Source organism: Pleurodeles waltl, chromosome 6, assembly GCF_031143425.1.
Source record: "Pleurodeles waltl isolate 20211129_DDA chromosome 6, aPleWal1.hap1.20221129, whole genome shotgun sequence".
Lineage (NCBI taxonomy): Eukaryota > Metazoa > Chordata > Amphibia > Caudata > Salamandridae > Pleurodeles > Pleurodeles waltl.
Window position 1 is genome coordinate 1,664,948,244 of NC_090445.1, and position 72,089 is coordinate 1,665,020,332.

Here is a 72,089-nt window from a genome sequence, read left to right on the forward strand (position 1 = left end):
TTGTGAATGTCATATTTCCCTTTGTGTGGATCGTGGTAGAATAAAAAATACTTCTTTTATCACAAAAGTAAGTATTTGTCTGGACAATCATTTATGGCTGCTGTTGCAAAATTTTGAGTTGTGAGCCCGTGTTCACCCCTCCTTCCCTCCCTCTCCCTGAGGGAGCCTTGGACTACCCCACCCACTAACCCTGAGAGTCAAGTGCTTAAGGGGTACTTGGCCCAGTTGCTCTCGATCCATAGTAGGTTAGGCCCTCGGACATCGGGGGCAAGAAGTCCTCAACCCCCATGGTTGGGCCCAGTAGCTCCTGCTTGCTCATGGCCCTCTGAATGGGGTTCTGGCACGCTGACTACAATATATTGACTACTTTTTGAGACAGATATATAGAGACCTGTCTGATGCTAGAAATAGCGATTGTATCATTGAAATAATTTCTCTTTCTTCTGCAAATCCCTATACTCAGCTTTCAATGTATGTATTTCTTCTGGGCTATTCTTCTGTGGTGCCAAATAGAGGTTTTGGTAAATATGTTACTGATACTGAATGGTAAGGTAAGGATACTGAAAGTCACTGAGTAGTTTCATCCCTGTCTAGAGGAATGAAGTCAAAGCTTGAGTTCCTCTAGAAACTTATCACATTTAGAGGTGACTTGCAGTATCCTTATGAAATACAGCAGGGGGTACTTTATTCCTTATAACACATTCCCATAAACCACTTACATCCTTGGTGCCTCACTATTTCATGATCATTGCATAAAAAGCGTAATAACTTAAACCGTAGAGCAAAACTAAACACACCAAAATTAATTTAGTAATTTTTGCTAAAAGATATTATGAAGCACTTTAATGTAAATCAGATTTTTTTTTAATGCTGTAACTTAAAAGTTGAAGAAACGTGCCAAGATTCTACTCTTCCCGTAAAGACCTACAGCGTGGAAATAAATAAATATCTCTTTTCTGTTGATCACTTACTCTTTTTATAAAATATCAGGACAAAGAAATGCCAGTTCCAGTTTTCCTTGTTTGAAATGCAGCTGCATTTATGCTCCGTGGCCTTCATTTAGCTGCTGACTCTGGTAGAAGGCATTGTAAAGTCAATTATAATAAACCATTACTGTTGAGCAGCTACATTTGTGTTTTATTACATGTAACTGGAGATGTCACAAGTTGTCTGCATTAAGGAAATAAAAAATGGTGTTCATACAGGGATTTCAGTCTCCCATGTATTATATTTCTCTAAGTAGTGATTGATTGTGAATAAATATGAGTAACAGCGTGAGATGACAGGTGGCGAAAAGCATGCATTGACCAGTGGGCAACACATATATTATCACAGGTTGCTGACTTGTGGGGTAGCAGGTCTGCAATAAAACTTTACAGAGTGTTTCAAAACAAGTTGGGGAAGGGAACCAGGTGCCCAGTAAGTGAGACAAAGTGAGATGTCTTATTTGTACACCACATGGTTGTATCGTCTGCAGCTATGTGCTGCTTGATGATGGAATGTATCAGTCAGGGCTGAGGATAATCTGCACACCAAGCAGGGAAACAGCAGTATTTCAAACCTTTCCACTCTCTGCAGTAGGAGTGATCATCTCACAGGTACAGCCACATATTGTTGTTCTGTGTCTACATCACACAGCTCAGTTGATTTGGTGACAATGTCCTTAAAGCGTTGGATAAAATACCTATGTCAGAGTGAAATTCTCCTTTACTTGCACCCATTGTTATGCACTAGGGCAGCTTGCAAAAATAATAAGCATTGACAAAGGCAGTGTAACGTGATAGAAAGGCATATGCCATAGAAAGAAGGAAAGCAATGAAACTTAAACGTGGCTACCATAAACTTCCAATAAAAAATGTAATTTAACATACATTCACTTGTGTCATTTCACGGGCTCTTATTTAATAGGAAACCTTTCAGTTGTGCTACACATATTATTATTATCATTGTTTTTATTGTTGTTACTTTTATCATCATTGTTGTTATTAATACTATTGTCAGAAATGGGGTCTCTAGTTGGCAGTGGTTTGCACCCAGTCCAAGTAGGGACCCTCACTCTAGTCAGGGTAAGGGAGCCACACAGCTAAGATAACCCCTGCTCACTCCCTTGGTAACTTGGCACGAGCAGTCAGGCTTATCTCAGAAGCAATATGTAAAGTATTTATATATATATATATATATAGAGAGAGAGACACATCCATCTCTCTCTCTCTCTCTCTCTCTCTCTCTCTCTCTCTCTCTCTCTCTCTCTCTCTCTCTCTCTCTCTCTCTCTCTCTCTCTCTCTCTCTCTCTCTCTCTCTCTCTCTCTCTCTCTCTCTCTTTCTCTCTCTCTCTCTCTCTCTCTCTCTCTCTCTTCTCCCCCCCCCCCCCCCCCCCCAACAGAAATCTAACATACACAAGCAAAGAAACACATTTTCAAAGAATAAAGCTTAGAAACACAATAGCTCGAACTGGGGCTACCACAACATCTTGACGGAGGTGTTCCCAACCATCCATTGCCACTTGAGAGGGAGTGCAGACTGGTCACGGAGTCGAATGGACCTCAGGTACAGTACCTTGGAAAACGAGGAAACAAAAATGTTGCATGTAGTCGGAGAGGTGAGGTGTCGCTTCAGACGGTTTTGTGTTTACTGCTACTGAGGAGGTGAGGCATTGGTTCCTTACTGCTAGGTAGGGGAGGTGAGTGTTGCAATCACACCATGGGGCCACAGGTGCTGCATGAAGTCAGAGCCAGGTGCAGCGGGCCTGCCGCATTGGTAATGGTCATTGCCCTCAGCGGGGACCATGGCTATGCTGCAGGCAGTGGTGTGGAGTCGGACAGTGGCACCAGTTCCGAAGTCACTCTGAAGTCAATGTGCTTGATTTATTCTTGCTTGCACCAGAACTCAATCCCTCCTAAGGGCCCAGGAATGCACCATTTGGCAAGTCAGGACTCTCAGCAACACAGTTGCTGCAGATTAAGTCTTTGGTGTCCAAGCCTCGTGGAGAATATTTGGAAGCAGGATGTATAAAGCAAAGTCCAGTCCTTTCACTCTCAGGGCAGAAGCAGCAAGCATCAGGCCAGCGCAGGAAAGCTACAGGCAGCGTGTCAGTCCAACCTACAGCTTCCAGCTCTTCTTCCTGGCAGAATGTCCTCAGTACAGAGGGATTCTAACTTTGTGGGGTCAGAGGTCCAGTACTTATACACATTTCTGCCTTTGAAGTAGGCAAACTTCAAAGAAAAGTATTTGTATTGCACAATACCCTGCCTTTCCTGCCCTGGCCCCAGACATACTCCAGGGGGATGGAGACTCTTTTGTATAAGGGCAGGCACAGCCTATTCAGGTGCAAGTGTCAGCTTCTCCCACAACTATCGCAGGAAGACCCATCAGGAAATGCAGGGCACACCTCAGATCCTGTCGTATGACTGTCTACGGTGAATACACAAGCAGCCCAATTGTCATCCTGACCCAGACGTGTATTCCACAGACAGGCAGAGGCACAGAATGGTTCAGCAACAAAATGCCCACTTTCTAAAAGTGGCATTTTCAAACTTACAGTCCAAAAACCAACTTCACCAAAAGATATATTTTTAAATTGTGAGCTCAGAGACCCAAAGTCCATATCTCGATCTGCTCACAATGGGAAATTACACTTAAAAGATATTTCAAGGCAATCCCCATGTTACTCTATGGGAGAGATAGGCATTGCAATAGTGAAAACCTAATTTAGCAGTATTTCACTATCGGGACATATAAAACACACCAGTATATGTCCTAACTTTTAAAGACACCTCACCCTGTTGACGGGGCTGCCTTGGGCCAACCCAACCGTAAGCGTGACTTACATGTAGTAAAAGGTAAGGTTTGGGCCTGGCAAGTGGGTGCACTTACCAGGTCAAACTGGCAGTTTAAAACTGCACACACTGACACTTCAGTGGCAGGTTTGAGACATGTTTAAAGGGCTACTCATTAGGGGGGCACAATCAGTGGTGCAGTCCCACATGTAGCAATTGATTTACAGGCCCTGGGCACCCTTGGTGCACTATACTAGGGGCATCTGAGTAAATAAAATATGCCAATCATGGACAAACCAATCACCAATACTAACACAGGCAGAGAGCATTTGCACTTTAGCACTGGTCAGCCATGGTAAAGTGCCTAGAGTCCTAAAGCCAGCAAAAACTAAATTCAGCACAGGATCAAAAACAGGAGTTCAGAAGCAAAAAGACTGGAGAAACCCTGAAAAAGGGCCATTTCCAACAGTTACTGTTATTATTAGGGAGAGGATCGGTTGTAACTGCCAGAGCTGCCAACTTTGAAAGTAGAGATCCAGGTTTGAGTCTCGGCATCAATTCAAGTCTCGGCATTGACTCAACATCCTGTGATTCTGGGCAAATCACTTAATCTCCCTATGCCTAACACAAAAATGAATGTTTCTTTGTATGATAAATGTGGTGCTCATGTAAAGCACTCCAATACGTCAAGTAGAGTTTGCAATAAATAAAAAAATGGTACAAAATTATTATGATTATTATTATTAATAAGGACAATACATCACCACATAACTAGGCACCCAAATTGTAAGCTGTTACAATGTTACTTTAGCACTTTATAACTTAAGAAAGGAGACAGAAAATAATGCACATTATTACAGACACCCAAAGAAGATACACGTTAAATGGCTGGTGTTGCAAGTTAATATACAAAATAGATAAAATAAAAAAGCTCACTTTGGACCAGTTTTATCACTGGAAAGAAGGGAACTATTTTAGGTGATGTGAACACTGTGCTCAGAGTGAATGGAGCCAATGGGTAATGCGTGCTGACACAGTATATTCTGTGGCTGATGGAGTTGCTGTCGTAATAATATCTTGTTGGATTTATAACTTGTGCACTCAGTACTAGGGCTTGGGTCATACAAATATGTAACAAACAATGCTTTTAAATATTAATGTTTTTGTCACAAGAGACAGTTAACATGATTTAAGCTGTGAAGCAGAAAAATGTTAGCCATAGTTTATCCTTTCTTCCTTGCTGTTCAGTAGACACAAAATAAAGCCCAACAAGCTAAGAATGGTAAATAAAGCCTTAGTTGTGGCCACTTTAAAAACCCCAAACATACTATATTTTTATAAAGAAATATTCGTTCATTGAATCTTTCAAAAAATGCACAATAAAGTGGCATTTTGGATACATCTTGCTGCAATTGACCTGCTGCGATTTGGTTAGTAAAAGCAGCACTGAAGCCAGTTGTACAGTGGGTTGTTATAACAAAAGGTGCCTGGGCAAAGGCTTTCAGGGAGAGGCTCTAACTCTTGCGTTTTGTCAAAGATTTGTCTGAGATAACACCCTTGTTGTATTCCAGCTCATATGCAACATTGTTATTGCTGTTTGTGTCTTTGAGACCTTTTTATAGCAAAACGTGGGTGTCCTTAGGCTTTCTGGGAAATGCTCTAAATTAGGTATTTTCGTGAATGGTGTCTGTGAGAAGCATCTTCCTTCATATCCTTCCCCAGCTGCACCACTCTCAGCTCTCTCCTCACCAAGCCTGTACCTCTCCTTACCTACCCACAGCTCTCAATCCCTGTACATGACCCGCACCTACCTGTCTGCACCTCACCCATCCATACCTCTTCTCACTGTACCTTTTCCTAGCCACAATTTTCACTTTACCTCTCCCTGCTTCTTGTCATTACCCAGTATTGTCATACCTCCCGTTCCCTCCTACTCCCTGCATATCTTCAAGCTTTTTCCGCTCTCCACCTTTCTAGCTCCTTCACCATACCTCTTCCTGCTTGCACTTCTCCCCTCATCCACCTCTCTGTGCCTGTACAGCTCTGTCCCCACACCTCTCCCTTCCTGTGACATTGCCTGCCCTCTCCCGTCCCGACTCTACCAGCCTCCACCTCTCCCAGCCCGTACCTCTCTCTCAGGGGCGTCGCCCCCCGCCAGCAGCAGCTGCAAACCCTTCAATACCAAACAATAATAAACTATGTTTATTATCTTTTGTATTACATGGGGTGGGGCCACAGACTGTGATGCAAACTGAGGGGAGTGCACAGTGCACTCCCCTCAGAGTGCATGTGGGTTTGGCCGGCCACACATGCGCAGTAGGCTCTGCCCAGCCCGGCAACACAGTGCCGGGCCTGCACAGGCTCCCAGTCTGCCTGGGAGCGCCCCGGCCTGGTACTTCCAGCCAATCCTGATGCTGCTCTGAGCGGTGTCAGGATTGGCCGCAGGGCAGGCTGGGAGCCTGTGCCTGCAGTCAACACCGGGGGAGAGTAGCAGCGTGGTGAGAAGCGTGGTAAGTTTTAAAAAATATGTATTTATTATTTTATTTTATTCCTCCCCCCCTCCACGCGCCGCCCTGCCCTGCCCTTTTTCCCTACCACAAGTTGCCACTGCTCTCTGTCCTTGTATCTCTCTGTCCTTGCATTTCGCTCGTCCTGTACCCAGGCCACAGCTCTCCTAACCCATACCTCTCACTCCATGTCTATACCTCTCTGTAACATGAGCTCTCTCTACACCTCCTGCAGCCTGCGCCTCTCCCAGCTCCATCTCTCTGTTTATGGCCCACCTACCTGCTATCCATCCTGTCTGTCCACTGCCATGCCCCTCCCTACGCCTGCCTCCCCATGCCCCACCTCTCACAGGCCGCACCCTGCCCTCATCTCTCCGACCACACACCTCTCAGCCTGTACTCCCTACCTTCACCTCCACCGAACACGAGCCGCACACTGCACCACTTCCTTCCCACACCCATCCCTGCTCTCGTCACTTCCTCTCCATCCCTAAATTCACATCTCTCCCAACCTGTACTTCTCCTTGTACACACATCACTCAGTCCACATCTCTCCATCCCGTACCTCTCCTTCTACACACATCCCACAAACCTCATCTCTCCATCCCGTACCTCTCCTTGTACACACATCCCTCAGTCCTCATCTCTCCAGCCTGTACCTCTCCCTGTACACACACCCCTCAGTCCACATTTCTCCATCCCGTACCTCTCCTTGTACACACACCCCTCAGTCCTCATCTCTCCAGCCTGTACCTCTCCCTGTACACACACTCCTCAGACCTCATCTCACCAGCCTGTACCTCTCCCTGTACACACATTCCTCAGTCCACATCTCCAAGCATGTACCTCTACCTGTACACACATCCCGCAGTCCTCATCTCTCCCAGCCCATACCGCTCCCTGTACACACATCCCTCAGTCCACATCTCTCCCAGGCTGTACCTCTCCTTGTACACACATCCCTCAATCCTCATCTCTCCAGCCCGTACATCTCCTTGTACACACATCCTTCAGTCCTCTTCTCTCCCAGCCTGTACCTCTCCTTGTACACACACCCCTCAGTCCACATCTCTCCCAGCCCGAACCTCTCCCTCTACACACCTCCCTCAGTCCACCTCTCCCAGCCCTTACCTCTCCCTGTACACACACCCCTCAGTCCTCATCCCTCCCAGCCCGTACCTCTCCCTGTACACACATCCCACAGTCCACATCTCTCCCAGGCTGTACCTCTCCCTGTACACAGATCCCTGAACCCTCATCTCTCCCAGCCTGTACCTCTCCCTGTACACACATCTCTCAGTCCTCATCTCTCCCAGCCCGTACCTCTCCCTGTACACATATCCCTCAATCCTAATCTCTCCCAGTCCGTACCTCTCCCTGTACACACATCCCTCAGTCTACATCTCTCCCAGCCGTACCTCTCCTTGTACACACACCCCTCAGTCCTCATCTCACCAGCCTGTACCTCTCCCTGTACACATACCCCTCAATCCTCATCTCTCCCTCCCGTACCTCTCCTTGTACACACATCCCTCAGTACTCATCTCTCCAGCCTGTACCTCTATCTGTACACACATCCCTCAGTCCTCATCTCTCCAGCCTGTACCTCTATCTGTACACACATCCTGCAGTCCTCATCTCTCCCAGCCCGTACCTCTCCCTGTACACACATCCCTCAGTCCACATCTCTCCTAGCCCGAACCTCTCCCTGTACACACACCCCTCAGTCCACATCTCTCCAGCCTGTACCTCTCCCTGTACACACACCCCTCAATCCTCATCTCTCCCAGCCTGTACCTCTCCCTGTACACACATCCCTTAGTCCTCATCTCTCCCAGCCCGTACCTCTCCCTGTACACACACACCTCAGTCCACATCTCTCCAGCCTGTAACTCTCCTTGTGCACACATCCCTCAATCCTCATTTCTTCCAGACTGTACCTCTCCCTGTGTACACATCCTCAGTCCTCATCTCTCCCAGCCCGTACCTCTCCCTGTACACATATCCCTCAGTCCTCATCTCTCCAGCCTGTACCTCTCCTTGTACACACATTCCTCAGTCCACATCTTGCCCAGCCTGTACCTCTCCCTGTACACACACCCCTCAGTCCTCATCTCTTCAGCCTGTACCTCTCCCTGTACACACACCCCTCAGTCCTCATCTTTCCAGCCTGTACCTCTCCCTGTACGCACACCCCTCAGTCCTCATCTTTCCTAGCCCGTACCTCTCCCTGTACGCACACCACTCAGTCCTCATCTCTCCTAGGCTGTACCTCTCCCTGTACACCCTGTACACCCCTCAGTCCTCATCTCTCCAGCCTGTACCTCTCTCTGTACACACACCCCTCAATCCTCATCTCTCCAGCCTGTACCTCTCCCTGTACACACACACCCCTCAGTCCTCATCTCTCCCAGCCCGAACCTCTCCCTGTACACACACCCCTCAGTCCTCATCTCTCCCAGCCCCGTACCTCTCCTTGTACACACATCCCTCAGTCCTCATCTCTCCATCCCGTACCTCTCCTTGTACACACACCCCTCAGTCCACATCTCTCCAGCCTGTACCTCTCCCTGTACACACACCCCTCAGTCCTCAACTCTCCTAGGCTGTACCTCTCCATGTACACACCCCTCAGTCTTCATCTCTCCTAGGCTGTACCTCTCCTTGTACACACACCCCTCAGTCCTCATCTCTCCCAGCCCGTACCTCTCCCTGTACACACACACCCCTCAGTCCTCATCTCTCCCAGCCCGTACCTCTCCCTGTACACACACACCCCTCAGTCCTCATCTCTCCCAGCCCGTACTTCTCCCTGTACACACACACCCCTCAGTCCTCATCTCTCCCAGCCCGAACCTCTCCCTGTACACACACCCCTCAGTCCTCATCTCTCCCAGCCCCGTACCTCTCCTTGTACACACACCCCTCAGACCTTATCTCTCCATCCCGTACCTCTCCTTGTACACACACCCCTCAGTCCACACCTCTCCAGCCTGTACCTCTCCTTGTACACACACCCCTCAGTCCTCATCTCTCCAGCCTGTACCTCTCCCTGTACACACATCCCTCAGTCCTCATCTCTCCAGCCTGTACCTCTCCCTGTACACACACCCCTCAGTCCACATCTCTCTCAGCACGAACCTCTCCCTGTACACAGACCCCTCAGTCCTCATCTCTCCAGCCTGCACCTCTACCTGTACACACACCCCTCAGTCCTCATCTCTCCCAGCCCAAACCTCTCCCTGTACACACACCCCTCAGTCCTCATCTCTCCCAGCCCGAACCTCTCCCTGTACACACACCCCAGTCCTCATCTCTCCCAGCCCCGTACCTCTCCTTGTACACACATCCCTCAGTCCACATTTCTCCATCCCGTACCTCTCCTTGTACACACACCCCTCAGTCCACATCTCTCCAGCCTGTACCTCTCCTTGTACACACACCCCTCAGTCCTCATCTCTCCAGCCTGTACCTCTCCCTGTACACACATCCCTCAGTCCTCATCTCTCCAGCCTGTACCTCTACCTGTACACACATCCCTCAGTCCTCATCTCTCCAGCCTGTAACTCTCCTTGTGCACACATCCCTCAATCCTCATTTCTTCCAGCCTGTACCTCTCCCTGTGTACACATCCCTCAGTCCTCATCTCTCCCAGCCCGTACCTCTCCCTGTACACACATCCCTCAGTCCTCATCTCTCCAGCCTGTACCTCTCCTTGTACACACATTCCTCAGTCCACATCTTGCCCAGCCTGTACCTCTCCCTGTACACACACCCCTCAGTCCTCATCTCTTCAGCCTGTACCTCTCCCTGTACACACACCCCTCAGTCCTCATCTTTCCAGCCTGTACCTCTCCCTGTACGCACACCCCTCAGTCCTCATCTTTCCCAGCCCGTACCTCTCCCTGTACGCACACCACTCAGTCCTCATCTCTCCTAGGCTGTACCTCTCCCTGTACACCCTGTACACCCCTCAGTCCTCATCTCTCCAGCCTGTACCTCTCTCTGTACACACACCCCTCAGTCCTCATCTCTCCAGCCTGTACCTCTCCCTGTACACACACACCCCTCAGTCCTCATCTCTCCCAGCCCGAACCTCTCCCTGTACACACACCCCTCAGTCCTCATCTCTCCCAGCCCCGTACCTCTCCTTGTACACACATCCCTCAGTCCTCATCTCTCCATCCCGTACCTCTCCTTGTACACACACCCCTCAGTCCACATCTCTCCAGCCTGTACCTCTCCCTGTACACACACCCCTCAGTCCTCATCTCCCCTAGGCTGTACCTCTCCATGTACACACACCCCTCAGTCTTCATCTCTCCTAGGCAGTACCTATCCTTGTACACACACCCCTCAGTCCTCATCTCTCCCAGCCCGTACCTCTCCCTGTACACACACACCCCTCAGTCCTCATCTCTCCCAGCCCGTACCTCTCCCTGTACACACACACCCCTCAGTCCTCATCTCTCCCAGCCCGTACCTCTCCCTGTACACACACACCCCTCAGTCCTCATCTCTCCCAGCCCGAACCTCTCCCTGTACACACACCCCTCAGTCCTCATCTCTCCCAGCCCCGTACCTCTCCTTGTAAACACACCCCTCTGACCTTATCTCTCCATCCCGTACCTCTCCTTGTACACACACCCCTCAGTCCACACCTCTCCAGCCTGTACCTCTCCTTGTACACACACCCCTCAGTCCTCATCTCTCCAGCCTGTACCTCTCCCTGTACACACATCCCTCAGTCCTCATCTCTCCAGCCTGTACCTCTCCCTGTACACACACCCGTCAGTCCACATCTCTCTCAGCACGAACCTCTCCCTGTACACAGACCCCTCAGTCCTCATCTATCCAGCCTGCACCTCTACCTGTACACACACCCCTCAGTCCTCATCTCTCCCAGCCCGAACCTCTCCCTGTACACACACCCCAGTCCTCATCTCTCCCAGCCCCGTACCTCTCCTTGTACACACATCCCTCAGTCCACATCTCTCCATCCCGTACCTCTCCTTGTACACACACCCCTCAGTCCACATCTCTCCAGCCTGTACCTCTCCTTGTACACACACCCCTCAGTCCTCATCTCTCCAGCCTGTACCTCTCCCTGTACACACATCCCTCAGTCCTCATCTCTCCAGCCTGTACCTCTCCCTGTACACACACCCCTCAGTCCACATTTCTCCCAGCCCAAACCTCTCCCTGTACACAGACCCCTCGGTCCTCATCTCTCCAGCCTGTACCTCTACCTGTACACACACCCCTCAGTTCTCATCTCTCCCAGCCCGTACCTCTCCTTGTACACACACCCCTCAGTCCACATTTCTCCAGCCTGTACCTCTCCCTGTACACACATCCCTCAGTCCACATCTCTCCAGCCTGTACCTCTCCCTGTACACACATCCCTCAGTCCTCATCTCTCCAGCCTGTACCTCTCCTTGTACACACATCCCTCAGTCCTCATCTCTCCAGCCTGTACCTCTCCTTGTACACACATTCCTCAGTCCACATCTTGGCCAGCCTGTACCTCTCCCTGTACACACACCCCTCAGTCCTCATCTCTCCCAGCCCGTACCTCTCCCTGTACACACACCACTCAGTCCTCATCTCTCTCAGCCCCGTACCTCTCCTTGTACACACATCCCTCAGTCCTCATCTCTCCATCCCGTACCACTCCTTGTACACACACTCCTCAGTCCACATCTCTCCAGCCTGTAACTCTCCCTGTACACACACCCCTCAGTCCTCATCTCTCCTAGGCTGTACCTCTCCTTTTACACACACCCCTCAGTCCTCATCTCTCCCAGCCCGTACCTCTCCCTGTACACACACCCCTCAGTCCTCATCTCTCCCAGCCCGAACCTCTCCCTGTACACACACCCCTCAGTCCTCATCTCTCCCAGCCCCGTACCTCTCCTTGTACACACATCCCTCAGTCCTCATCTCTCCATCCCGTACCTCTCCTTGTACACACACCCCTCAGTCCACATCTCTCCAGCCTGTACCTCTCCCTGTACACACACCCCTCAGTCCTCATCTCTCCAGCCTGTACCTCTCCCTGTACACACATCCCTCAGTCCACATCTCTCCAGCCTGTACCTCTCCTTGTACACACATCCCTCAGTCCACATCTCTCCAGCCTGTACCTCTCCCTGTACACACATCCCTCAGTCCACATCTCTCCAGCCTGTACCTCTCCCTGTACACACATCCCTCAGTCCTCATCTCTCCAGCCTGTACCTCTCCTTGTACACACACCCCTCAATCCTCATCTCTCCCAGCCCGTACCTCTCCCTGTACACACACCACTCAGTCCTCATCTCTCTCAGCCCCGTACCTCTCCTTGTACACACATCCCTCAGTCCACATCTCTCCAGCCTGTACCTCTCCTTGTACACACACCCCTCAGTCCACATCTCTCCAGCCTGTACCTCTCCTTGTACACACATCCCTCAGTCCACATCTCTCCAGCCCGTACCTCTCCCTGTACACACATCCCTCAGTCCTCATCTCTCCAGCCCGTACCTCTCCTTGTACACACATCCCTCAGTCCACATCTCTCCAGCCTGTACCTCTCCTTGTACACACATCCCTCAATCCTCATCTCTCCATCCCGTACCTCCCCCTGTACACACATCCCTCAGTCCTCATCTCTCCAGCCTGTACCTCTCCTTGTACACACATCCCTCAGTCCACATCTCTCCAGTCTGTACCTCTCCCTGTACCCACATCCCTCAGTCCTCATCTCTCCAGCCTGTACCTCTCCTTGTACACACATCCCTCAGTCCACATCTCTTCAGCCTGTACCTCTCCTTGTACACACACCCCTCAATCTTCATCTCTCCAGCCTGTACCTCTCCTTGTACACACATCCCTCAGTCCACATCTCTCCCAGCCTGTACCTCTCCCTGTACACACACCCCTCAGTCCTCATCTCTCCCAGCCTGCACTTCTGTCCCACCTGCACCCATTCCACATAACCCCTTTCTCACACTCAGGGGCGCAGTTCCAGGTGGGATGTTTGGGGGTGTTACCCCCCTAAAAATGTACTGAATAGTTGGGTACAAGTGCTTTCATTTGGGTATGGTGAAGAGTCTGTCCGATTTCACCTGTTATGTTCACCAACCCTCACTGACAACAACGCAAACACACTCTCTCTCTTCTAAGTTTTGAAGGTCTTAAAATGCTGATCATTTTGAAAAATATTGCGTTTTAAGTGCCCATAACAATCCACCCTCATCTCTCTTTCCACTGCCCCTTAAGCCCCCTTCATGTCCTGCTTCTCACCTGATGTGTGTTAACAAGATGTCCCAGGGTGATTGTTGGGAAATCTTAATCTCACAGCCCCCCAGTCATACTGACCATGCTACGCCCCCGCACATTCTTCATCTTTCCCATACATTTCCACTGCCAGCTCTATAGGTGGACATTATTTAGGCTTCAGCCTGGCAAAGTCAGTAGGTCCAGCTTAAAACTGAACATGCAGCCAGACATATTTGGCTTCATTACTGCCTGGTTTCATGTCTGCCCTCTCTACCTCTTGCTGTTTTCACCCCTCCTCCCTAGAATCTCTCTTGGAGGGTACCTTGCCTGCAGCCAGCTCTTAGTAGTGGTTTTCAAATAACTTAAGAATTTAAAGTCCTGTTTTACAATGGATAATGACAATTCAATCAGTTAGAGTCAACCACCCAGGAAGAAAAACAAAACAACTGATAACAGGTATTTGTGCTTCCGGCTGCTGAGATATCTGGGTACTTCCAATTTATGGTGTTCGAACACTTTACATATAAACAAAGAGCGAATCAAAAAGGAAAGATGGGTGCACAGAAGTGTGTGTTTTCTTTAAGTGCACTTTAACTCGGGGAATACAAATTCTGAATGTACTTAATGTCTGAAAATGTTAGGAAAATACACATGGCATAAACTTTTCACAGAAGGCCTAGTAACTGTGAGTGAGTCCACACTTCCCACATCATAACAAAAGTACACCTTTTAAATATGATTCGGCTACAATTGATCAAAAGGACCTATGTGCCTTCTCTATGTTTGAAATTGAAGCACGTCATAACTTGAGTAGATGTTGTAATCCTAATTCACCCCTTATGTCTTCCATGCAGAAGCTCAGTGGCAGTCGTCACTAGGTAGTTATAGTTAGGAACCTAGTTTCCGTAGAAAAAGTGTTTCTTGACTTGCCTATATCTTTGGTGCCGCTTGAAGAATCTTCACAAAATTCAACAGTCACGTTAGCTGCTGTCTAGAAAGTTTCAGGGTGATCCATCAAGCGGGAGCCGAGAAAAAGGGTGGGTCAGAAAAGTTGTGTTTCCAATATTAATTCCCATAGGGATTTTGAACAGGTCTACAGCCTGAACCACTGGACGGAACTACACCAGAAAGGTAGCTCTTGGTTTAGAAAGCACTTGTTTTGTTATTTGGTCTAAATTTGTTAAGTAGTTTTTGGGAAATTAAAGAAAATCCACATTTGTATCCATAGAGACTCGAAGGCTCTGCAAACCCTCCCAATCTCTTGCTGAGATCTGATTACCCCCCAGGCTTAAAAAGCATGTTTAAAAAAAAGAATTTGGTCCAGATCAGCCGAAAAAAAAAAAAAAAAAAAAAAGATAAGTGCTGGCTCCTGCCTTTCTTTTGTAACTGGCCCCAGGTGGGCCAGGTCCTGGGGCAAATACATTTTGCATGGGGGGCTGCCAGGCCTCCCCCTCAGCAGCCCCAGGTTCCGCCACCTCCCCGGGGCTCTTACCAAAACAGATGTGGGTGGGCAACCTGGCCCTCCCGCAGCCCGAGGACCACCACTTCCCGAGGGTGTTAAATATAAGGGAGGGGGCCGCTTGGCCCCTGCATTCCCAGGGACCGCCACCTCCCCGGGGCTATAAACTAATGTGATGTGAGGTTACGCGCGACTCCCCCCACCCTCCCCCACAGCCCTAGGGACCACCACCTCCCCAGGGCTTTAAAGTAAAATGATGCGGGGGCCACACAGCCCCAGGAACCACCAGCTCTCCGGGCCACAATAAAAGAGTGATGGGGGTCCTTTGTGGACCCCCGAGGCCTGAGGACCATCACCTCCCCGGGGCAATGCTCATTGGAGGGGGGCATGGGGCCAATAATGGCCTTGGGGACTGTCACCCCCCAGGGTCGACTCCTGCTATGTCTCAGAGTGCCCTCCCCCAGGAAATTGCTGTTTTGCTTTGTGGGAACTGACAACCCCTACCAAGCAAAAGCAAACAAAGTCTACTTTCTGACAGCAGGAGAAATATGCATGCAGGGAAACAGATGAAAACATTGCTCCCACAAGCAGGGAATTTCTCTCTCTCTCTCTCTCTCCCGCCCTCCCCCATCCTGTAATGAGATGGAAGAGGGAGAGCATCATAGCAAGGAGTGACCTATGGCCTAAAGGATGTCACAGACCCTCGCACAGAAAGTTGAGGGTTCTACTCCAAGTGTGTCCTGGTTTCCTTCTTTTAATTTCTTTTAAACTTCAAAAGTTTAAGGTTCATACTGAAAGGTTATCTCACTCTTTTTAATTGACAAATACATTTTTCTTTTCAAGTTGTCCAATAATATCTCATTCTAGGTATATTATTCATCAAAAACAAAAAAAAACTATCTTTCTCTCTGTGTCTCTCTCTTTCTCTCTCTCTATCTCTATCTGTATTCCTTTTTTCAATCTTTCTTTCAATCACACACCCATTCAGACCCTTGGCCCCCACTCACCTACCCTCTTATACACTCATAGACCCACTCTGACCCTCCTGCATTCACTCACAGCCCCACTCAGACCCTCAAACACTCACTGACAGACACACTCAGACACTCACACACCCACTCACAGACCCACTGAAACCCTCACGCACCCACTCACAGACCCACACAGACACTGATGCACCCACTCTCAAACCCAGACAGACAATCTCACAGCCCCTCTCACCCCCCCGGATACACCCTTTCACACTTGTTCTCACACCCAGAGAGACAGCCCGTGGCCAACTCCCACCTTGCTAGGCCAAAGGGCGTGGGCACCATGAGGTTGGGTGGATAGGGTAATGGCTGCAGGGTCTGGCCGCAGGGTCTTACTCGCGCCCTCACCATGCACTGCTAATTACCCCTCAAATGATGACACTCACGACATCTTTGATAACATAATTGATAATATCAATGAAATATCTCTAGCTAGAACATGTGATTTTCTTTGGACTTGTACATTTAGAATGTGAGCCTAACAATAACATCTCTGTAACCTTGGGTTATATATATATATATATATATATATATATATATATATATAGATAGATAGATACATTGTGCAGAGTAGTACCACATATGCAACTGCACAAATAAGGAAATAATATAATAACATTAAAACAGTTAATCACTCATCCCTGTTACACAAAGTGAATCAACAGGAAGCAATGCCAGGGCTACTGAATTATTGATCAACATGTTTCGACCATTTCCCGTGGCCCTTATGATCTGAATTAAGATATAATTGTTGTTACTGTAAACCAGCCTTCAAATTTTAATGTACATCACTTTATCATCAAAATTGCCTTTGCCTGGTTTTTACTAACAATATGGGTAGCACTAATCTCATCAGCCACTGTTAGTTTTTATCAAATAGTATTATTATTGTATACATTCCTTTACAGTAGTTGATGATTGCCAGCTGCCCAATACAGATGAATGTTTATTAGAACATCTTTTATATCAGCACATAAATATAAGCACAGCCAATATATTAACATTGCAGAATAGTTCTATCCTAGATGGAAGATGGAGGGAAACTGCCTGCAAGAAAGTTGAAAGTTACGAGATGAATGCAGGAATTAAAAAGGGGAATATGCTGCATACAGTTGGGTCATTACTCGTCATTTGCTACACAAATGCAAGTCACATGCAGCCTCTTTTTAGTGGGTTAATGTGGCACAATCCCCAGTTTGAAGGAAATAACTTGGCAGTAGTCTTGTTTTTCTGACATTCGCCTTTTCATTAATTTCCTAGGCAAACGTATTCTCACATTTAATTTTGCTGAAATGCATTGCTGAACTCTATTAAGTTGTAACAACTGTGTATCAGTGTGTTAACGTGACCCCAGTGTGTCCCTTTCAAACCCATTGCGGGTAGTGTAGACAACAACCAAGGGAGAGCTAGCAAACAAACTACCCCCCCTGGAACCATACCTCTAATCACATGGAGCAAGCAAACCAGAATCTCCTTAGGAACTGTCCATTTACGCTTTTACCCTCTTTCCATCCATTTCTCTTTGCATCGTTTCACATCTATGTCTATTCATTCATCTGTCTGTCTCGTACATCATCTATCCACCCTTTCTCTTTGATATATGCGTACATCCTTTTGTGCATCCACTGATCAATATCTCCATATAGCCATCTATTTGTCCTTTCACTCATCCATTATTTCACTCTTCCTCGTCTGTGTATTTTTCATCTTTCCATCCACTCACCCTATTGATTCTTCTCCTCTTCCACCCATCCTTTTACCCTTTCACTCTTCCATCCATTCATCCTTCTTGTCTCCCTTCCATCCAACCTTTCACCTCGGCTTTCTTATTTCTTTTCAAATTCCCTCCCTTCTTTTTCCATTCTCCTCCTGTTCTTTCTTTCTTCTTCTTTCCACTCATCCTTCCTGTTTCTCTCTTACCTTTGTCTTGCATGCTCACATTTTCTATTATTTCTTACCTTTGTGTCTTCCCCTACTTTCACCATTTCTCTTTCTGTGTTTCATTTCCTCCACCTGTCAGCCCAACACACTTCTGTCATAGTAGTCCCTATGAGTATTATTTATGAGCAGTCAGCAACCCTGCGGGCAGAAAGGCCCATAAACACCTAATTAACAATTAAGTGAGACCCAGTTCACCAGCCAGTGGGACCCAGTGGCAGCCCTCGCTTAAGCTACCTAAGTAGGAGGGGGTTCACTGTGCCACTGGCTACAAAATAAAACTTCTGTTTTACAACTTCTGTAAATTATTAATCTTCATGCAGTAAAGTATAGTGAGTTACCAATATTTCAAAATTGTGAGCTCCTTCACAGCAATTATTTCCTGACACTGGCCACAAGACATGGGCTCGATGTACATGAACATTAGTAATAACAAAATAGCATTTCTTGCAAATTGCTATTTGGTAATCTCTATTACTAATGTACTGAAGTGAAATTTGGCTTTGATTTCCAAATTAGCGATTCCTAGTGTGTTGAAAATAGACCTACCTTGTGAATATTAATGAGGTGGGTTGCATTTTGTGACCCACTTGGAATCGCTGCCCTCACAGGGTTGGTGGCCTGCTGGGGTCAGCAGACCACCATGTCTGTGATTACTTTTAAACAAAACAATATATATTTTTTCAAACGCAGCCTGTCATCCTTAAAGGAAAACAGGATACGTTTCAAAAGGGCAATGAAATGTTTCATTTTTATTTTTTAAGAGTAGGAAGTGGTTCGTGAGATACTGCCTACTCTTAAAATCATTTTTTCAAACATTCTCATTGAGCAGATACACCACCTTCCGATTCGCAAATGGGTTACCGCCAACCTTTAATTGGTGGTAAAGCTTGAATGGTTTGCGACCATATTTCGGTCACAAAACATTAGTACATACGATTAGGATTCCCTATTAGAAAGGGATGCCCTGGACAAACCCCTTCCAAATAGCAATTCTGTTTTTGTTCATAAACCAAAACAGTAATAAGTTACCAAATTGTAATTTGGTGTTTGTACATTACAAAAAGCATTTTTGCTGTTGCAAATGATCTGATTCTGCAAATTGGGCCTTTTGTGGCAGCAAAAATGCTTTTCACATGTTCTCAAGTAATTGAAACACAGGCCCTCATTACGACCCTGGCGGATGGCGGTATTTTGGAGAAAAGCATTGCCAACAGGCTGGTGGTACTCCTCCCCAAAATATGACATTGGCGGTTTGGCTCAAGTCAAACTGCCAATGTACCACTCTGTCCAGCCAGGCGGCCGTCACTGTCCCACCTGCCACCATGGTTTTCGGGGCTTCCTTAACTCCACGAAAACCATGGTGGTAGTCACTATCAGTGACAGGGAATTCCTTCCCTGTCACTGATAGGGGTCTCCCCCTCTACCTCCCCACAGCCCTCCACCACCCTCCCCCTCCCACTCCAGAACCCCCCACGACAGACACGCACATTCACACACACCATCATACACATGCATACACACACTCATACCCACATTCACCCACGCATGCATACATCCATTCACACACATATCCGCACACACTTACATACATACAAGCACCCACGCATTCACACAACACAACAGATATGCACACTCACAACCACGCATGCGCACATGCATTCCACACGCCACCCACCCGCATGCACAAACACAAATATACACCCACAAACACACAACACCCCCCTCCCCTGTCGGAGCCCCTGACTTACCTGATTGCAGGGGATCCTCCAGCAGGAGACGGGACGGGGCGCTGCTTCCAGCAGCAGCGTCCGCCAAATAACACCGCCAGACCATATCATGGGTCATGATACAGTCTGCGGCGGTCTACTGGCGTGGCGCTGCTGCTGGCATCAGCGCCACCTTACTGCCATCCGCCGCCATGGCCGCAGCCGGAATTCCGCCATCCTTCTGGCAGAATTCCGGCTACGGACATAACATGGCGGACGGCAGGTAGCCGCGGCAACGGTCTTTTGGCGGCCGTTGCCGTGGCGGTAGGCGATCAATACTGCCATTGTCATAATGAGGGCCCATGTGATTTATGGACATGTTTTCATTGTATGATTTTTTTCCTATACTAATTGCCCTACCCGATTTGTGAACTGTACTTCATTGATGATTTGCACAGCAATTGCCCGTTCAAGTTATTGGGTTTATATGTGATACCAGCAGGTTCTCTATAACTCACTTTTGACCATAACATGTGGTACGTGTTTTGTTCTTTCATTCTTTCCATATCCTGCAGAAGGCAGCTGTTTGGACACTGATATGTATATTTTAAAAATCATCGAAAGTGGATGAGAACATGCCAGTATTTCTAACATATGTTTCCTTTATTTTTTTAAAGGTGCATTTTGATATGAAGGTTAGAAAATCAATAGGCAAATTGAAAACTTCCGAAGCTGCATGCCAAAGTGAGACAAAAGTTTGTTAGTTTTAAAATATTTTTGCATTCATAAGTGGCACTTAGATGAGCAGTTGGGGTTTTCCTAACGAAGTGGTAGTTTAGAAAATGCAATGCAAACGAGGATGCGGTTCTACCTTTGAGGGCATTCACAAACTTCTGCAATGTCTTCCCCCCCCAATATACTCTTCAGAATATACACCTGAATGGCCCCGTTAAAAGTGCTACAGGTAATTTGGGAAATTGCACCAATGTCACATTCAGTGTAGGCGAGAAACGTGTTTTGATGGAATAAAAATCACCTCCAGGCATAATTATAAAACTGAGACATGCCTCCCCGTCCCTCTTCTGCACATCCATTTGGAAAAGTTACCGAAACGTTCAGAAATTGAAGTAAAACCCTCTCTAAGTTTAAATTGTTTAAACACATGTTTTACAATGGATTTAGATTTTTTAAATAAACAAATGATACTCGCTCGGCAAGTCACTACATGTAAGGACTTTGCCAGTTTGCTTATTTTTTCATGTATTTGTTGGGATGTAATTGTAACATCATAAAGTTAAATGTTAAAAATGCAAGTCTGCAGTTTGACACAAATATTGCTAAGATTTATCAACAAAAGCATTCCACTCAGGTTATTTCAAATCAGACATAATTGGGAACCATTCATTGACAGAGCGAGAGAAAGTTTTGACTTTACCTGTTTCAGGATAATGAAAGAATTTGGTGACTGCCATGGACAAGTCCTAAAAAAGAAGTGGGAGAACTAACCCAGTTAGGCAATATGCACGTGACATCATGGTACTTGACATCACAGTGTGTGGTGACGCATGTGCCATTACAGGAAGTGTCACCACAACCCATGAGCTCACAGAAAGTGATATCACAAAAAGTTACATCTTAAAACCTCACACATATGTTTAGCAGGTCTATCACAAGTACATTTAAACGCTTTAAGGGATTTAACAAATGAAATTTTGCGTTAGTTGTGCCAACAAAGTAACTCAATCCTGACGCAAAATCTAGGCCTCAACGTATACATTTTTATTTTTTTAAACTCTGGCCCAAAGAAATTGGCAACAAGGAGAAACCTGGAAGTAAATCTGTTCTACTCATTGGGTTGCAAAATCTGCATTTTAAAATCTCTTATGGGGTTAAGGCACCTGCTGCAGAGATCTATGTGTGCTCAGTACATCTTTGGGAATAATATTAATGGTACAATAACCCTGGAAGTTAACACACTTACTGGAGTTATCTTTGCTTTGTCTAGTCCCAGTTTTGAATGAAAGTAGTATAGAGAGTTAATGTGTCACCTGGTAAACACATCATGTAACATGCAGATGACAGGTTTTCATTTTATGTAGCTAGGTTTAAGTGGATTAATGCTTTCAACACAAAGATCCTTTTGTTACTTGCAGTCCACCAATTGTGATTCTTCCATTATAGCACAGAGAGCTATGAAGGACATGTACCTCCTACACCTTGTAACCTCCCCTGTCTTTTGTAACACATCCTGTACATTGATTTACATACATATGATTTAAGGTTAATATATAATATGTATGTTTGATGTAAAGCCCTCTGACACTTTTTGCATTGGGATGAGTAGCGCTAAAGAAGAAATAAAACAAAATAGTGGTATTTGAATTGTTATGTGTGTAAATACCAGGACAGACCCACATATCTGACATTCTTACAGTGTATGCATGCATAGCTCTTATATTCAGGGACTGAATAAAATCATGTCTCTCTTAAGTACTGAACGAAGTGAAGTAATAACAAGCTGTGTGCCTTTGTATCCCTCCATTACATTTGCATCTAGGTGTGAGGCTCCAGGTAGCACCTAGCCCGATACTCAAACAAAAGGAGGCCTGATGGCCCCTTAATATCAGCCTTTGCTTTGGGCCTAGCTGGAACATAACATAACAAAACCCCCTCACTTGCACGTTGCTGCTCTGAATAACAGCTAACAAGTGCTGTTGAATGTGTCTCAGTGTCTGAACTTTCAATTTCAGCTTATTTCAGTGAGGGTCAGCTTCTTTGCAGGGGGGACAGCTTCCACCCAGTGAAAATAGTGGGTGAAGGCCATCTACCCCCGTATACCCCTGACTTGGGCACTCCATCATTACCATCACAAGCATCTATTTAAAAATCCTTTTTGTAAAACAATTTATAAGGAAATTAGTCATCAAATTTTGCTTTATGTTTCTTTGTTTCAGGAATTAAAAGGTATTGACCCTAGATCATTTACAGACAGTGGAAATGCCCCTGCATGGGATTGCACCACTTACCCAAAGGCCTTGACAGGAAACCGTTAGGGCGCTGAAAACACTTGGAGAAATGAAGGGCCTTTTTAATTTCAGCATGTGGCATTCCTATTGTCCTGCAAATTAAAGGGCAAAGGCCTGTGTACATTGGATTCTGTGTTGTTCTGTGTAGTAGTGTGTATTTATGAGTGTTATATGTGAGTGAGCGTCTCCCTGCCTCTTCAAGAACATGCATGCCCTAAGTATGTGGACTGTGTGTGATACACTTAGAATTCAAGGTGGTACAGGTTCGACAATGTCACTTTGGAGTTAGTCTCAAAGTCGAGTCAACTTTTTGCCTCTTGATGACATGCATATTAAAGGGCAACTGAAGCTGCAGCCAGTGTCCAGTCATCACTGCAAAAGATAAACTTGAGGACTCCAATAAATCGAAAATAACACTTTGGATGCATAGCATTAATGGAAAAATGTGGATTTGGGAGCAGGAACATTCTAATTCTTGAATGCAGATTCTTCCCTCTAACCTACAGTTTTTCCCCTTTTCTTTTTTTTTCTTTTTTTTTATTGGAAAGAATCATACAACAAATATATTCTTACACCACTTTGCACTCAAAGCATAACAATCTGAACCGATAGTGGAGAAACAGACAGGGGATAGGAGAAAAAAAACAAAAAACAAAAACAAACAGTGCATGACCACCCGACTAATCCAAATTAGGAGTAATACCCAACACTGAAAGGGGGGGGGAGGTTTATTTAAACGCTAATCATTGTGAGTCCGGATCCAAACCTGAAGTGACCCCCATATTGCCTTCCCTCTCTTCCCAGCGTGTTTTCCCTTGCGTTCATATAATGCCATCTCCAAATGATATACAGAAAGCAGCCCAGCCATCCATTGCTGCCAAGACGGGGGTCGTACATTCAGCCATGCAGATGATATGCATATTCGATACACTGCCATAGCTACAAAAATAAATGCTCTATGTGGACCATACAAATTGCCAGCAACCCCGAAAACCATAATCTCAGGTGTAAGGGAAAAATCACATCCCAAAACCTCCTTCAAAACAGATTGAATACCTTCCCTCAGGGCCTCTAGTTCCCCACATGTAGCCATCATATGTACGATATCTGTGCCATACATCCCACATCTTGGACAGTTTGTTCCTGCCACACACCCCCATTTGGCGAGGTGAGCTGGAGTATGGTACAGGTCGAATATGGTCTTATAATGTTGTGCTTGCAAGGAAGAAGATAATAAAATGGTGCATCCCAACTCCAATGACCGCATAAAGTTATTACTCCCATCCACCAGCATTTTGCTCCACCTCTCCTTATGCTTCTCTAAATCATCTGGCTGATTCGCCAACATTGAAGGGTAAATCTACCTGATGGTTATATTAGGATTAGCCAGGATATCATTCAGCAGTTTGTTACTTCTAAATTCCTGCACACCACCTGTTTTTTTCCCTAAAAAATCCTGTATCTGTAAATATTTGAAAAAGTCCCTTTGCTCTAGGCCATACTGCTCCTGTAAATCTCCAAATGCCTTAACCCCGAGATTATCAAAAAAATTCCCTAACCTACTTATGCCTAAAGAAGACCAGTTTGTCATGTATTTATCCTGAAAATTCTTGGGGAGCAATGGATTCTTCTCAATCATGGTATAATGATTATATCTGCCAAATCCTTTCTTCTTATACCATAATCGCCAGCACTTATAGGCTGCTCCCAAAGCCTTATATCTAGTTTTCTTATAATATCCAGGCTCATGATATGTTACCAGACACCCATTGGCAACTGATCCTATCTGCAACTCATATATATTGGGCCAGTCCACTTCCGTTATTCCTTCTTTCTTGGGACCCCATAGTGGGCGCATATACTGAAAAGCTGCTGCCATTTGATATAATTTTATATTCGGTAAAGACCACCCCCCCCCTCTCTCAAGGAAGAGACATGAATTTGCTTGCTCTTCTACACTTACCATATGCCCAAATAAATCTCATAATCACTCTTTCTATCTCTTTAAATCTGAGATTAGTAAAGCTCAATGGTATGGCACGAAATAGATACAACAGTTTCGGGAGGAAGATAATTTTCACCATATTACACCTCCCCACAATAGTCAGATGTAAATTATTCCATCGGCACATATCTTCTCTGGCTTTCGCCAGTATAGGATCTATATTCAGATTAACAATTTCATCTATCATTGGTGTAATATTGATACCTAAATATACTGCCTGATCCACCCTCCGAATGTCTTTAGTATTTATGTATTGATTAGCCAACAACTGCGTTTTAGCACTATTTACCAGGTATCCAGAAAACTTTCCAAATTTTGTCGTCACCTCTTCAACCTCTCTCAATGCTAAATCGGGGGAGGGCGTTAATATGGCTATATCATCTGCATATGCTAAAACTTTTGTATCCCATCCCTGCCTATGTATTGGTGGAATCTTGCTATTTGCCTCCAACTGTCTGAGCAGGGGGTCTATATACAAAGCAAACAAGAGGGGGGAGCATGGACATCCCTGCCTAGTGCCTCTCCTGATCAGAATACTCTCGGATTGTCCTCCCATTAATTTCACGACCGGTGATCTATATAGAGCCCTTACTGCTATAATACATTTCTTCCCTAACCCATAATATTCCATAACATACCACAGATAGTTCCAGTTCACCCGGTCAAACGCCTTCTCTGCGTCTAATAATGCGACCGCCATAGGCTCCTTTGCTACCGTCGTAGCATCCAAGAGTGCTATAACTCTCTGAATATGATTAGTAGTATCTCTTCCTGGGACAAACCCATGCTGCCTAGGGGAGACAAGCTTCTTGATCACCCGCGATAGTCGTGCGGCCAGTATCTTTGAGTATATTTTAACATCACTATTTATTAATGTGATCGGGTGGTCTGAGGCCGGATTTAACGAAGGTTTCCCCTTTTTCAGAAACATAACTATATTGGCCAGATCCCAAGATGGGGGGATTTCCCCTCCATTCTGAACCTGAATGAACAACTCTGCCATTACCGGGAATAATAATGCTTTAAAAACTTTAAAGAATTCTAAAGGAATCGAGTCGGCCCCGTAGCTTTTCCGGTAGGTAGATCACTCATTGCCATATCGATTTCTGAAATGTCTATCCGCTCTCCCAGGCGTAAATTGTCACTCTTGCCTAATTTCTCAGCTTTTATGGGGTATAAAAACTCCGACATCTCTTCCTCCGGATGGACAGATATATCATTATATAATTCCTGATAATATCTATGGAACACCTTTCTAATTCCGTCCACTTCTGCTACTATCTGGCCTTGCCAGTCTTTAATCTCTCTGATAACCCCAGATGCTGTTTTCTGGCTTGCCCGTATCGCTAGCAGATGCCCAACTTTTTCTCCATACTCAAACCCCTGTGCACGCTGTGCTAAATATTTCTCAGCTACTCTTTGGGCCGTATCCGTGTTTATTGCTGCTTTTACTATGGCAACTTCCTCCTGAGCCCTCCTTACATCAACTCCAGTTTCTACAGCTATAATCAGTTGCCTTTCTGCCTCCTGCAGCTTCGCTTGGGACTCTTTTATCCTGCCTTGGATATCCTTCTGTCTTTTGATACTAAAACTCAATGTTTCACCACGAATTCCTGCTTTCAAGGTGTCCCAGACTATCTCCACTGAAGCTGACCCCTGATTAAACCCCAAAAATTCCACTATCCACTTTCTCATATGCTCACAATATTCCGGGTCCTTAAGGAGCCTTCGTTCAAATGTCCATCTACTAACCTTTGGTTCTAATCCATCCAGTTCTAAATCTAAAACTAAGGGGTTATGATCTGATACAATCCGTGAATATAGCTAAATCTTACCCTGCTTCAAAAATACGGGAGAGATTAAGAAATAATCGAGTCGTGCTAGTTTCGCATGAGGGGCCGAATAATAAGTATATCCAGGGTCTGGCTTACGCAGCTTCACCCAAGCGTCCACTAATCCTAATTCTTGCTGGATAGCAACCATTGCCTTATATACCCGAGGTTTGCGCCCCTGATACCTCTTGGTTGTAGGTGCTAATAAATCCTGTAGTCCCTCCCAGGATCCATTAAAGTTGAAGTCCCCGCATATAATATAGGGAGGGGCCCATCCTGTTAACTCAATGGCAAGAGTATCTACAACTATTGGGTCGTCCGTAACCACCCCGTACAGGGAGCATAATGTAAAGCTACTATGTCCATAACTACACTCTACTATTACCCATCTTCCACCTGTATCTGCCTTCTGCCGAGTAATATTTAGTTTATTAGTCCGGTCTAAAATTGCTACTCCTTTAGTTCTGGCTTCTTGTTCTGACCGAGCAATCACTTTCATACCAAGCGAGCCAAGGATCCCAGAATTTTTATATTCCACATGTGTCTCTTGTAAGCAAAAAATATCTGCCTTAAAAGTTTTTTATTCTTCGGCCACTCTCCTTCTTTTACGAGGGTCATTTAATCCACATATATTAATTGAGACAATTCTAAGCCTAGCCATTTACTATTTTTATTGTTTCCCATTTTTTCTCCTTTCCTTCCTTTTTAATCTCCTTCTCCCCCCCCTCCTTCTGCTCCATTAGATCCTTACATCTAACTGCACCTTCTCTTGAATTCTCTGTTCCCCCTGCTCCACACTTCTTATTTTTCCACCCCATTTCTCTTGTTTCCCTTGATCCTTTCCATTTTCTCCCCTCGTTTTTCCCTCCTCCCCCTTTATCCCTCCCCTCCTCCCCATTCCCCCCCCCTTCCACCTCCCTGGACCAGTCTCTTCCTTCCCCCACCCCATCCCCTTCCCGCCCCCCCACCTTGTTGAGCAATCCGACCACCAATGGCCTTAATATTGGTGTCGTGAATACAGCGGCTCACCCACCCACCCGTCTCCTAAGCACCACTTCCTCCCCTGTATTTCTATAGTCTATTGCTTGTCCCCCATAAAATATTCTTTTGCCTTAATTTCTGAGGTAAAGACTTTTACTTTTCCATTCATTACTGTTTTAAGTCTAGCAGGGGCCAACAGATATGCTTCCCCTCCTTTGTCAAAGAATGGTTTAATGAGCTGTTGTAGCCGCCATCTCCGCTCTACAGTAGCATGGCAAAGATCGGGGCGGGTGAAGAAAGTGACCCCATCCAGAGAGCGTGGGGTATTAGGACGGGTTTTGTCAGCAATCTCCTGTCGTAGTAAATAATTCCCAAAATAGACCAAAATCGCTCTTGGATATTTAGAATCTGCTTGTTGACCCCCCTCCCGTTAGGTTATTGGAAACCTATGGACCCGCTGTAGCTCGTTATGCCAATCCCAGTTCCCCAGTTCTGGAAAGGCCCCACGCAGAAGATTAACCATATACGCCTGTATATTATTTCCTTCTAGCCCTTCTGGTATGCCCAGAAATCGAAGATTGTTCCTTCTCTGTCTATTTTCCAAATCTTCCATTTTCCACATCACATCCGTCAGTTGTCTGTCTCTCGCAGCGCTCTGTTCTTTCAGAGTATCCACATCCTTCTCGACCGCCACTATCCTTTCTTCCATTGAGCATAGCTTGGCTTCAATCTCTGTGCATGATTTTGCTACCTTACGGACCGCCCCCTGCAGTCTCTTAGTAGCGATCCTTGCACGCCGGCTTTCGATCCTAGTCTCAGTTTGCAGCTCTTTAATTAAGCTATATATTGACTGCAGGATCCCTGCCTCGGTGCCCATCGTATATGCGTTGCCAGGGTTACCAGCAGAGGCTCCCCTGTCAATTTTCTCGTTGACAGGGCCCTGAGAGCCACTGGTAGGAATATCTGCTAGGCCAATACTGGAATAGTCCCACTTTAAGGTCCTACCACTCGTAGATACTGCATTTTCAAAACCCTCCTGAGAGCCAGGGCGTATTCTGACAAGTTTCCGTTGTCGGTACTGCCTTATCGTAAGTTCATTACTTGGGGATTTGTTGCCAGCCTCAGATGTCTCACTCCCTTCAGATTCACTGAAACTGTGATCAGCACTGCTGAGATCGGAATCTTCGGTCAAGGAGTAAAATTTATCGTTACAGTCTTTGCCCCAATCCGTGAGTTGGAGGTCTTTTCCAGCTACTTTATCCCATTTTTTCGAATTTCCTAAAGGGATAGTTAAGTCGACCTTTTCCAGTGAGGGTCCTGATACATTTGTAGTTCCTTCCTTATTTGGACACTCCGACTGCTCATTTTGATCAGGATGTTGTGTTTGAGACTGCCTGCGCCCAGGGAGGCCGAGCACCTTCTCGCTTATCTCTCTCTTACTATCTTCAGTCTCTGTGCTAGCGCATGGAAGAGGGGTTTCTTCCCCTAACACATTGCTTTCCGAGGAGGGGGTTATATGTGCAGGAAGGCTGTCTTGCACCCCGCCTGCAAGAAAGGCTGTAATAGTTGACTGGTTTTTGCCTATCGACCTGGTTTCCGATAGGGGGGTATTGTTATTACCCATCTTGGCATTTCTCACCAGTCCAGACATATTCTTCCCAGCCGCTTTGCCAGTTATTGATGTCAGGCGTTTATTTGCCCCTGCTGCCTCTCCTTTATCCTTGCCAATACGTGTCGTCTTAGCTCCCTCACTCTTGTCACCAAGATTCCGGGTGGTTTTGGGCACCATATTTGTTTTTACAGCATAAGATAAAAATCTAATAAATCTTGTAACTCCCGCCACTGCCGCTAATACATCCGATATTGTTCGTTCAATCATACTTCTTAGAGGGCCGTGAGGGGACACACAGATGCCAAGATGCATTACATTACATTACATTACATTACACGCCTGAAGCTTTCAGTTTTTCAATTATCCCCTCCTGAAACTTTGAATATTTTAGCCTCGCTCCTCTATTTCCCTAGAGATGAGAGAGAAAAGCTATGTCGAATGGGAGAATCTAATACTACTAGTTGATATCATACTCCTGTATTCAAAGTACTTTAATAGATGGTCAAAAGAGACCGCCAACCGTTAATGTTTAGTGTTTATACATCTGTGTCAAATGTTGAAAAGAAGATTTTTCACTCCCCCTTTTCTCTCTTTTTTTTTAATTTTTTTTATCTCGTTTAAAAAACGAGAAATTAGTTGATTACTGTGCAGTTTTTTTGTTTTTTTTTAAAGTTTCCATTACCGTCCTCCATATGCCTGGTTCCTGCAGCCCCAGAAGTAATCAAGTTTTAAGGAGCCCAAAGGATATCCCGGGTTCCTCGAGCCCTTGCGTTTCTTGAGTGGAAGCCAAAAGAAAGAAAGAATCTTTTTCCTCCGGGGACAGCAGCAGGATCCAGGGGTCGCCACGCGCTTACCAGTACAAAAAATCACTCACTGTACTCACTGTGCGCTTATCAGAATGCTTTCTCTCTTTTTTTTTTTCCCTGCCGGGGCATGGCACACAGCAGTTCAGCATCCTTACTCCGAGCTCTGGTTCAGCCTTGAGAGCACTGAGCACCGACCACGTCTCTCCGCGTCTCTCCGATTCCAAAAAAGCCAAAAGATGACAGCTGGGCACCCCCGCGTCCCCGCGTTCTTCAGCGCGGGAGCAGGGGCAATCCTCATACCAGCAGCAGCGGCAAAGGCTGTACGCCGGGCTCTTCCGACGCGGGAAATCCTCGTTGCAGCACGGCGGCTCTCAGCGACGGGGGAGGCAGCAGCGGCTTGGTGCTTGGTTCCGGTGGGCGGGACTTCCGAGCCTCTCCACTATGCCGACACCATCTTGCTCCCCGTTTTTCCCCTTTTCATTGAAATTACAGCTCTGAAACCTCTTCGAGGCCCCAATCTTCTGTTTATGTTTTCATTTATAGATTATCTTTTAGGCTGCTCTTTTGCTCCCAAACTCTTCCCAGGTACAGCCTGTTTATTGGACTTCTGCCCTCTAGTGCCGTCTGGGCCGCCTGGACACAGGTGGGTGTGAACCTGATATTAATAAGGAGGCCAGAGTAAGCTCTCCCTTTGAGGCTCTCGGGGTACCCCAAGAAAATCGCTGAGGTGCTCCAAGTGTACAGTTCAAGAGAAGCTTTCAGAAGAAGTCCCACAGTCTGTAACTAAAAAAGGCAAAAACAGACAGAACATTCATAAAATAAGAAATCAGGCACTTTTGGTTTTTTTGCGTTTGATGTCACTTGGATGGTTATAATTGTTATCAATGCTATTATTTTGTCCCTGCATTGGTTACAGGTGTTGTTGCTGTAATTGTCCTTGCCGCTGTGGTCGCTGCATGGTTCCAGCTACGGCCAGTGCAGTTTGGGAGCTGTGTTCGCTGCTGTTGTGGCTTCCACTACTTTCCTTCAGTGGGAGCAAATGTGGTCTCTGCAGGAGTTACAATTGTGGTTGCTTCTATGTACCTGTTGTGGTGTCAGTTGATGCTGTGGTTTCAGCTGTGGTCGCTACTCTGGTCCCCGCTTTGGTTCTTGCTGCTATCACACCTTTGATCAATTACTTTTCTCTTCCAAGCTGTCCTTGCTGCTGTTAAAGTATACAAAAACGTGAGGGTGGTATGCTTGAATTAATCTCAGCCACCGGGGTTCACTTGAGGTCTCCTTCTATTATTATTATTAAAATTAGGAGTAAATAATAACCCATATAGGGCATCGATATATGGCAGTGAGTGGTGACTGCAAATAATAGTAATTCTCGCAAAGGGCTAAGCATTTGTGGCCAAAAGTAGGGGCAGATTTAAGGGCCCTTTGCCCCATATGAGCGCTGCCTTAACATCATTTGGTGGCGTTAGGGGAGGGGGTGGCGCTAAGGGGCGTAAGAAAAGTGGCGCTGCGTTGGATGGAGCACGGTTTTCTTAAATCAGGCCCTTAGTTTGCTCGAGATTTACAATTCTGTTTCACATTCGGAGACGTTTTTGAGCATGTGATGTTTTTACCTAGATACTGAGCGCAGTAGTATCCCTGGGCACCTGGGGTCACAGCCCCTCCTCTGAGAGCTGATGCACGCCCCCCCCCCCCCCCCCCCCCCCAGCGCCCAGAGGCAATTCAGATTGTGCTCACCAAGTCATGCAAGGATTTCAGCGCTCTTGTGCTCAATGCGCCGCATTCGTTCAATGTGTTTGTTTGCTCTTCCCAAACTTCACCGCTAGGTGGTGACCGCTGCTTGACTACTGTGCCCTGGAAATCCGCCTTCTTTACTGGACAGGCCCAGCACTTGCAAGCAGGCACCTGTTTATCACTTGTTTTGGACTAATTGTTCTCCTCCTGTGTCATGAGATACAGGAGTTTCTTCCCGTGTCACAAGACACAGGAGATAAACAACAGCCTCTGGCTAGAAGTACAAGTACAGCACAGATGAAACGCAACAAAACTACCGACGGTAAGCTACCCGTGGCTACAGAAAGAAACGTGGCAAAAACTTCAAGCCAACAACAGAGAAAACGTAAATACAAAACGCAGTTGCACGCACACCTGTTAATGGATGCACCACGTTTAATGCTGGGACCCAACCTAAAAGTGTGCAATGATGCGTGCATCAGTTTCACCTGGGAGTAAAACACAACAGAGTTTTTTTATTACATGGGGTGCACGAATGTATTTTCTTGTATTGTTCTTATTACCAGATCAAACTGTATTTATAAGTTTGTTATAAGACCGCGATGCTCATGGTCTGGAGTGTGCCAAGCACATGCTCCACTGAAAAGGCTGGGATTTGATGTGTTTATTTTTTGTAATTTATCTCCGAACCAGTGTCTTGCTAAATCCCATCATTCTCCCAGCAGTATAGTTTGTGCTAGATTCCTTCCTTGGTGGGTGCAGCGATGACCACACAGCAAGCACCCCACTTTCGAGTTAGTAAGCGTTTGATCTGGGGTGCAGTATTCCTCTTGTCACTGATGTGGGCACTGAATAATTTAAGGTTTGGCCCCCTAACCAACCCATATATCTGTTTCTAGGACTCACTGTGCGTGCTGTTTGCCATCACCCTGTAGCTCATTGGGCACACATTCATTTCATTATTATTAACCCTCATGCAGTATTTTTTTTAAAGCTGTTGCTTAAAGGTTACAAATATATGATTCTTCTGGACTGAATTATATTTGCCTCTTATGCGATCTACTGTTGTTGAGCAATTTGATTAATTCTTGATGTATCATAGTACAATAATAATGTAGATGTCACTATTAACTCCAGCTGTTACCCATGAGTTACTGGGGTTGAAGGCACCCCTTCCTTTATACTTTAGCATGATCTGCCCTTCTGTTGATGTGCCTAGAAGACTATGTTGGTTGGATATTCAGCATGTCATTCACAAGGTGCCCAGAGTCACAAGAATGCTTTCCTTTAAATTTGTGGACACATCCTATTCATTTCCCGGCTTTTCAGTGGGGCTCTCATGACCTTTAAGGAGGTGCTGTTGGATATTCCACTTATTGTTACGTTTTGGATACTGTTTGAGGTCTTTAGTCGGAATCTTTTTAAATACATTTTGAAATTGTCCACATTTTACCATTCTGAATACACGAGTTCTCTTTTCTATTTGTTTTGATTTTCTTTAACAATTTTCAAAATCGAGTGATTAGTCGGAGGAAGCTGCAGGCTCCGTCTGGGCCAGGTCTGTGTTTTGACATAGTTGCACCTGAACTAAAGGAGGATATTGCTGCATTGATATTACTACAAAGCTTTAGAAGGCCTGACTATTGCAAAGGATGCTTTCATTGTTGTGTATCAGTTCATGACACAGCAGTTTGGTGTAAGCCTGGTACCCCGATCATGTTTTATCGGTTGTATGATAGAACCACGCATGTGGCAACCACGCATGCCTGAACAACAGTCAGAACAACGACTGTGTTGTTTCCACGCATGCCTTTATCACGCATGCCTTTACGATTTTTCGTTGTAAAGGCATGCCTAATAAAGGCATGTGTGGAAACAGCATGCTTGGTTGACGCATGCCACCTCCCACCCTAAAAACAGAAGTACCCTGACCCCCCCCCACCCTGAGCCCTAAAACCGACCCCACCCCCAAAAATAAAACAGCCCACCCCTAAAAACAAAATTACCCCCACCTCTGGCCCTAAAAACAGAAGTACCCCGACGCCTACCTTTAAAAACTACTCCGATAACCTCCACCTACCCTGAGCCCTAAAACCGACCCCCACCGCCAAAAATAAAACTACCCAACCCCTAAAAACAAAATTACCCCGACCCCCCACCCTGCCCATAAAAACCCAACTCCCCCGCCTGCCCTGAATACAAAACTACTCCAACCCCCACCCCCACCCGCCCCTAAAAACCCTACACAACCACCCGTCCTAAATACAAATTTAACTCGACCCCACCCCTAAAAGCCCATCCCCGCCCTAAATACAAAATTACCCTTCCCGACCTGCCCTGAATACAAAAGTACCCCAACCCCTCACCCTGCCCCTAAAAACCCGACCCCCCATCCACCCTAAATACAAAATTACCCCAACCCCCACGCCTAAAAACCCACCCGCCCTAAATACAAAATTACCCCCCCACACCCACCCCTAATAGCCCGCACCCCACTCGCCCTAAATACAAAATTACCCCAACCGGCCCTTAAACTCCCCCCCCCCACCCGCCCTAAATACAAAATTACCTCGACCCACACCAAAAAACAAACCCCCAAGTGCCCTAAAAACATAATTACCCAACCCCCCAATACAAAATTACCCTGACTCCCCTACCCGGCCCCTAAAAACCTGACCCCGCTCTAAATACCTGACCCCGCCCTAAATACAAAATTACCCCAACCTCTGGCCCTAAAAACCCAACTTCCCCACTCCCCCACCCCCCCAAATACAAAATTACCCCACCTCTAAAAACAAAATAACCCCGATAAAGACCATAGTACCGACCCCCCCACCCCGCCCTTTAAAAAAATAAACTAACCTAACCACTCCAACCACTTCACCCCCACCCCTAGAAACTACTCCCAACCCTGCCCCAGCCCCACTTACCTGGCCTCGTCCTCTCCCGGTGGATCTTCTTTTTTCTCTGCCTTAATCACGCATGTGCGTTGTTCAGCACATGCGTGGTTAAGGCAGAGAAAAAGGCCTGCGTTGTTCAGGCAAGCGTCGTTCCGCTTGCGTGAACAACGCAGGAATCGTTACAGACGTGTTGTTCCGGATCTTTCCCAAGTAAGCAGGTGCAGATTGGTATCATTAGTGTGGTTGTAAATGACCAATGAGCGAATAGATTCAGCCAGGGTCCGTTGTGAAACTGCAAAGACCACTGCCCAGTCAGAGGTACCCATTATAGTCATGGCTTCTTTAAGTCCTGTGATGCCCCATGCATTGATAAGCAGCTTCAGTTAAGTCTGCCATAAGTACCTATAGATGTGGCAGTGACGTGGAAAGTGCACTTTTGTCTCGGTTGCTTTACTCCCACAAACACCCAAGCAATCTTCCGGTGGCAAACGTGCCCCCTTACCTTCAACGGTTGCCACTGGGAGCTGTCCAAGCCTCAGTTGTGTCTAGAGGCATCTAGTGGCTGGGGGTGTAATTCTTCAAGGCACATAGATGACTTTGCCTCAAAGTGAGGCATGGTGAGGCAACTGCAGATGCCCCATCATGGACCAGCTCATGGTCCCTGGTTGCTCTTTCCCTATGTAGTGTCTGCACTGGTGATTGTTTCTGAGTGACCCTACAGCTTCTACAGGTCAAACTCACCCAGGCCTTTCGTGACGTAGCTCATTTATATCTGGACAATTTGGCAATCTTATGTTTATACGTACATGATTGCCCCACGGTAAACATTAGCCCTGTGATTGGACTACACCATATTTTAAAAGGACAATGGCTATAGATTTGTTTGGCGTTCAAATACCAGTTCCTGCGCTCTGCGGGTTTCCCTCTGCTTAACCCCAATGAGCTGAAGAAGTTGGTCTATGACACTACCAGATGCTCTCAAACTTCTTGACCTCTGCTTAACCCCAATGAGCTGAAGAAGTTGGTCTATGACACTACCAGATGCTCTCAAACTTCTTGACCTCAAATCTCTGCCCCGTAAGGGCCTACAGAATTTGCCTTCCACAGATAGACAAGCAGCATTTCCTTTGCTATTGACTCACTAAACCTACAGTTCAAACACAGCCAAATCCGTGCATACACAGACTATGTAATCTTAATATTTTGGACTGAGGGTAAGCATTTACTGACATTTCTAAGTGGCTATTTTAGCTTGAAACACTGAATTGCAGATCATTTGAACTTGGTATTTTTCGAGTACACTGAAGCACTAAATCAACTTTTTAAGGTGATATAAAGTGAAACATCATTGTGCTTTCAAGGACCCTTCACGTGTGTGCTAGGGCGCACACATATATGCACATACGTTAAACATGTTGTGCCTGGCCATGTGATGCCTCTGTCTTGTTTAATGAGTGTTATGTATATGTTAATAGGCAACAGGGGAAAAGGGACACAAAGAAAGAAAATACAAGTTTTCAAAAACAATAGTGCTCACCTCCTGGGAGCAATAACAAATAAGTCCTAGCCAGTAATTTTGACCGACCACCCATGTTTGTCATCATCGGTATTCATATGGGTACAAAGAGCGAAAGGCCATAGGGAATAACCAAATATAGGTGGTCATTATGAGTTGGTGGTGTTGGACCACCCCGCCGGCGGTGGAGTTGCGACCGCCGACAGGGTGGCGGTCCGGACTGCCGTATTGTGAGTCAGGTGGGAAAATGTGGGCAGACCAGCCACTTCACCGCTGCTACCGCCAGAGTGGGAGAGCCGATGGCGGGGGCCATCTTCAGGCCGGTGGAAAGGCCCTTCCCACCCACCATATTACGAAACACCACACCACCAAGATTTCCGGGGCGGAACCACCGCCACACAAAGCCTAGCGGAAGAGAGCCACACATAAGGAAACACTTACAGTAGGGACACAGATGATGCGGAGCCTGACATGGAATGTGAACTGGAAATCTTCCCAGCGCTTATCCTTTTGACATTCCTCCAGGACCGTGACCGCCGACGAAGACGACAACTGCGAGTACAGTCACCTAGCACACAAGGGAGGGAAGAGGACATTGCACACCCACACGCATCCCACACACACACCGACACTCTTACACACACACACCCTCACCACCAACACCCTAACATCCCCCCAAACTAGGTACACAATCTGTACAGGTAGACACTTACCTGACACACAAGGACAAAAAGAAAATACGAAGCATATACTTGTGTACACGACCCTCCCACATTAAAACGCAGGACTACGGAAGAACATTTCACCAACATGTCTGTTGGCCAGATATATTGATCCAGAAACTGGAGGCAGAAAAATAAGTACAGACAAGACCATGGGCCAGTCCACCCAAATAGTCCCGTTGGGCCCACAAGGCTCCCACTTGACTCCGACCATGGCCTCCACAGGGAAGGGCCATCAATGGGGCAGGCAGGCACCTCAGGGAGCAGGGATAGGGGGTGGCGGGAGTGGGGACTCAGGCTTGGGGGGGTTTCTGTGACTTAGGTTACGGAATGGGTGGGGTTTTGGGCTTTCCCTGGGAAGGAGTGGGAGTGGTCTTGGACCGGGGGTGGGAGTGGGATTAGGCCTCCTACATGTTCTTTTCCTCCCTGGGAAAGGGGCACAGGACTGTAATGGGAGGACTGGGTAGGATTCTGATGAGGAAGGAGTGGATTAGGTGAGGCCAAGGGAGCTTTTAGGGACAAGATGGGGTGGGCCAGTGAGTTCGAAAAGGTCAACATGGTCAAGGAAAAGCTTCTTAGGTGCAGATGGAGGGGTTTTGGAGACAGGTTTGGGAATGGAGGTGGAAGGAGTAGAAGTATGTGGTGTAGGCATGCTGTCAGTGGATGCAGGTGCGTGCTTCGTCTGCTCATGTTTGGTGGATGGCTGTTGCATGGATGTGTGGGTATGTTTGCGTGTACTGGGAGGAGGGGCGGAAACAGTGGGAGTAGACAGGCAGCTAGTGTAGATGGATGTTGTGGGGGTGTCTGCAGGTCTGGTGAGTGTGCAGCAAGTGTCAGTGAAAGTTGTCGTGGTGAGTGCGGGTGTGGTGTCTGGGGTGCATGAGTGGATGTCAGCAGTTGTGGTGACTTTGAGAATGGTGACTGGAGCAGTGACTGAGGTTGCAGGGAATGTGGGTGTGCACTGTGAGGTGACAGACAGGGAGGAGGGTGTGGGAAACACAGCGGGGGAAGTGGATGTTGTGGTGTGTACACTTGGATGTTGGGTGTGTGCCTGCTTGTGGTGGGACGTGTGGTGCCTGTGTTCCTCTGAGTTTCTTGTGTGTTGTCTTGGGTGCATTCTTGTCTGTATGTGTGCTTTGAATGAGTGAAGTGAGTGGGTTGCTGGAAGGGGCAGAGGAGGTGGGAGGAGGGACGGAAGAACCAAGGACACTGGCTGCCGTCAAAGAGGAGGGCAGAGCCTGAAAAGATCTCTGTAGGCCAGACATGGCAGCATGAATGCCTTCCAGGTAGGCATTGCATTGCTGCATCTGGGATGAACCCCTCTGGATGGCATTCATGATGGTTGTCTTTCCTACAGAGCTTTTTTCAGGAGGTCAATAGCCTCCTCATTGAGAGCAGCAGGACTGACTGGGGCAGGGGCAGTGGTGCCTGTGGCGAAGAAGACGCCCACCCTCCTGGGTGAGCGGGCACTGGCAACTCGGAGGGTAGCTACTGGGAGGGTGATGCTGGTACGGGGGTGGCAGAAGATGTTGTAGATCCGGTGGTCCCAGAAGTGTCCTCCACCACCAGGGAGCTGCCATTGGAGGAGCTGTCAGAGTCACTACCTGCAGTGGTAGTTGCCTCCCCTGTGGTGCTCCCTTTGCCCTCCATCCCACTGCTCCCCTCGGCGTCAGTGGTCTCAGCCTCCTGGGTCCGGTGGGCAGCAGCATCCCCACTCGCCGGTGCCTCTGCTCCTTTGCCAGATGATGCTAATGCACACATGAACACAAGAACACAGAGAGTGGGTTTGGAAAAAAGAAGGAAGTAGGCTGTCAATACCTGATTGAATGGCATGTTGACACAAATGCTCTCCCACCCATCCCAGACACTACCCCTCAATATCACCCACTACATCAAGGTAGGTACCTCTGATTGGTGCGCTAGCTCCCACACTACACTGACCTACCGACACTTCACTGGCCAACTACATCACCATCCATTCCCTACATTACCAAATAGGTTGAGTTGGAACAATGGAGAGGGATGCTGTCCCAACACAATGTGTCCAGTCTCAGAGGACATACATCAGACCCACTAGCCCACCCATGGGACCTGTTACATGGCAAAAATCACAATCCCACTAAAGGAAAGGGGGAGGCCTGCATGGATACACTTGTGTAGCACCCAGCCACTACTTGCCAACCACCCTTTTGCTCCTGACTATACTACATAATAAGCAATCTGAACAGTGGTGGTGCTCACGCCCTTGTGGCTGCTGTGTTGCCTTCAATCGCCCATCCAACTCAGGATTGGCCACTGCCAGAATGCGGGCCATTGGGGGGGGGGGGTCATGTTCCGACGGGCTCCACTTCCTCGTTGGGAGGTCGTCCCCAGTTGGGCCTCTGCGGTCTTCCGTGCCCAGCGTCTCAGGTCCTCCCACCGCTTCCTGCAGTGGGTGCTCCGCTGGCTGTATACTCCTAGGGTCCTTACTTCTTTGGCAATGGCTCACCAGTATCCCTTCTTCTAATGGGCGGTAACCTGCATGTAACACACAGAGGAAAATGTAGCTGTGAGTGGAGGTGCGCCATTAACACATGGGATTCAACAACACCTGCAAATTTACCATTCAAACTTACAGTCATCCCTGAGCCAACACACATACACCCTGGCACACTGCACCTATCCATGCCCACATTCTCCAGTCACGCTTCGTCACACATTCCTAGCACGCATGAATACCACTCACCTGGTCCTCTGGTCGCCCATACAGCTTTGCATACAGGGGTAGGACCCCGTCCACCAGCTCTCCAACTTCAATGATGTGAAGGCTAGGGCCCGTTCCCCAGTAGCCCGCATCATTTCCAGGACCAGAGTCAGGATACAGCAGCACACGCAGTAGAGTAGTGGCCGTCTTGAGGTGCAGGAGTCAAGTGGCAAAGGCAACCCAAAATGGCAGGGAAGACTGTGGCGGTGTGCACCGTCACTGACGACGGTAATCTTGATTCGCCCGTTTCCCATAGACAACAATGATAACTAATGAGCATTTGCATGGCGGAGAACAACGTCTGCCTCCATGACGACATACGCCAGCGGTATGATGTAACTTCCTACTCTACACAACCTGTATGACTGGAGGCTGCTATTTTATGAACAAAACTTGTACCCAAACATGACAGGGGCAGTGTATATGGCGCCATTTGGTCTACCGTCAGGGAGCTAGAGGTGACATGACAAATGCCTATACCCATATCATGGTTTCAAGTATGCCTACACTGTTGAATGTCTCTTCCACAGCAATCACAACACTTTGCCCATTCAGGCTTTTATCCTGCTTCGGAACTGATACTGTGTAGTGTGTGTGTGGAATACACATGCAATGGATGTGAGAGGTGAATTGAGAGTAATTAGTCCTACACAACATCTATTTACCTTTTTTTCCCCATAGCTTCCGACCCATGTGGAGAGGGAGGGCTCCATCTGTCTACAGACCCCGGGTTGATCTGGCTACCATGGAGGAGCGCCACATAATCATCACTTATTTCCTGAACTGTAACACAATGAGTGAGCTGTGTGCCCAATTGGAGCATGAACTCATGCCTGCAATAAGAAACCCATATGCCATCCCTCCAACATTGCAGGTACTATCAGTCCTATATTTCTTAGCAACTGGGTCATTTCAGGTGAGAGTGGGCATGGTATCCAGTGTGTCACAGCCAATGTTCAGAAACATCCTTACTAATTTCCTGCGTGGCTTCTTACGACATATGCAGAGCTACATCCAGTTTCCCCAGAGCCCTGATCTCACTACTGTCAAATCAAATTTCTATGCCATTGCCAACATACCACACGTGATTGGTGCCATAAATGACACCCACATACCCCTTTCCCCCGAGCCTATGAACAGGTGTACAGGAATCGCAAAAACTACCACTCACTGAATGTACAGTTGGTCTGTCTTGCAGATCGGTATTATCTCACAGGTGGCTGCACAATTCTCTGGATCTGTCCATGATGCCTACATACTGAGGAACAGCAGTGTGCCACACATGATGAGTGGGTGTGTATGACACAGATCTGCAGTCATACACGACTGTCAGCCTGTTTGCATTGCAGCAAAGTGTGTTTTTAACTAACTTTTAGCCCTTTTCCCAGGTGATTCAGGATATCCAAACATGCATTGGCTCCTGACACCTGTGAGAAATCCCAGGACAGATGCAGAAAACCAGTTCAATGATGCCCATGGTTGCACAAGAATAGTGACTGAGCGGATCATTGGGCTCCTGAAGGCCAGATTCCCCTACCTGCACATGTCCGGTGGATCACTGTGCTATGCCCCTAACAAAGTGTGTCAGATTGTAGTGGCATGCTTCTTGCTCCATAATTTGGTTCTGAGGAAACATGTTCCACTACTGGAAGCAGAGGATGCTGCACTGCCACCCTTGGGATCTCAGGGGATGGATGACAGTGATGGAGAAGATATGGGGGATGAAGTTGACTCCAGGACCCAGCTAATACAGCTCTACTTCCAATGATTCTCAGGTACATGTTGCACTGTGATTTTAGCTAGACTGGGCTGGATGTTAGTGGCAGGTGACCGTACCTCCACAGTGCTGTGTGGATAGGAGTATGTGTATGTGTGGATGTTTGGGGATCCACTTTTAGCCATCTGCTGATTGTTGAACAGAGTGGTCACAGTAGTTTTACACATCATCATTACCTGCACAACACTGTAATGAGTTTTTTTCTCCACATACTGCTAAAGGGCTGTTGTCTGGAGCTCATCTTGATATTTTTCATGGATGTGACACTTGTGGTGGTGCAAGGGCTGACAGTTGTCCTGGCAGGTTGGCATTCCTAGACACTATGGTGGTTTATGTAATGTTCAGTTTTCATCTGCCGCTCTACATACATATCCATGTAAAAATGTGTTTTTACACATGTCTGAGTAGTGCATAGCCCACATTAGTTATATGTGATACCTTTAACCTAGTTCCCTATGCTGAAATGGGGGACAACAGTTGTATTGGTACAGTGCAGTTAAAATTGTGTTACATTTCTCTTGCTGACAGCTGCTGAAGTGGTGTCCTACCCCTGACATATGGCTACATCATGGATGTTAAAGGGATGTATTTAACACTCCTGGAGTGTACAGTGTCACACACTTGCCATCTACCTCCCTGTGCAATGTGTTCCTGCAAGATGTGTGTACTTAGATTCATGTTTGATGATGTCGGATACATTTAAATCTGAAACAATATTTTGGTGTGATCAGGTACTGTTTATTGATGTTGTGCATGTCAATAGGGATGGGAATGTGGAAGTGATTGAGCACATGGTGAACTGGCCAAATGGTAGTGGACAGTCAACAAGATGGCTCAGTGGCACACAAGGGAGACAGTTCAGGGCAGAGTCACTTCTTGGCGGTGGTCTTGGTCTTGGCTACAGAGTCACTGGGTTGTCTGGCTCTCCGGCCACGTTAGCGAGGGACTTCCTGGACTACTGAGGAAGTGGTGCTGGTGTCCTGTGAGTCCTCTGGCAGGGGCATCATTCCACTAGCTGCTGCTGATGTTGATGGCTGGGCTGTGTCCGGGGAGTAGAAGGGGCCTGCTGGTGGGTAGTGGACTCTGGCAAGATGTAAGGCAACCTCTGCAGCGCCCCTGCAATGGAGGCCATGGTAGCACTTAGTTGTTTCCGTTGCTCCATGGCCTCCTGGCAGTGTGACACATGCAGCCTCTGGTTGTCCTGCAACGTGGCCAGGATCTGGCCCATCCTGTCCTGGGAATGGTGGTATGCCCACAGGACCTCTGATATAGCCTCAAGGGCAGAGGCATTCCTCCTTGGCCCACCCCCCTGGCCCACTGACACCCTCCTACAGGGCCTAGCCCCCTGTGCCTGTGTCCCCGCCTTAGGTGGGCAAGTCCCACTTGCGCTGGGGCCTTCATCGTCTTGCCTGGTGGTGGGTGGTGACTCCAATGCCTGTACAGGCGGGCAGACAGTCCATGGCCTGGAGACAGTGGTGTGGAGACGTTGGGCCACTGTTGATGGTGGTGGCTGAGTGGTGGGGCTGTCAGTGGTGTTCTGGGTGGAGCTTCTGGAGGCTGACTGCCCAGGGCTTTGGGATGGGCCAGGGAATTCCTTTTGGTCCAGACATGCAGTTGCACTCTCCCCACTGGGGTCGCCTTCTGGTGGGGGACTTGCACTTCTTGCCATTTCAGGCCAGGTGGCATGGGCTGTGGTACCTGTGTGTCACATCAATGAGTACTTAGTTTCCTGCAATGTGTTATGAATTGTGGCTAGTGGGTGATGGTGCAGTGGCAGTGCTGGAGGGGATTTGGCATTGACAGAAGTGTCTATGAGTATTTTTGTCGTTTTCTATGTGTTTGTATTGTAGTTTCTGCCATTGTCGTATTTTTCTTTTGTTTTCTGCTCCTATGCTGCCATTGCCATTTCCATTGCAGCACTAGCCACCTGTTTGTTGTGCTACCATTCCCAGTCACTTGCATGCAGGGGCTCTTCAGGATAGGTGTGATGCATTTTTAGTTAAGGCATTGGTGGTGCATTGTGGGTGATGTAGTGCAGCATACATTACATGCAGGGGTTGGTGATTGTGCTCACAGGGAGGTGTCGTGATTTGGATGGGGTGTTGTGGGCATGCAAGGATCTGGGTACTGTTGAATTTGGGATGTTGGATGTGCATGGGATAGGGTGTTTAGTGCTAGTGAGAAGGGTAGGGTGAGACATGCATTACAGGTGGGATACATGGTAGGGGAGATTATCTGAGTCCAGTCCTCCAGTGCGGCTGTCCGGGTGCAGGATAGGCAAGGCCTTCTCCTCCCAGTCGTGTATTCGGGACGTGGAGGGGGAGACCACCGCCAGTCTTCTGTACTGCAATTTGCTGTCGCGATGCCATGGAATGTACCTTCCCCTGCAGGTCGTTCCATCTCTTCCTGTTGTTGTCCCTTGTGCGTGGATGGTTTCCCACTGCGTTCACCTTGTTGACAATCCTCTGCCATAGCTCCATCTTCCTGGCGATGGACGTCTGCTGTACCCGTGCCCCAAACAGCTGCAGCTCCACCCTGAGTATTTCGTCCACCATGGTCCTTAGCTCCCTGTCAGTGAAGCAGGGGAGCTTAGGGGGTGCCATGGTGTGTGATGTGCGTGGTGTTGGGAGGGTGAGTTGGTGGTGTGTGTGTGTGGGGGGGTCCTGGTTGGGGTGTGTGGTGGTTGTGTAGTTTGTGTTGTTTAGTGTGTGTGAGTGACTTGTGTAATAGGTTTGTAGAGTGTGTGTGTGTGGTGTTCGTGGCAATAGTTATGGTGCAATTGGCATTGCAAAGGATTGTGGGATGTGTGTGTGTGTTTTATAGTGCTGTGTGGGTGGTATGTGTATATGTGTCTCAGGTGAGAGGCTTTTGAATGACCCAATGCATGAGGTTGTTGTTGGTGGGTGCCATCACTATCCATGGGGGTCCGCATCGCCGTTGGATGACCATGGGGCTGATTTGTGGATCATAATTTGGTGGGTGTTTTTTTTATGGCGTGGCGGTGACAGGTTGCTGAGTTCTGCCTTTCAGCCATCGCTGGCCCTGGCGGTGTGTGAGGTTTGGTAAATTTTTGGCTGTTTGGCTTTTTGTACTCATAATAGAGCAGAATGCATTCCGCCGACACTGACGGTCTTTTGGCGGTCGGTGGTGTTTCCTCACAAACTCATAATGAGGGCCATAATCTCTAACTGCCTAAATACTGTTGTATACCTGTCATGGCAATGGAGTGATTTACTGATGGACATCCTGTACCTCAGACCTATGGTGGCCCGCGGACATCTCTTAACATTGGCAGGAACCACCTCATAGCAGTTCTCATCAAAGTTGTAAAAGTTTGACAGATGGCTACGTCAAACAAGTTGGCTGTCTGTCAAACTTTTACTTTAAACAAAAAAATGAACTCCCAAAACTTGATTTTTGTTTTTGAAAAAGCAAAATTAATGACTCCCACAACATGGGAGTTTTATCCCACAGTGTGGGGTGCAGGGGTGAGGATTTTTTTTTTTTTCTATCCCTCAGTGAGGGACAGCAAAAAGTAGCCTCCCAACGGACCACTCTTAATCGGACAACAATCTGATGGCTAACTCCCGAAACCCTGTTCGCCATCAGGCTGTAGGAGTAGTATGTTGCGACAACACCAGAGTAGGCTCTGTAGTCGACATACGTAAGGTCCGCTCAGCCCTAAATTAGGCAAGGGGGTCATTAGTTTGGCTGAGAGGGAACTTTGTCGCTATTGCAAAGGAGTAACCTCTACGTCAAAGTCTAATTTACCCCCAATGACTAGTAGTTTGATGTGGGCATTTGTTTTTACATGTGATTATTACATCTGAGCATTTAAAGTGGTGCCTGCATCTCAAGTCGTAAAATACATATTTGTGTCTCAAATGGGGAATGGATTGCTCGACATAGCCATGTGATAGCTGTGCGACTAGCCTTAGGCATTTCATAGCTGTGTCCATGAGCCTCTGCTGGTATTTCATGGTTGAACCTCTGGTATATCTTGACAGCATTCTAGCTGGTTTATATTTGGTAACAAAATGTCTTAAGGTTTCAATAACTTTATTAATCTTACATTTACTGTAGTTTTTATACTTAGTGAGGTCACGCCTAGTGATGCTAATGGGATCAAAGGCCTCCATATTTCACCTTATGTAATTGTAGTTAAAGGTCTAGTGATGATAGGTTCCGTCATAGTAGTAGTAGTTCCTATGTCATAATATTGTTAGTACCATTATATCAAAGTTTTGAATTTTGATGGTAAGTATATTTTGTAACAATCATATTGAAGTTTTAAGTATCCGATAATTTAATATTGTGTTTTTATGTTAATTATGTTTAATTTATGTGATTTATTTTCTACATGGATTTATATTTTTTGATTTACTTTCCTCTATTGGTGGGTTTTTCAGTTTTTAATGTCATTTTTATTTAATTTAATAAAATTTGTAAATGTGGTGGGTTTTGGGCTTCTGGATTTTATAAGGGTTTGGGTGGGTAGTGTTTTAAATAATATTTTCATTGTTGTGTTTTTACAAATATTTTATTATTTTTTAATATTTCAATTACATTTATTATATATGTGTTACCTATTTGTGATCGCAAATAGGTAGTTATAGTAGGACCTACTTTCCATAGGAAAAGAGGGATTTGTTTTGCTAATAACTTTGGCGCAGTTTGATGAGCCTTCACGAAATTTTCAGTACTAGTTCAGTACTAGTTTTCCACTCACTTCAGCTGCTGTCTGGAAAGTTTCAGGGTGATTCAGCAAGCAGGGGCTGAGAAAAGGGGGTAATCACAAAATGCATTTTCCCCAGGCATATTCTCAGAGGGATTTTAGACATGACTACAGTCCAAACCTCTGAGCGGAATTACACCAAATTTGGTAGAAAGCTAGATGTTAGTCCAGAAAGACCTCTTTCTGTGAGTTGATGTGAATCCATTCAGTAGTTTTGAAGTAATTAAAGAAAAAAGATTTATGTATATCTAGAGACGTGGAGGTTCTGGGAATCTGACAGATCTCCAAAAGAGATCTGAATGGCTGCCACCACTTCAACTGGGAAGTTTTGGTAGCCATCTTCGGACTCAGACAAAGCTAAGTTCCAAGTAAAAAGGGCCCAAAAAAGTGGACATAGTAGGGGTCCCGCAGCCCCCTTCGCCGGGCAGATTTTGGCCCTGGGGATTGCATTCCTTGGGGAAGAGACAATTATTAAAAGGTGTATGGGGCTGCGCAGCCCTCCTCCCAGGCTGATTTTGGCTCCGGGGGACCCAATCCCCAGTAGCCCAGCCATTTAGTGGAAGGGAAGAGGGGCCAAGCAGCTCCCTCCACGTGCTGATTTTGGTCCAGGGGACCACCGCCCTCCCTGTGGTCCAGCCAATTCATGCTGGGACTCTCACCTCGCCCAGGGCACCCTGTGTGCACTGTTGGGGTCTCTGGGGGAGCCTCAATATCCCCGTGGTCCCTGCCGGCTCCCTACCTCCAGCGGGAGCCGGCATTGCTCCAGCATGGAGAGAGAAGCAAAATATGCTACTCCCTGTGTGCAGAAACAATTTTTTCATCTGTTATCCTGCCCACTTGTCAGTGGGAAGGGAAACAGATGAAAAGTCTGCTCTCAGCGGGCGGGAGCAGTTATCCTGCTCTTGCTCCCTCGGAGCAGACTTACTATTTGCTCTCACTTGGTGCGAGCTGTCAAAGTGAAAGCAAACATCTGTGTCCCGAGGGTGGGCACCTCAGGACATAGAGGACCGGTCCTGGGGAGGGAGGTGGCAGGGGGTGGTGGTCCCCGGGGCCATTGATGGTTCCAGAAGGGGGAGCCGCGTGGAAAAAAAAAAAGTGGTTGTGGGGTTTTTCCTTTATTTATCTGTTGTGAAGAGTCTTGTACTCAGATCCTGTCCAATGCGCAGGACACTTATACAGAGGAGGAAACCATTTCGGTCCTCCCCATCGATAATGAGTTATGCGAGGCAGTTGAAGCATCCATTCGGCAGGCTGTGGGGTCGGGCATACAACCCTTGGAGTGAGGATTGCTCCATTTGGCGTACTCTTGTCCGGTCCTTCGGAACTTGACGGACCCCCACCCAAGTGGTGTTCTCTCAGACCTGCCGGTGCCTCATCCCCATAAACGTCGCATGGAGGCTGGAGTCGACATGTCAGCCTCTGATCGGGTGAAACAGGCATTCCTCGAGAGGGCAACTTCCCACACATTCGCAGACTCCCTTGAGGGATTTGCCTCCACTGCGGAAGGTGTCTCCGCCTTGCCATCGGCAGACATGAATGGGGATGACTCCCTGGGCAATTCGGCCAATGAAGTGGGTGAATTGCCCAGGGAGAATTGGGCCAGTCGAATTGACAGGCCCTGGTATCTGTCCCGTGGGTCTTCAAGACCCCCAAGCATCTCAGGAAGCCTCTAATATGTTGGACCCAGAACGCTGGTCCATCCCCGTTCAGCAGACTGGTTCCCCTTGGAGAAAGTCAGCACATATGTGGCTCAGCACCTTAGGAAACCTGGCCGGGCTAAGCTAAGGGTGAAGTGTCCACATCCTTCCCTTCCGGGGAAGGTCACTGCCACTCCAGAGATAGATCAGAGAATGGCCACCTTCCTCCAGAAGTTTGTGAAAGACCCCAAAAAAGGTATTGATCGGTCCTGGAGGTCCTGCCAGGAGAAGCTTTTGGACACCACTCACAAAGATTTTGGTCCTCGCCAAACAGGCAAAAGCCTCTAGTACCCCACTGCCTCCAGAGAGCGTCTCAGGTTGGGCCCAAAGAGCAGTGATTTTCTTGGGCAATGCCAATTGTGCCCTCTTGGCTGCGAGACGTAGGTGGTTGCTTATCAAAGTAGACCCCAAACTTGGGAACCTTGCTTCTACGGAGACAGAGGCTGTGGTACAAGGGGGACTTTTTGGCGACCCTTTCATCAAGGAATTGTCATAATTTGTCACCGCATTCACATCTCTCGATAATGTCCAGTCATCGATTAAACAGGTTTTCCATCCTCACCTTTTCATCGGGGCCCTTTGTTGTAGAGGGCGCTCGACCGGCTGTTTCTTCAGAGAAAGCTCCCACCATAGGACAAGGCTTCAGAAGAGGGCCCGACCAGACCCGTACCAGCAAATCTTTCCCCACTATAAGGGGCCACAGAGGAAGAGGCTCTAGGGGGCTCCTCAAAGGCCACATCCAGGGAGCTCAGACCAGTTAGGGGGTCATTCTGACCCTGGCGGCCGGTGACCGCCAGGGTCACCGACCACGGGAGCACCGCCAACAGGCTGGCGGTGCTCCCGAGGGCATTCTGACCGCGGCGGTTCAGGCGCGGTCAGAAAGGGTAAACCGGCGGTCTCCTGCCGGTTTACCGCTGCCCCAATGAATCCTCCATGGCGGCGGAGCGCGCTCCGCCGCCATGGGGATTCAGACACCCCCTACCGCCATCCTGTTCATGGCGGTAGGGGGTGCCGCGGGGCCCCTGGGGGCCCCTGCAGTGCCCATGCCAATGGCATGGGCACTGCAGGGGCCCCCGTAAGAGGGCCCCGCAAAGTATTTCAGTGTCTGCTTTGCAGACACTGAAATACGCGACGGGTGCAACTGCACCCGTCGCACCCCTGCAACTACGCCGGCTCAATTCTGAGCCGGCGTCCTCGTTGCAGGGGCATTTCTGCTGGGCCGGCGGGTGCTCTTTTGGAGAGCGCCCGCCGGCCCAGTGGAAATGTCTGAATGGCCGCCGCGGTCTTTTGACCGCGGTGCGGTCATTCGGCGGCGGAACCTTGGCGGACGGCCTCCGTCGTCCGCCAAGGTCTGAATCACCCCCTAAGTGTTCTCTCAGATCCTTCTATTCCCATAGGGGGGAGGTTGGCAAGGTTCCTCCACAAATGGCAGGCGCTCACTTCTGGCACCTGGCTGCTCCAAATGTTTCGGGGTTTCCAAATAGAGTTCTACGGATCCCTGGTCGAGCCATTCAGGCCTTGTCCCTTGGTTTTCTCACAGGAGCACGAAGCCTTGGTAGGTCAGGAGGTGCAAGACCTTTTAGTCAAGGGGGCGGTAGTCTTGTCCTCCCTGATCCGCTACGGTTTCTCAGCAACCCCTTCATCATAGACAAACGAGACGGTGGGCAACTACCAGTCATCAATCTGAGAGAGTTCAATGCTTGGCTGGTTTTCTGCCATTTCAAGATGAAGGGAATACATCTTCTCCGCGATTTGCTCCGGCCGGATGATTGGATGGTGTGCCTCAATCTGCAGGACGCTTATCTGACGATCCCCATTTTTCCTCCTCACCGCTGCTTCCTTCAATTTCAATGGAATGGTTCAGTCTACGAATTCGAGGTCCTACCCTTCGGGCTTTCTTCAGCGCTGGGGTGCTTCACCAAGTTCTTAAAACCTGTGGTGGCACACCTCAGGACTTGGGGCTGTCATTTGATTATTTACCTCGACGACTTGCTTCTCATGGATCATTGGCCTCTCCGGCTGAGGGATCACCTACAGTACGCCATCTCCCTCTTGGAAAACCAGGGGTTTCTCATTAATGCCAAAAAATCCTTCTTGATGCCTTCTAGGCAACTCATCTTTCTTGGAGTTCTCATCGACTCACTCGAATTACGGAGGTCTGTCTCGAGACCATCGATTTCTCTTCACCAGGAGGCCAGGTTAGTAGGGCTCCTATCCTCATCCATTTACGTGATATTTCCGGGCCCTTTACATTACAGGACTCTCCAGAGGCTCGAGGCCTTCCATCTCCGCAGGGGTCTACAATACTCAGAGCGGGTTCCTCATTTGGTAGAAGTCAAAGCTGAGATGAACTAGTGGCTTTTCCACATGGAGGTCTGAAACGGGAGGGCCATCTTCGGCTCCGACCCGGATCTAATTATCAAATCAGACGCCACCAGCTCCAGTTGGGGTGCACGCTGCAGAGACTCTGTTACAGGAGGGACGTAGTCAGCACAAGAGCAATCCCTACATATCAATTGCTTGGAACTGATGACGGGCTCATTCGCGGTACGTTGCTGGACCAAGGACAAGGTGAACACTTGTGTCCTATTAAAAATGGATAATCGGTTTGCAGTGGGTTATATAAATCACCAGGGTGGTCCTAGGTCCAAAATCCTAGCAGATCTGACAAAGGAGTTTTGGTTGTACTGTCTGACCAACAATATTTCAGGCACAGCAGAGTACCTTCCAGGGTCATCCGATCCTATAGCGGACTTTTGTTCGAGAGAGTGGCCCAACACCAGTCTGTGGCAGTTGGACTCTCAGGCTTTCACCTCTCTGAATTATCGCTGTGGGCCTTTTTGTTAGACCTTTTCGCCTCCCAGCTAGATCACCAGCTCCTTCGATACTTCAGCTGGAAGCCAGACGTATGCCTTCCTCCAGGACTGGTTGAAGGAAATGGGATAGGCGTTCCCTCGGTTTGCCATGATCACAAGGTTGACAACACAACTGAGGAGACAAAATGCTCATGTGGTGGTCATCACTCCCTTTTAAGAGGTCACAATCATGGTTTCCAGTTTTTTTTAACTTTCTTGGGGTTCTCCAATCCCTCTTCCCCTCGATCCAAAATTCTTCGGGATCTATCAGGTCAGAGCCACCCCCTCATTCCCCAAGGTCGACTACCGCTAAGCAGTACAGATCGGCATGGATCAGGAGGGTACGTTGGTGTGTTCAACAAAAGGAAGATCCCTTTGGTTGCAACGCTGCTCCCTTCCTAAATTTTTTGGTTTCCTTGGCTGCAAAAGGCATGGCCTATCGTACGGTCAGTTTGTACAGGTCTGCAATTTCCGCTGGCCATTTTCCGATTCAAGGTGCTCCAGTGGGGGAGCATCCTCTAGTCTGCAAGCTGTTGCGAGGCCTCCGTCTTTCATTGCCTCAGGAGCCCAGGTATTCCTAGTTGTGGGATGTGAATTTGGCTTTAAATCTCTTTCTGTCTTGGCATAGGACGAGTTCCTATTTCGAAACAGAGTTGTCAGCAAAATTGACAATGTTATTATGCTTGGTTTCTTGCCGCAAGGTTTCGGATGTGAGAGCCCTAGATGTCTCTAATCCATTTCTTCCCCCCCCCCCCCCCCGGGAGTCACCTTCTATATTTCCAGAGGGACAAAGGCGGACTCTAAAGTAATTTCCCACCCAGCTTTTGATAAAGTTCCTAAGTTGTGTATAGTCCGTTGCCTAAAGGTGTATGAGAACATGACTGAGGAGTTCCATCTCCCAGGAGAGTGACAACTTTTAATCTCCATACAAAAACTTTTCAAAGCGGTGTCCTTTCCCAAAATTGCTTGGTGGGTCCGTTGGGTTAGGCAGGATGCAAGCATCAACATCTCCCTCTTCGGAGCACATTCCATCAGAGGAGCTATGGCTTCCAAGGCTTTTTCTTTGGGTGCTCAGCTTGGGGACATTTTAAATGCCGCAGATTGACCATCATACTCAATGTTCAAGCTGTTTTATTTTAAACCAATAGTGGACATGGCATCTCTGGTGGTCAGTAAGCTTTGAACAACCATAATCCTCACCTGCGGTCCTGACATGGAATGTAAATTCCAAGCTATCGTGAAGGAATGTTTCAATTCTATTAAGGACAACAAGGTGAGGATTATCTTCCCACCCAAGGAGTCTTAAGACTTTCCCATCCACGTAGGCAGGTGACGTTGGGAGTAAGCATGTTCTTCCAATAAATATTAAGACTGAGTGTTGCCATGTTATGAACTCATTTCAATGGTGATTACTGTTTTCTGAAGGTTTTTAGAGTTTCTTTTATAGTAGGGAATGTTTTTAGTTTCTCCTTTATTTTTCCAGAAGACATGGTGATTTTTTTCTCTTCGCATTTGCAGGGAATTATTCCAGTAAAGGTGAGTGATGTAAAAGGAAGCTTAGCAGGCGTGTCAAGAAAGAAGAAGGACTTGTGCACAAGCAGTATTACATGGACAGTGGGGGAGGGATATTCTATTGGCTGTTGATGTTTTTGTAGTTCTCTCCCAGGGAGTTGTGGGAGAGATGTTTGTTTCTTTGAACGCTGCTGGTTATTAAAGAAGAAAGAAAGTTGAGCATAATCCTCGCCTCGGTGTCCTTAATTGAATTGAAACTTTCCTTCACGATAGCTAGGAAATTTTATATTAGGTCCTATATATATTTATAGGTATGTATGTATCCTACTGGCAATAGCCAGTAGGTACTTCTAGTTAGGCCAACTTTTCCCATAGACGAAGCATTTTTTGTTTTGCTAATCATAATAGTTCTGTTTGACAAATCTTCACAAAATATTCGAACCTAGGGTACCAGTTACTTCATAGTGTCTGGAAAGTTTCAGTGGATTTGTCAAGTCGGTGGGGTAGAGAAAAGGGGGTTACCAATAGCTTTTTCCCTATTCAGTGTCTATTGGGATTTTGCAGTTTTTAGACATGACTACAGCCCAAACCGCTGAAAGGAAATACACCAAATTTTGCAGAAAGGTAGATCTTGGTCTAGAAAGAGCCCTTTTTGTAATGCGTTGTAAATCTGTTCGGTGCTTTCGGAGATATTAAAGGAAAAAATATATATATCTATGGACACAGCTCCTTTGTGGGTTTGCAGGTACCTGTGGGTAATACGCCTGTACCCCGGATCTGGATGAATCACAAGGCCCTGATTGGCTGGCCGCAACCTGAAAGGAAAGTTGCAGCTGCCATTTTGTTTCTTGGCTGGGCTCCCGGATAGAAAACATAAATGAAAACACACATAAGGGGTCAGGGTAGAGGCATCCTGACCCCATTGGGCACATAGAGGCGTCTCTGGGGGCCTCCTCTTGGACAAGAAATTGCCAATTTTATTATTTTTTTGGGCCAATCTGCGGATCCACAGCAGTACACACCATGCCCCCCAGTGTAAATCCGCAATGGACCCATAGATCCTAAATCCAATGGAACAAAAAACTCACCGACTCGCATACCATACCCCCACCTCTCACAGCTTAAGACTGTGCTTGGCGGTGGTTGTATTAATGTACGGTAATTATATACTTAGCTAAGATCAGCTTCTGTCTTGAAAGTTTCTGGGTGATCTGTCAAGCGGGGTCCGAGAAAAGGCGGGTGTTCCAAAACACATTTTCCCCATTCATTTTTCTGTAGGGCCTTTAGACACGCCTACAGCCTGAACCACTGAACGTAATTGCACCAAATTTGGCACAAAGGTAGATACTGTTGTGCAGATCATGCTTTTTGTAAGTTGGGGTAAATCCGTTCAGTAGTTTCAGAGTAATTTAAGGCCAAAAAATATAGATATATAGGGCCGTGGATCCTCCACGGATCCACTGCAAATCGATAGCCAGATCCACACGCCACAAGAAGAATCTGATTTCCTGACCGCAACCTGACATACAAGTTATAACTATAACTGCTGAACATCTAAGGGTTTGTACGAGTAAATTCTAGAACCTAACTATAACGTCCCTGTAACCTTTATATATATATGTATATATATGTGTATATATATATATATGTGTATATATATATTGTTTATTTTTGGGGAGGTTGGGTTTGTTAGAGAATTAGTCTTTTTAGATGATTATGTTTTTTATTTCTATACATTTTAATTACTAAATTACCCGGCTGGGTGCCCTGGACGTAACGGTTACGTCCTGGGCAGCACCGCTCGGGTGCACAGGATGTAACCGTTACGTCCTGGTATGGGGCCACGGAGAGCGCTAGCGCTCCCCCTGATGGCCTTGCAGCCCCTCCCCTGGGCAGTGATGGAAGGGTAATCGCTTCCCCTTCTACCCTCGCCCCCCCTGAGCCTCTGCAATGGCGTGCTGACCTCATCAGAGGCTTCCCCCTAGCGTGGATCGGAGGAGAAATGCAAAAGCGTTTCTCCTCCGATCACGTGAAGGGGGCGAGAGAGGCATGAAAAGAGAGGAAAGGCTTTTCCTCTCCTTTCATGTCTCTCTGAGCAAGGGGAAGCCCACCAGAGATCAGGGAAGATTTTTTTTTTCTCCAAAAAAGAGGGTGGGGGTATGGCCATACCCCCACCCCAAATAAATAGGGCCAAAGTTGTTCTGCCCACCGGTGGGTAGATGGGGCAATTACCACCGATCCACCCCCCCGGGCGGGCAGAAAACCTACTAGATGCCAGGGAATAAAATAAAAAAAATAGTGGGGTGGTGGCTACCAACTAGTATGGGCATGGTTATGCCCGACCCCAATTGAAGAGGGTAACAGTCTTTCAGCTCTCCCCCGCACACTAACACATATTATCCCACGGCAAGCAAGAGGACATTTGATTATTTTGGATTTTGGTTTTACATTTGGGCCACGAGAGCTTGTCTAACTCTCAAAATCGTCCCACTTCGAATGGTGAGGGCTGCACTTTTTGGACTTTTGGACGCTGCCATGTAGAAAAATCCACACGACCTAGACACATCTGAAAACTAAACATATGGGTGAGTCCAGGGTGGTGTGCTTCACATGCACCCTGCACCATTTTCTAACCCACAATGCCCTGCAAACTTCCAACGTTGCTGGAAATCACACATTTTTCCCACATTTCTATGATGGAACCTTCCAGAATCTGTAGGAATCCACAAAATTACTACCACCCAGCATTGTCTCATCTATACCGATAAAAATTCTGCCACACTTGTCAGCCTAAAAAAGTTTTTTTCAAACTTCCCTTTTGGACCCGCTTTGGTTCTCCTTCAATTTCATCATGTTTTTTGCTCTTCCCTGTTACAGGCACTTGGCCCACCTACACAAGTGAGGTATCATTTTTACTGGGAGGCTGAGGGGAACGTTGGGTGGTAGGAAATTTGTCCCGGTGCGGTGATCCCACACAGAAATGTGGGAAAAATGTGATTTTGTTTTTTATCTAAAGTTGAGGTTTGGTGAGGATTCTGGGTAAGAAAACACTGGGTGATCCACACAAGTCACACCTCCCTGGATTCCCTCGGGTGTCTAGTTTTTAGAAATGCTTGGGTTTGGTAGGTTTCCCTATATGGCTGCTGAGCCTAGGACCAAAAATCGCAGGTGCCCCCGCAAAAACAGGTAGTTTTGAATTTGATAATTTTTATGTGTCCACATAGTGTTTTGGGGCATTTCCTTTCACGGGCACTAGACCTACCCACACAAATGAGGTACCATTGTTATTGGGAGACTTGGGGGAGCGCTGGGTGGAAGGAAATTTGTGGCTCCTCTCGGATTCCAGAACTTTCTGTCACCTAAATATGAGGAAAAAGTGTTTATTATGGCCAAATTTTGAGGTTTGAAAAGGATTCTGGGTAACAGAACCTGGTGAGAGCCCCACAAGTCGCCCCATCCTGTATTCCCCTAGGTGTCTAGTTTTGAAAAATGCACAGGTTTGGTAGGTTTCCCTATGTGCCGGCTGAGCTAGAGGCCAAAATCCACAGCTAGGCACTTAGCAAAAAACTGTTCTGTTTTCTTTGGGAAAATGTGATGTGTCCACTTGTGTTTTGGGACATTTCCTGTCGCAGGCACTAAGTCTACCCACACAAATGAGGTGCCATTTATATCGGGAGACTTGGGAGAACGCTGGGTGGAAGGAAATTTGTGACTCCTCTCAGATTCCAGAACTTTCTGTCATCGAAATATGAGGGAAAAGTGTTTTTTGAGCCAAATTTTGAGGTTTGCAAAGGATTCTGGGTAACAGAACCTGGTGAGGGCCCCACATGTCACCCCATCTCGGATTCCCATAGGTGTCTAGTTTTTAAAAATGCACGGGTTTGGTAGGTTTCCTTATGTGCCGGCTGAGCTAGAGGCCAAATCCACAACTAGGCACTTTGCAAAAAACAGGTCAGGTTTCAATGTAAAAATTTGATGTGTCCATGTTGCGTTTCCTGTCTCCGGCATTAGGCCTACCCATGCAAGTGAGGTACCATTTTTATCGGGAGACTTGGGGGAACACAGAATAGAAGAACAAGTATTATTGCCCCTTGTCTTTCTCTGCATTTTTTCCTTCCAAATGTAAAACAGTGTGTAAAAAAGACGTCTATTTCGAAAATGCCCTGTAATTCACATGCTAGTATGGGGGCCCCGGAATTCAGAGATGTGAAAATAACCACTGCTTCTAAACACCTTATCTTGTGCCCATTTTGCAAATACAAAGGTTTCCTTGGTACCTATTTTTCAGTCTTTATATTTCACCAAATGAATTGCTGTATACCCGGTATACAATGAAAACCCATTGCAAGTTGCAACTCATTTACTGGCTCTGGATACCTAGGGTTCTTGATGAATCTACAAGCCCTATATATCCCCACAACCAGAAGAGTCCCACAGACGTAACAGTATATTGCTTTCAAAAATCTGACATCGCAGGAAAATGTTACAGAGTAAAACGTGGAGAAAAATGGCTGTTTTTTTAACCTCAATTTCAATATTTGTTTATTTCAGCTGTTATTTTCTGTAGGAAAACCTTGTAGGATCTACACAAATGACCCCTTGGTAAATTCAGAAATTTGTCTAATTTTCAGAAATGTTTAGCTTTCCAGGATCTAGCATTGGTTTCACACCCATTTCTGTCACTAACTGGAAGGAGGCTAAAAGCACAAAAAATAGTACAAATGGGGTATGTCCCGGTAAAATGCCAAAATTGAGTTGAAAAATGTGGTTTTCTGATTTAAGTCTGCCTGATTGTGAAAGCTGGGAAGATGGTGATTTTAGCACCGCAAAACCTTAGTTGATGCCATTTTCAGGGAAAAAAACACAAGCCTTCTCCTGCAGCCCTTTTCCCCATTTAAAAAAAGCAAAAGCTTTTGCTGTATTTTGGCTAATTTCTTGGTCTCCTTCAGGGGAACCCACAAACTCTGGGTACCTCTAGAATCCCTAGGATGTTGGGGAAAAAAGGCACAAATTTGGCATGGGTAGCTTATGTGGACAAAAAGTTATGAGGGCCTAAGCGCGAACTGCCCCAAATAGCCAAAAAAAGGCCTGCCACCTGAGGGGGAAAAGGCCTGGCAGCGAAGGGGTTAAATATTTGCATATATTTTATGTTGTTTATGGTTTGAGTTGTTGGGTATTTTAGTTATGGGTGGGTAGAATTTTAAAATGTATACATTTTACATTTTTTGTTTATATTTTTGTATTTGATAAAATTGTTTGAAATGTGTTTACTTCTCAAAAATTATGTTTATTGAAGAAATAATTTTCAGATTTCTTTTTAAAGAATTGTATTTAAAAATCAATGTTTTTATTTTAAATATTATAAACTTATAATTATATTTTGAGAATTAAATTATTTTGTTACTACAAATATATACATTTATGTCAGATAATATTCTATTATGTTGTATTAAATATTTTTTTAATACTTTTAAAGTGTAATTTTTTTAATTCATTTTATTTTTTCTGTAATCATGATTAGTTTGGAATGTGAATCATTCATTTCATCCCTCCCAGGGACAAATATTTTCTACAGTTTCATTTCTTTTGAATTTGGTATACTTCATTTACCCCTTTCCCTTCACTTCCAGAACCCAACACTTTCTTCAATGTTGCTCAGTTTGGCATGGGAACAGTGAAGATGACACTCTGAGATCTTTATACTTTTTCTCCATTATTGCTTGGGATTTTATGTTGTGTTGAGTTATGTGCAGGTGGCCAAGTGAGAATAGGAAAGTCTATCACATCTGGAAAGACGGTAGCGAAGCCTTCAGCTAGCTGCTTGGAAGATGAATGTAGCAGGAGTGGCGGTTGGAAGAAAGGGATACTACAAGGCAAGTTCAGAGGACCTGTGTTATGGAGCTTCTTATGGCCAGGGCAGAAGAGTTTAAAGAAGGTTCTTTTCTACACTGGAAACCAGTGAAGAGCTTTGAGGTGTTGTGACACCGAGGTATCAGCTGGCAGATTAAGCACAAGTCTAGAGACAACATTCTGTATAATCTGCATCCTTCTAGTGAAGAAAGCCAGCATGCAGGACAGTGCTTAGTTTTGATGACGCCCACCCCCAGAGTTCACATTGTGGAAGGAGAAGGTCTTGGACATCCTGCGCCCAGAGGGCCTGACTGGAATACCTGGAGGACTGGACTCTGGTAATTAACTACCACTCCCCTGGCACACATACATTCTGTCCAGCATGCTTCCACAGCACCAAAACACTCCCCAATTCACTCTATCTCCCACCACACCTCCCACCTAATCACCTAACGTCCCTCTCCTGCATGTCACACCACCACCCAGCCCCAATGCCCACATAGTCCCTGGAAAGTGCACGGATAGCAGTGCCAATAACAATCACTACACCTCCCACAATGCCGTAGCCCATCTACATCAAAACCTGCAATGTGCACTTCACAATACATCTCTTGCATCTATGACTATTGCACTAGCCATACCAACTGGCTGCTTAGACTGAGGACCACTACATGGCAATGAAGGCAATGCAATGACACTACACAATGGCAAACAAGACCAAACACAGCCTTGTGGCACTGTCACCAAACCTAATGGCCACTTATCCAGATCAACAACCCGGAAATGTACTGATCATGCGCTTGAAAGTAAGACGACATACCCCATGCACACAATGCACAGACAGGACAAGCTCCCATGCATACACACATCCCCTCCTCCCACTTGGACACCATGATGCAATGTTCAGCTATCCCCATTCAGATCTAGCAAGCCTGATTTGCCATGAGCTAACAGGGCACATTTGTCATGTGAACCATCACACAGGACCTGAACCCTCCCACCCAGCAAAAGTTACCTAGGCTGATTGACATCTACCTCAATGGAGCATGGTACACATGTCACAATCCACTATCCACAATGTTTGCAGTGCTACATCTGACATTGGCATTGCTGGGAATCATGTCAAGCCACTGCATGCATCAGACAAAGAGATAACCAATCACAAGTCCACCATTTAACTCTCTCTTACTCCAGCCACAGGCACCCCTGCCACTACCACCATGGAGAGGATACAAGAGACAGCCAGCCCTCCTCAGGATGAAGACCCCAATGAGAACCACGCCTCTGGATGTCTGGACATTGACGACTTACCTGGCCCACCTGGGACACCTGGTTAGTCCAACACTCCCTGCCTCACACTGCCACATCAAAACCACACCACCCTGTGGCATCATCATCACAGCCAACCCTTTGTCCCCAAACCTGTGTCCCAAGGACAGTTCAATCAATAGTGTGCCCCACAGTACAGGGACCTGAGTCGACCCCTCACACTCAAGACAATGAAGGTCCTGGTGATACTGGGAGTGGGCACACCGTGCCAGGGGCACAGGCACATGGGGCAGTGGGTGTAGAAGGGAACCTGTGAGCCAGAGGACGGGGCACCCAAGGAAGTCAACTGAGCAGCAAACCATCTCCCAAGTTCTGGGAAAATGCCAACAATCCCAGGACAGGATGGGCCAGATCATTACCATGTTGGGGGAAAACCAAAGACTGCAAAGGGAATACCACCAGGAGGTTATGCCGGAGTGGCAGGCTCATAATGCCACCATGGCCTCTATTGCAGGGCTGCTCAGGGACATCAACACCACCCTGTGTGTTTTTTCCACCCACCTGCAGGCCCCTTCCACTAGCCACATCCCATCTGAGCCTTCCACATCTGCCGCAGCTCATGAAATGGAGGACTTGCCAGGAGAACCCCAGGCCTCTGACAACCCTCCCTCTGTAGCTGATTAACCCTCCCAAAAACGTGGATGTCCCCCAAGACATCCAGCTGGAGCCGATGCCAAGACCAAAACCATTGCCAGGAAGTGACATTCTCCTGATTTCTCTCCCTTGTGTGCCACTGAGACACCCTGTTGACTGTTCAATGACATCACTCCATTTTCCCATGGCCCTTGGACACTGGACCTGTGCTACCTACAGCTGGGACACCTACTCTGATGATTTCAGCTATCATGACCCCACTCATCACCTGTTTGTCATGTATGCACCATATATTTAAATTTCACATTTCCCTTGTTTGGCCAATAAACACTATTGATAACAGCATGTGTCTTTATTTGAACAAATTCAAATGTTTTGTCTGCTAAATGGTATGTGGGTATGCCCCCCCTCAACCAACAGGTAGTGCAATGGACAGCATAGGGAGGCATCCTCTGCAGGAGACACAGCACAACAGATATGTCCCAGGGCAGATGTAAGGTAGTCACTATTCCAGACACAGACTACAGTATATTCATTCATCCAACCTGCTAAAGAGACCACGACAGAGAGTTACATCAGGATAAAAGGCATGGTGACACACAAAGCACATATGCAATACATAGTTGTCCAGCCCAGTGTACATTGCCACCAAAGCAGGGCACAGCAGAGATCATTTCTACAACCCCAGTCGCAGGAAATACATCACAATACACTGTAGCTGCCATCTGTCATGTGCAAAACTCTATTCTGTATACAGTTACCAATGGCTAATGAGCATGAATGCCTCAAGCCATAGTTCGCAGTGTCATTGATTGACATAAAACAGTCAACCGGTGGAATGGCATGAGGACAGGAGAATGCAGGACACATAGCTCTATACAGGTCTGTCCATAGGAGATGTGAATCTAGCAACCTGCAGTGAGTACACATGTTAGATAAGATACATGTAAACTCTGCACCCTACATTCAACCAGTCACCTTTCCCAACATACACATAGGGATTGGAACACATTACAAGACCACTGAAGATACAAATCAGGAGGACCATTGTCACCAATCAATGTGGTAATACTTCACTTACATATACACAGTCAGCATACCTGTATGTTACTGGAAGTACTGATTGATTAGCTCAGTCATAGCGTCAGCTGCACCATCTTCATCTGCCTCCTCATCACTTTCCATGTCTTCATCACCAGCCACTGGTCTAGCTGGCTCGTCATCATCAGCTGGCAATGGTATCTGACGTCTCGGCAAGATCGTGGAGCATGCAGCAGGCAACTATGATCTGGCATACCTTTTTGGGTGGTGCAGAGACGTCCAGGCACCTGAACCTGACTTTCAGAAGACCAAATGTCCTTGCGATTACACACCTTGTCCTGCCGTGGGCCTCATTGAAATAGAGTTCCCCTTCCGTGGCAGGGTTCCTCATTGGTGTCAACAGCCAGGGAAGGTTAGGATAGCCAGAGTCACCTGTGTGCACAAAGGTAGGACCTGTTACAATACAGGTACAGCCACAGGGTATAATGTGATGACAAGTGCCATAAAAGAGACACACATCCACGTGCATACATACCAATGAGCCAAGCCCCCTCTGTTTGTAGTCATGCCATCATATACCGATGAGCCAAGCCCTCTCTGTGTTTAGTCGTGCCATCATGTGTGGGAAATTGCTGTTTCTCAGAATGTAGGAGTCATGCACAGATCCTGGAAACTTGGCTGTCACCTGTGTAATGTAGTGGTCTGCCAGACAAACCACCTGAACATTGATTGAGCGGTAGTTCTTCCTGTTCCTATATACATGTTCATTGGCACTGGGAGGGGCCAAGGCTATGAGGGTGCCATCAAAGTCCCCTATCACATGAGGGATGTGTCCCATATCATAAAAGTCTGCCTTCACATAGGCCAAATCTGCATATAGGGGGAACCTGATGTAGCTGTCCAGGTGTTTCAATAAAGCACACAGCACATCCTTCAACAGAAGACTGAACATGGGCTGTGACATCCCTGACATCCGTGCTGTCAAGCCCACTGTATTCTGAAAGGACAAGTTGCAAAGGACAAGTGGCAAGAAAGTGTAGCACTGACAGGATATGGACTGTGGGAATGATGGCATAGAGCTTGCGAATGGCAGGCAATAGATCAGGCTCCAACTGTGTGCATAGATCCATGATGGTCTGATGATTCAGACGATAGGTCTGGCTGACATGCCTGTCCTCCATGGTTGCAAGGTCATCTAGTGGTCGATACACTGGTGCATGTCTCAATCTCCTCATAGCAGGATATCTAGGATAGAGAGTAGAAACTGTACTTAGTGATAAGTACCTCACACATGTAAGCAGAACATGTCATCATCGCACACACCTAACACTGTAGATATGCCTCGCATTGCTGACACATACCATTATGGTCAAGCTGAAGCGTCACTGTTACCTGCATGTCATATGTATTAGCTAAATTATGATGGCACAACATGGGCCTACTCCGCAGTTTGGAAAAAATTAGTGTGGTGCATTTATTTAGGGACAGCAAGGCATGATATGTGCATAAAATGGCAGCTGCCTGACCTGCTGCACAGGACAGTTGGAAGTGACCTAAGTCCGTCTGTGTATCTCGTCATGGCAGTACTCGGTCGCAACCGCCGTGCAACTTCTCATTGGTTAACATTGCTGCCTATGGGGGATTGGGGCCAATGACGATCACCAGTGGCGGTCCTGTACGAGGCAGCCATGATGCCATTTTCTGCAGCCTTGCTCACTTGACTCCTGGCACTCTTGCAAGCAAGACCTCCACGACCTACGCTGCTGTGTGCTGTCTTTGGGAGCCATCATGCCACGTCCTGCAGGTGATAGGGCCCCAGCCTTCACCCCTTAGTGAAGCTTGTGGGTGGGGTCCTACCCCTGTATGACCTTCTGTATGGGGCACCAAGGGAACAGGTGAGCTCAGTGCCATAGTCATGTGTGATATAGGTGTGTGTGATGGTTTAAGGGTTAAGTGTACTGGGGACGGAGTACATGCATGCAGGGGCAATGGAGTTGGGGCATGTGAGCCGAGAGGAAGGGCATGTGTGGGCATTTGGTGAGTCTGATGTGTATTGTACAATGCTGTTGGAATGGGGCATGTGTATCTGACTTTCTCCTTCTGTCTGTGTCATCCATGCAGGTGAATGCCCATCAGAAGAAAGGGATCTGTCATGCCATCGCCAAGCAAGGGCAGACCCTGGGGGTCCACAGTCGGCAGAGCACCCATTGCAGAATGCGATGGGAGGATCTCAGACGCTGGGCCCGGAAGACCGCTGGGGTTCAGCTGTCGATGTCCTCCCAACGAGGTAGGGCGCCCCGTCAGACTTTGACCCCCCCTAATGGCCCTCATTTTGGTGGTGACCTACCCTGAGGTGGATGGGCATTTGAGGGTAGCACAGCAGCCGCATGGGGGTGAGTACTGACTGTATCCTGGCACTTGGCTGGGTTTAATTGGAAATAGGTACCTCACTGCAGTAAAAGTGACATTGTTGTAATGACATCCTGTGTTTCGTCTGTTGGAAGTGGGTATTATGCACCGTGACTGAGTATAAATAGATGTGTTGGCATGGTTTACCATCAGTGGATGTACATCTCCCATTTCTAGACCTCTCCATGTCTGGAATGTTGAAATGATCTAATAACATAGGTACATTTTGAGACCATCCTGCCTATACAATGGATGTGAGTATTTGTATCACCCTAAGCATTGAATATGACCAGCTCCATCCATCTGCATTTGTGGCTCTGAGGTGTCAGTCCACTCCTATCTGTGTAGCATACCCGTATATGCTATTGTGTGACTCTATTTTTATAACAGGGACTAAATACATCATCTACTGATAATGGTATTGACTGAATGTGGGGATGCCATTACAGTTCCATCACATATATGTCCTTCATGGGACTGGATTACTGATTTGATAGCTGTATTGCCATATATAGGTTATCTGCTGACTGTAGGGTATGTGAAGTTAGGCAAACTGGGATACTGAGACATGTACAATTGATGAGGTCTGGTTGCAGACATCATGCATTCCTAGGTGCAATATTTGTGGGGATATAACCGTTAAAACAATGGGATGGTACTAGAGGTAGTAAGTGCCTTGACAGATCTTGTATATGTCTCCATGGTATGTATATGGGATGTATGAAAATGCCCTAGCAATTAATAAGCTACATTGGAGAGTTACTGCCTACATCATGTCCTAATTGCTAGCTGGGGGCACACCTGATGGGCTGGGACTTTTCTGCTCGCCTTAGATTAGGAGAGGTTGGCCTATTGCATGACACATGGCATGGGTGGCATTGTAAGTGGATCATTCTGTAATATGTGTGTTCCTGAAGTACATCTGTAGTGACACTGCACTCAGTGATTGTTGATGAATGTGTTATTTGTGATGTATGTGCCTTTGTAGATGCACGTAGCAGTATGATCAGTTGTGACATATATGTCTGGCTCTATGATTGGGTCAGACTATTAAAATGGCCATATCACAGACTCATATTTTACACATCACATGTCAACTGTTTGGGTGTTTGACTTGTGATGGTCAAATCAGTGTTGATTTCTATATTGGCATCACTGTACAGAGTGTTTGGTCTGCCATGTAATGTGACAGGCAGGTGCTGTGTGGTCTCTGAGTGGAATTATCTTCAATGTAATGGATATGTTAAAGAGGGCATGGTCTGATCAGGTGTTGTAACTGTAGTAGCCAGAAGTGTTTTGTTCAGTCAACTGGACACCCAATGGGTGATATACGCATGAAGGGGTATGATATGTATTCAGGCATAGAATTGATACTGCATCCAGGCCATGCTGTGCCAGCAGAAATGGCTTTGGTTGTCATCATGTGGATGACTCCAGTTGTGCTGTCCTACTTAGCTATTGATGTAGGTGTGAGGGTTGGCATACAGGTGTGGGTAGTACTGACATGCTGTGACATGGTGTAGGTAATGTATATTGGCACCTGCGATGACCTAACCAGGATAAGTATTGTCACAGATGTGCTTGTTAACAAGTGTGTATGACAACTATATGTTAATCCATTTTCACCCTATCTCTCTCACCCTCCCTCTCTCTATTTGTGTGCATCAGCATCGAAGGAAAAGGAGCACAGGTGAGTGGGGAGGCAGCAGTCCGTGGGACCCAAGAAGTTGCAACCAGCGACAGCGAGGGACCCAGTGGGACGGAGGACAATGGAAGTGCCATGGTGGAGACGGGGTCTACCACCTCTTCTTCAGAATCCTCCTCCAGTGGACACTCCCTGGTGGTGGCAGACCTATCTGGGACCACCCCAACTCCATCTTTGTCCACCACCCTCCCTTTAGCTCCCCACCCAGTTGCCTGTGCCCACTCACCCAGGATGGTGGGCATCTCCTTCGCTGCAGGCGCCCCTACCCCAGTCAGCCCTGCTGCCCTCAGTGAGGAGGCTATTGACCTCCTGAGGTCCATCTCTGTGGGTCAGTCCACCATTGTGAATGCCATCCAGGGACTGGCAGCTCAAGTCCAACAGAGCAATGCGTTTGTGGAGGCCATTCACGGTGCCCTGGCTGGCCTCCAGAGATCCTTTCAGGCTCTGGCCTCCACACTGACTGCAGTCAGTTTCCCTATGTCTGCTGTTCCCCCCTCCGCCTTCCTCTTCCCAATCCCCTCTCCCCAAACCCAGCCAAAGCACACATACACACAGCCATGCATGCACCTCAACAGACAAGAGTACCACTGACAAGCACAAGCACCACAAGACCCACTACAGGCATGCACACAAACGACTCCCACCTGCAGAAAGGCCAATATCCACTATCTACATTGATTCACCCCCCCTACATTGATTCACCCCCCCATCCCCTCCTTCACAGACACTGTGCCTTACCCACAGTCACCACAATATCAGACCCACTGACATATACCCCAGTCGCCATATCCACACCCACCACGTGCAGCACATCTACCATACCAGCAGACACACCCCAACAGACAGTCACCTATCCAGCATGGTATCTCCCTGCACCTCCTCCCCTCTCCCAAGACACCAAAACAGCCGCACTCACCCACCCAACAGACACCCAGCACCCACAAACATTCCACGTGCACACTTTCACCAAAGACATCCACACCAACACATCTTAGAACCACTCCCTCTCGCTCCACTCCCAAACCTTCTTGCAATGACCGCCCCTTGTGTCTAAGAAACATTTCCTCTCAGAGTTTTCCTTGTTCCCTACTCCTCTCCCACCCCATGATACACCCAATCGTTCTTCGTCCCTCCTCAAGTCCAGCCCTTCCACCTCCAAGTCCTCCCCTGCCCCCCTGCTAGTGCCCATGCCCAACCCCCTGTCAAGAAGTCTACCCCTCCCAAGCCCAGGCTCAAGGACCCCCCCCTCCTAAACCCAAGTCCAAGCCCTAGGGCCTCCCTCCCAAACCCGAGTCCAAAGACCACCCTCCCAAGCCCAAACTCCCTCTTCACTGCCCCCTTGATGCCCCTACCCTGTGGAGGACAATTTGTAGTCAGGAGTCAAGTTGGGGCACATTAAGGTTCCATTTGTGCCTTTGGCACTTTGGACTGGTAATTGGCCTTTTAATTGTACATATGTCTGTTTTCATATATTATTGTTTCATACGACATCTGGCCTAACATGTTATTGGATTCGATGTTGACGTACATGTCCTGCCTTTCTTTCAACAGGGCTGTTTGGTAATTGTGGGCTTTGATTTGTACATGTGTGACGTGTGTGTGTTGGTTGTGCCAGCTGTTGTGCCTGGGTTGCATGTTTGGGTGGGGCCCCGCCATTTGTCCTGCTGTCATTGCTGTGTAATGTGTGTAAGATATGCTTGTGTTTGTTACATGCACTTATGTAGCAAAATTGTGTATTGTTTGTGTAGAGATGTGTAATGGTGGTGTTGTGTGTCAGTGTGTGGTGATGGGTATGTCATATGCGTTGTTTGTGGTGTTTGCGTGTTGTGATGTATGCCTGTTTGTATGGCAGTGTGATTGTGTTTATTGGTTGTCTGATGTTGTTACTTGTTGTTGGTAGTATGTGTTGTCATGTGGAGGTGTGCAGTGACATTGTTTGGCGAAGCGTTTGTGTAGTTGCGGTTGTGATGTGTGAATCGGTGCTGTTGTGGATGATTGTGTTTGACAGTGCTGGTGCTGTGTGTCTGCGGGTTGGTGTGTGTATGGCACACGTGTGTTGGCCGTGGTGTGTGTAGTATGGGCCCTGGTGTGTGTATGGTGTGGGTGTGTGTATGTAGGTGTGTGTGTATGTGCTTATGGGTGTGTGATTATGTATGTGTGTCGCTGTCGCAAGCCGTCCCGGATGTGTATGTTGTGTGTGCCTGGGTAGTTTGGGTTTTCCATCCAGTGTGAGGTAGGTGCGTGTGCTCACGGTTGTTGTCTTCGTCATCAGTTTCGGAGTCGTTATGCGAGCAGGAGCAGTGGGAGGACTTCCAGTTCAGGTTCCATGGCGGCTCCAGTCAGGTATGTGTTCTAGAAGGTAGGTGTTTCCTTTTATAGAGTTGGTTTCCACCGGGGTTTTCGTGGTGGTCGGCCGCGCCGGAAACCGTGGCGGTGTCCAGCCTTGTAATATGTCCAGAAGAAACATGGTCCCCGCCGGCCTCAAGGTGCATACCGCCGTCCATGGCAGCATGTCCACAATGGTGGTACTGGCATTTGTTTGGCTGTGTTCTGTTGGGATGACCGCCATGGTCATAATTTAGCGATCTTCACCGTTAGCGGTACGACCGCTGCCACCAACATGGTGGTTCTGACGCCTGGTGCGTGCATCTAAGGCAGATGACAAAAAGCACTCAAGACGGCTCATTGTTATAAAACAGGTGCAGAAGAACCAAACTTAGTACAGGCACACAGATACAACCCTCAACCTTTGGTGATGGTGTAAATACTTTGGGTGGCATCAGTCAGCTGGAGAGTATTATTGTGACCCTGCTTAGTCCTTGTATTGGCTGCACTTAAGATCATAGACCAAGCCCTGAGAGAATTTATCTTGCAAATCCACAACCGGGTCTTGGGGTGCACACCGAGCCTCTACGCCCAGGTCAAGACCATGCCTTTTGTAACTGCAAGCCCAGCTCAGCTTTAATAGGAGAGATAATCAGACCAATCAAGCTTCCCTTCTTTATTGGCCAAAGACTCCGACCCTGCACCAACAGACATGACAAAGAATCCTATATGTCTAGAGTTACCTCCAGCCTTCACCCCGTATGTGATTGTGCTAAAAAATGTTCCATCCTTATGGCCAAATCAATATGAATCTATTTCCCAATTAAAGAACAAAGGGCCAGATGTATCAAAGGATTTTACCCATTCTGTGTCTATGGGAAAAAGCTTTAGTACATATGGCCCAAAGTGACACATTGCCTTAGTACATCCCTTGGAAATGTCAGCAGTGGTGTATTATCCAGAGCGATAATTGGCATCCACAGGGTGCATCCACGCTGGGTCGCACAAGTCCAAGGACCAGGTCAATTGATGGGCATATTGTGAAATGCCGTAGTAGGGCAGACCAAATCAAGACAACTCTATGCTGAATAAATGGTGATTCCACATATGATGCTGGCCATTTAATCTCGCCTAACGCAAGAGCTCATGTGATGGGTAGTTCTATTCAGCCCTCTACAGCCAACTGTAATATTGCAGATGAATCATCATCTCCTGTTGACCCTTTAATCAGTGAACTTGAATTGCCTGCCCTGCAAACTGAACGATACCAATTGGGTAAACATGATAGCTGGCCATAAGATTGCGTGCCTCCAAGAGACATGGTCCTGGAGTCACATACATATGAAAGGTTTTATTCATTCACCGCCCCACTATCCATTTGACATCTGGGCATCCCAGTGGTGGTTTGTTAACCCTATCACTGTAATACCAATGGCCAAGATATCTAAGACATTCCTAGACTCTGCTTACTTCCAGATAATTGGTATATCATTTTCTGGGGCTGCCGCTTGTCGTATTGATTAATTTTTATCACAATAACTTTAATAACAAAAATGTTTCAATTGTAGAGTCCCTTGGTCGTGCACTTGTAGAGGTACTGGAAGGTCTGAAAGAAGATTATGGTATGGTATGGGGGAATGATTTTAATTATATACAGTGCCACATCTCCAATGACCTTGTATGTGGGACAGGGGACAAGGAGTCAGTAAATCACTCACATTTGAGCACAATCCTTGCGGGACATGCTAAATAAGTTGATGGTGTCCGACAATCCTATCTTTAGCATGGACTTTGTTTTGAATGAGGACTTTAGGTTGGTAACATTTACGGGAAGAGGCACTGGGAGCTTGATCAATTACATGGCACTATTGAAGATACGGGAAAGGAGGGCATCTAAGTTCTCTATCGTACAAAGCTCCATTAGTGATCATAAACCTGTTAGTATTAGATCTGATCTAGGGTTACTAACACCCTCTCCACAATCTGGTGGTCCTCCCAGTTGAGCACATTAGGAATGAGGGTGTGCAACGCAAATGGCAGAACATTGATGCTGGGGAGCTTTCGTCCTCATTAGTGGGGGGAAAAAAGGGAGCAATTTGAGATATGGCTAGGCTACCAGTCCAATCCATTAGAGGTATTGGTGGATTTCATTGAAATATGTAAGCGGGCAACTGAGATGATGGTGCTACCACAGTCACAGGGAGTACCAAAGTCTGAGAAATGGTTCAATAAATCCTTTTCACAAGTGCCTAGCTAAGCAGCCTGCTATGGGCTGTCAAAAGATCACCAAGAGACAGAAAGGAAGTAAGAGCTTGCAGGAAATTTGACAAGGACACGATTAGGACAAGGAAAGTCAAGATTAGAAGGGAGACTTGGAAGCAACTAACCAATGCATGTGCTGCGAATGATGCATCCCAATTCTGGTGAACAGTGAATGCACCTTTCTTGGAGAGCAGCTTTGGCACCAGTTAGACATGACCATTCCACAGAATGCTTGGGTTACACATTTCACCAATGTTTATGATTCTCATTCTCTGGCAAACCTTGAAAGTAGCATATTGAACACAACAGCTTGCTCTGGGGATGATGACCAGATATTAATGTCTGACATATCTGAAAAATAAAGCACCAAGACCTGATCGGGTCCTGATCGATCTCTTCAAAAGCAACCTGGACCTGTGGGCCCCAATTCTTGTAAATGTTTTGCGCAGTGCAATTTGTATGGTCCTTCCCAAATCCTGGTCATTATTGTGCCGTATTCCAGAAGGGGGACAGAGGAGACTTCCGGTGCTATCGCCCAATATCTCTAATTGACTCACGGCCAAGGTGTTGGGCAGAGTACTGCTAGGTTGACTTGAGAACTGGGCCACTGAGAAAGATATCCTCACAGCTGCGCAGTATGGCTTTACACAGGGACTGGGATAACGGATCAGTGTATGAATCTCCATCTGCTAATAAGTAAATATGTGTCCGCCAAAGGGGGTATCTTTACCTAGCTTTCCTGGACCTCAGCGCAGCCTTTGACAGTCATCAGAGGTAGGATATGGAGAACCCAGGCAGCAAAGGGAGCTGATGCTAAGATTGTTTATGTACTCTCCCAACTCCACGAGGACCTGGAAGACTGTGTCAGATTTGTCCCCAGTGGGGATTGTATGCCACTAATAAAGATTAGGAGGGGCATCAGACAAGGATGTGTCTTACCCCCCTTCCTTTTTAGTCTTTACATAAATGATCTGGACACTTATTTGTTGGACGTAGAGGCTGATCCACCTAGAGAAGGGACTAGGAGGTTTCCTGTCCTGATGTATGCTAACGATTGAGTGCTTATGTCAAGAACAGGGCTGGGACTCCAGAGGCTGCTTGACAGATTTGTTGCATTCATTTCCGACCTGGAATTATCAGCTAGTAAAACAAAATCATTCTCCATGGTGTGTGGCTGTCCCTTAAGTAAGATTGCTTCCTTCCATTATGGTGGCACCAAATTACAGTAGGTGTCTACCGTCACCTATCTGGGGGTCCCTTTTGACAATATGAGTATATTGGAACACCTGCTGAGCGTGAAGTCCGTGCAACATGAACAGACTATAAAGTTTGCTTCCAAACTAGGGTCCTCGCCACTGAAAGATATAACTAAAATCTACAAGGCCAGGGCCATATTGATCGCTTCGTATGGTGCAGGTGTGTGGGGGGTACAGCTATTCCTCACAGATGCAGGTCAGTGAAATGTACTTCTTGCGTAGACTGCTCTCGCTACAGAGAAATGTCCCAACCCTAATAGTCATGCCCTAAGCCCTCCTCTGAAACACACAGGGCTGCTGCAGTTAAATGTGCGAACACCGAATACTGAGACAGCGTAATCCTAAAGCCATCCGAGCCTCTTCAATCCATTTACAGGCACTCCCTGCCTCTTCCGCTCACTCTTGCAGCTTTCTGTTTTCTCCCATTGTGATGCTTCCTCCCTCTTTCCCATATCTGTCATTTGCTCGCAGTAAATGCTTGAGGCAGAAAAATAAGTGCTGGCCCTCAAAAAAAGTCCCGGTGCTCCGCGCTAGAAACCACAAGCACAAATTAAGCACTGGAACTAGGCCTCCAATACCTGGGAGATCTCACGAAGATAGCACAGCGCTACTGTGGCTCTCGGTTTGGTTGAGGCTCGAAGCCACACAGAGCCAAATGATAATAGCCGACTGTCTAAATTTAACAAAAGTTCAAAACATTAAATGGCTCGCATATGTGAAAGAAGATCTGTGGGCGATCAGAAGGTCAGATTTGTATGATAACCCGCAGAGTATTAACTCGCTAACTAAAGCTTTAATAAAGAGCAAATTACCGAGTCTAATAGTCAGGAAAAGTGCAGGAGCTGACCAGAAGAAAATGACATTTTAGTGCATCTTCCGCAGATCACGACCACCAAAATGGAACTATATATTAGGTGCCAAGGCACCAGAGGTTCTGTTTGATAAGATTCAGACTTGGGGTGGCCCATTTTCTGGTACAGAGTCCCTCAGATGCCCACCAAAGTAGGGACCTGGTATTTTGCCCGTGTAACTCAGTGACCCCTCAATCCCAGCTGCATTTGCTCTTTTTCTGTGACATGTACAAAAAGTCGAGGAAGAATATTCTAAGACCCTTATTAATGAGCTTTAACATCAGAGAGTGTAAGGCGGGGCTGAAATACCTCCAGTTGCCGCAAACTGGTG